Raw genomic sequence first — 71250 nt, 5'->3', positions numbered from 1 at the left:
AAAAGGACAAGAACGTTTTTCTTTAAAAGGCATTTCATTGTACTTTATCTGTTGTGTACACAGACAGACAGACACACATGTGCATGTATGTGTGCATGAAGATACCCATGTGGGAGAGAAAAAAGACAACTTGTGGGAGTCAGTTCACTTCTTCCATAATGTGGGATTGAACTCAGGTCATCAATTTTGTTTGGCAAGCACCTTTACCTGCTGAGCCATCTTGCTGGCTCAAGTATGAGATTTTTCAAGGCCTAGAAACCTGGCTCCTTTATGTTTAATGGTCCTCCCCACAAGCAGCCAGAGGGATGCAGCTTGTACTCCGAGCCCAGGTGTGGCTGGCTTCTCTATCACACCACTCAGTTTGCAGCTCTACCGTCTTCCTTCCACATCGCTGTAGGCAGCAGAGCCCCTGCACTTTTACCACCAAATACCAAGGGATTCCTTCCCCTAAATCCTTCTGATGGTTCCCTGCAGCCCAATGTGCCCTTGACAGCAGGACCCATTTCTTGATTCCTGCTCATCTGGATCTCAAGATGAGCAGGAGGCTTGCCCTACCAAGCACCCCAACCTCCCCAGTGTACCCACTGCTTGGTCCAGAACCTCTTGTTTGTTTGTCCTGGCAACACCCCAAGTTTGGTACCAAAATGTACGCTGGTGAGATATTGCCATGCAACACATGATCAGATAGCACAGGCAACACAGGGTCAGATAGCACAGGTAATATATGACCAGATAGGAGTTTTCAAAGGTCCTAATGTTTTGGTTTTTTGTTTTAAAGTGTGTTCAGAAGTCTTGAGCTAGGGTCTCACCGTTTCTATGGCTACAGAGATTCAATTTCAGAAGGTCCCATGTGGAAGAATTTGTGCCTAAGAGATGTGCTGAGGAGAAAGAATGTGGGTTTATTGAGTGATGGCCATAGCCTGTTCCGTGGTGGGTCAGGTCCCATGGATGTAATGTCGAGTGGGCCAAATTCTTAGAGTCCTAAGTTGGAAGATCCACCTTCAAGTTCTTCCAGGCACTGGCCTTCCTTGGTTCTTTGAGGACATTGTGACCTGGGGCCTGTGCTCCTCATGAACTGCCAGCCAGAGGCTGCCCATTCCCTTCCGCATGGCTTATGTATGGGATGGTTTCATGCATGGTAGGGCAGAGTAAGCCAACTGAAGAGAGCCAGGGAGAGTACCAGTTGGGCAAATGGCATGAATCTAATCCCGGAAGGGATTTAACCACTTTCATCACACTGTTTTGATTAAGAAACAAGTCACTAGGTCCAGACCATACTCAAGGACTGACTAGCCTGTGAACATTGTTGGAGGGGGGGAGGTTCACTGGGAGTCGTATCAGAAAATGCAGTTGTCAAATGAAAATTTCTACTTTGTGGTGCTGAGGATTGACTCAGGGCCTCATGCACTCTAGGCAAGTGTTCCCTAACTGAGCCTTGGCTCCATGTAATTTAGTCAAAACTAATAAGGCATTTTGACTAATAACTTTTCAATAGAATAAAATTGGTCTGGTTCCTACCTAATTTGAGCTTGTTGGGTGACCTTAGACCAGTCTCTCTCTCAATATCTCTCTCTCTCTCTCTCTCTCTCTCTCTCTCTCTCTCTCTCTCTCTCTCTCTCTCTCTCTCTTTCTGGGCCTCAATCCTCAGAGCCCCCTTTGATGGTTACTTTTGTCAACTTGACACAATAATCTCACTGATATACCTAAAGAGTTCAGGTTGGACTTTGGGTGTGTCTGTGGGAGATTTGTTTTGATTATGTTAATTGAGGTGGGAAGACCCAGCCCACTGTGGGCGCCACCATTCCCTGGGCTTGGGTTCTGGACTGTATAACAGTGGAGAAAGTGAGCCGAGTAGTAAGCACATGTCCATTTACTTTTCTCTGCTCTTAACTGTGAGTGGGATGTGTGTTGCTTTTGAGTTCCTGCCGCCTTCACTTTCCCCTGCGAGGATGGACTGCAATGCGGAATTGTGAGTTAAAAGGAACCCTCTCTCCCCTAACTGCTTTTGACAGGGTGTTTTGTCACAGCAACAAAAATGAAATTAGGTCACTCTTCTGACTCAGACTTGCTGCTTCTTCCTGTCCCTCCCTTATTTCAAAGATGCTCACATGTCAGACCCGGCTTCATTGCAGTGACATCACTACATTTGTAGAAACTTGGGGGAAATGTCCCATGTGCTTTAATTAAGGGGATATAAATGAGAGAAGGATCCCTTAGGAAAAGGGGACACAGGTACAAAAGCAGGAGCTTTTGAGGATGCAGAATGGATGTTCTTGGGTCCTGGGTCTCTTTCCAGGTTCTCCTTCCTTCTTCAGTAAACGACCATGGGTAAACTGAGCTGGGGGTGAGGTTCCACCAGGCATTCATGAGGCCCAAGTTTTCACGCTTCCCTTGCCTCATGCTGCCACATTCTAGCTGTCCCATACAGGGGCCACATGGGAGGAATGGAGGCAGCTCAGGAACACAGACCCTCCGAGATTCAAGCACTGTGAAGAGCCACATGGCAGTGTTAACATAGCAGCCGATGCTTCTATGACAACTTTCTATTTGAAGGGATAAAGCCAGGGCCTCCTGGAGCTGTTGGAAGAGAGGAGGAAGAGATGGGAGGGGGGTTAGGAAGAAGCAAGAGAATCTCAGTGACATGGTTATGTGAGAAAGGTCATGGAAGCCCAGGTGGTGGCCTTGGCTAGCCAGAAGCATCTGGTAGTGCTGGGGTCTGGGGTGTGCTAAATGATGAGCTAACAGCGTAGCTGCAGCACGGGGTGCCTGGTCAGGGCTGGCTGGATCTCTGGGGCCTCCCTGGCCAGTTCTCAGATGTCACCCTTTATGGAAACTGTCACCTGAGGCCACTCAGAATGTGCTGCTTTGTCTACAGGACCAAGCTCAGACATTACGGATCCCAGAGCCAGAGGTGATGGAGCTGAGCCACCGACAAGGTAGGACAGAAAGATGGGAACGTTACCTACACAGACTGGCTTCTTGGAGTGAGGTGGGGTGGGGCTCACCTCCTCATCTCCCTCAGTCTTGCTGAGGCCTCTAGATGGCACGGGTTGACCCACCCAGGATACTCTGCTCACAGAAGGAAAGTGGCGGGAACAGTTGCTGAGCCTCCCATCTGCCAGACCTGGAAGCTCTACCTTAATGTGGTTTTGGTCTCTGGCTTCTTTGAGTTAAAATTGGGTTGTTAGAGAGCTCTCTATGCACCTAAAGTGCAGGACTATGGGAATATAGAGCAGGGTTGGTGCATCTGTGCTCTGGGTAGTACGTACAAGAGATGGCAGGCCTGGAAGGGGAAAGGGGTCTTATGCAGGTGTGGCTGAGCTAGCATAGCTCTGGGAAGGTCCCCAGGGCAGCTGGGAATGGCAAGGACAATAGGGAGCATCATCAGGGTATTCCTGCCACAAGCTTCCCAGTGACTGGAGCCACCCAAGAGCTTAAGTCTTTCCTGAGAATTCAAACACAGGAATCTGTTTTGAGTGAGCATGAGGGGCATTTTGATAAAAAGGCCAAAGTCAGAAAACGCTGTTCATGGTCCTTCCATGTTCAGAGTAGTAAACAAAGTAGGGCTTGCTTCCTCTACTCATGTGGCTGGCAAAGGGATGATCAGAGATGCAATAAGACTTTAGAAGGCCAGATGCAGGCAGGCAGATATCCATCTACCCATCCATCCATCCATCCATCCATCCATCCATCCATCCATCCATCCCATTCATCCATCCATTCTATCTATCTATCATCCATCCATCCACCTACCCACCCATCCACCTACCCACTCATCCATCCATCCATCCATCCCACCTATCCTATCCATCTATCCATCCATCCATCCCATTCATCCATCCATTCTATCTATCATCCACCCACCCACCCACCCACCCCATCTACCTACCCACGCATCCAACCATCCATCCATCCATCCATCCATCCATCCATCCATCCATCCATCCCATTCATCCTATCCTATCCTATCCTATCCTATCCTATCCTATCCTATCCTATCCAATCCATTCCATCCCATTCATCTATCCCATTCCTCCATCCCATCCCATCTGCACCATATCAGACCCCAAGGAATAACATCAGCAACCCTCAACACTTCTGGAAGACAGAGACAAGTAGGAGGTTTCCCAATGGACAAAGGTAAACGATCTTTGCTCTTGAGCCCAAGAACCCAGGACCCACCCAGGCCTGAAGTGCTACTAACCCTGAAGGCTGGCAGAAGATTAGGCTGCTATTGTTACTTCATAATGGCTCAACAGATGAGGCAGCCCGGAGGGCAGGCTGGGTACATGGCACCAGTGAACCTTGGGTCAGGAAGGAGTGTGAATTCGCTCCTGCACAGACATTGTCTTCCTAGGGGCAGGCGACACTTGAGCCTACCAGGCAAGTGCTGGGTAATCTGCTCTGCCTACCTCGGCTTATAGGCTTGCAGCCTAGTTCTTGAAGGCCCTACTGCCTGGCTGTCTTCTGCTTTGGGAGGAATCTAGGAGAGAAGGAGGACCATTTGGCTCCAGAAGACAATTTGTCCCTTTGGCTTTTGTGGGTAATAAGGGGAGGGGGCAAAGCATGGAGTCAGACAGGCAAGAGGAAGTGGGGAGAAATGGAGAGAGAGAGTCCCCTTTTCTCTACACCCTCTCCCTGGTGAAGCACCCACACCATTTCCAGTGGGGTGGAGGATTCTGACACTACCCTCCATGACAGCTGAGCAGGACCTTTCAACAGGGCAAGAAAGTCACCACAGTGAAGCCTGATGTTTGCACCAGCCTGTCCTAAAACCTGACTGGTGGCCACCGAGCAGTGGGGCAGCAGCCAGGGGCTATGAAGTAGGAAGGGATGGTTCCTCCCTATCAGTGGTGTGGACTGGACCCTGAGGGGCAAGGATGTGTTTAAAGCAAGTTAGAATGCAGCATGAAATCGGATTTCATTGACACACAAAAGCAAAACAAAGTGTTGCAGACTGGAAGACTCTTCTAGAACATTTAGGGGCAAGCTAACCACACATTTCCAGCTGACTCCTGAAGCTGAGAGTAAGGGCAGGCTGTGGGGGCCACGAGGACTCTCGTGCTCAGCAGGTGCACTGGACTAGGCACCACCATGTTGCTTAGAGAAAACACTCCTGGTTAGCCAAATTCAGGGCCATCAATTCAGCCTGCAATCAGATTAGAGGAGACTGGCATCCTGGCTTGGATGAGATGTTTTTATTCTTTGGGGTTTGATATTGTGTAGACCTCTGTTTGTCTTCTCCTTTACTGAGGGACTCAAATGATCTGGGGATCATGGAAAGCCTGAAACTGGCCCCCTACATGGACTTCACCTGTGTGACCCTCTTCCCTTATCTATGGGGAGGAAGGAGGCATTGTGGAGCTTTCAGTTGAGGTAGAAAGGGAGAATCCGGGTCAGTGAGGTTGGACTGTGCATAGTGCTGAGCAGGGAACTGGCCTAAGCCATCTTGGGGCTGGTGTGACAGGAGGTGTTTGTATGTGTGGGTGCGCGAGTGCTTGTGTGTGTGTGTGCATGTGTTGGTCTGTACTGGAAGAAATAAACTGATTTGACTTTCAAAAAAGAAGGGTGGTGGATGGTGGATGGTGGAAAAGATGACTCAGGAATCAAGAGCCATAGCTGCTCTTCCAGAAGATCCAGGTTTGATTCCCAGTACCCTCATGATGGCTCACAACTGTCTGTGACTCCAATCTCTGGGAATCCAACACTCTCTTCTGACCTCTGTGGGCATGTGGTGCCTGGTCTTAGGTGCAGGAAGAACACCCTTATACATAATAAAAATAAAAATAAAGGTTAAAGAATTTAAAAATTTGTAAAAAGGAAGGGACAGCCTCAATAGGTCGTAGGCCAGCCTGGGTGATGCTGAGAGGTGAAGTGACTCAGGGTGACCAGGGGATGAGGCGTCGGTCCCTTATCTGAGCTAGAGATGACGGGAGTAGAAAGCCCTAAGCTGAGGACAGAGTTTGGGGGTAATACATGTGGGAACAAAAGGAGAATCCTGAGATCCAGGAAGGTGACTGGAATGGAAGGCAGAAGACATGGGGGACAGGGAGCAAAGAGCCCGTTCAGGCACTTTGCCAACCTGAAATTTGGCCAAGCCAAGAGCCACCCCTGCCACCCCCATGCCTAGTGGACTCATCTTATGGTTTGTTGAGGCTCCAAGGGAGTAAGGGAGCTGACCCGAGTGTGCCAGGGAGCACTAAAGCTCAGAGAGGCTGGATCGCTCGCTCGAGGCTGTGCATTTCGGACAAGCCTGGGTCACAGTCCCTTTGGTCACAGCCTTGTGGGGACAACTCTGTGCTGTGGAGGTCTGCCCACTGATGTCCCTCTGTCTTCTCTGCGTTTGTGCCTTGCCTTGGGATCCTGCGGCTCCTGTGCTCTGCCCTGTAGTCTGGGTCTGGCTCTCTGGTTTTTGTCTATTTTTCCCTCCCATTGGTCCATCTGTCACCTGCCCTGCATCTGCTTCCCATGCCATCTTGTGCCCTCTGACCTCTCACCCTCCATCTTACTCCCTGCCCAGGTACAACCACGTTGACAAGGACCCACCCGAACGACAAGGAGGGGCAGCAGGACATGAACTCCTTCAGAGCTAACCATAGCTCCTTAGGCAACTCTAAATTTAAGTACCATGCAAGGCTCTCCCAGAGCCCCTTAGGCAGCTCCCTGGGCCAGGGCCACCTGGAGACTCCACCTCTACCACCAACTCCTACCTGCAGGACTTCCCTGGCTATGAACTCCCATCCTGAGGACCTGAAGAAGGGGGCATCCAGATCCAGCTCGAGAGATGCCAGGGAGACCTTCCGAGAGGGATGTGTCGGGGAGGAAGGCCGAGACTCCAGGTCCCCAGAGCAGAGGACAGTGCCTCTGAGCAATAAGGACAGCGTCATTCCTGAGAACATCCGCCACAAATTTGGGAGCAAGATGGTGGACCAACTGATCTCTGAGGATCAGGTGACAAAGCCAGGGACTCACTCGGGAGGCGACATGGGAAGGAAAGTTTTCCTTAGAGGCTTTTAATAAGGACTCAAAACCCATTCTTACAAAAGGTCCTTATACTGTTAGACCTGCTTCTTTCAAGGCTCTCAGGTCTACCTTCCACCCCTGTGTTACAAGTAGGAAAATAGAAGCCTAGAGGGTCCCAAGACCTGCCAAAGTCAAGAGTCTGCTCTATGTCAGAACTGATCTCATGGTTTCCTGCCTCATAGGCCCAGACTTAACCTTGTGGGTCTCAGTTTCCCTCTTGGTATGAGAAAGAAGCTAGTCTCAGCGACAACTAAGAAGTTTGGTCTGTGGGATGCCTTAGTATTAGGCAGCAAATTGGGGCTCTAGGGTTCCTCAACTATGTAAACTGGGGAAGTCTGGCCTCTTGAAGTCCTGTTTCGTCAACTCTACAAATGGTGGGGACAGACTCAGCTTATAAAGACCCTCTTTCTGATGGTGTATACAGTAGGAGCTTAACATGTATAGGATCATTGCTGTCCACTCATGTCTTTGCCCCCTGGGAGGAGAGACTGGATGGGGGAGGTATAGAACTGGCCCTGGGGGCTGCAGCCTGCAGAGAGGAAGGCAGGGTAGGAAGGAGAGGACATTCACTTAACCTTCCTGGTCACTTGTCTCTTGTCCTTGCCTCCCCCATCAGGCTCGACAGGCCATTGGTGAAATGTTTGAGGGCCAGAAGAGGCCAAGCTCATGGCCTAGCAGGACCCAGAGCCCCATGCAAGCCTCCTCCATTTTCTCAGACTACTACGACCTGGGCTACCACATGCGGTCCAACTTGTTTCAAGGTCAGGTTAAAAGGCAAGGGTGGGGTTGTAAGCATGCTCGGTCCCCTGGACACTGGGCACCAGAGGTCTTTGGGGCGTCTGGATCTTAAGGCCCAAAGGCACAATCCTACAGACATCACCTTTACAAGCATCCAAGGCATCCTCCTTGCTGACATGTCCTTTGGGAATACCAGGATCATCTAGTCCCTGGCAGGTGTGACTTCACTATGCAGGTTACAGTGAGGCCCTCCCTCACCAGACACCTATGGTTTTCTAGTCTGTAAACAGGAGGCCTAGGTACTCCAGACCTCTGACACCTTTGTTGATGGTGACAAGAGCAGCTTTATTGGGGTCAAAGGTCAGCTTGGTCACTCACTAGTGGCTGGGGACGACTGTGAACAGGAGGCCTCAGCTCTCTGAACCTCTGTCTCTTCCTTGTGCAACTGGGTTGATAAAGACAAAGTGGTCCTTACTGCTATGGGCAGGATTCCAGGACAGTAGGGTGACAGGTCATTTGTTTTGTTTTTTCCTTCCCTGGAGCTTGATGGTGACATCACCTGGGGAAAATGTGGGATGAAGAGGTGCCCATTTCTAGAAAGATAACTTGGCCCAGCCAGTCCTGTTTGGTTCCTGGGTGCCATGGGCTTTGTGTCACAGCTGGGCTTGTAGCCAAGAGCTTAAGACCTCCCAGTCACACGATGAGAGGCAGGAGTCACAGTGGTGGTCCCTAAGGGTAACAGGATTCCCAGGTCTTCTCTCCAGGATTTGGGGGTGCACAGTGGGTGTGTAGGCGCTTCCCCTCTCTGCACCCTTTTCAACTCAGCTTCACTGTCTAAAGTCCACTTTAACTGGCCCTCCTCCCTCCAGCTGTCTTCAGTGATCCCAGGGTCTGTCTGGCAAGACCTCCTTCCCCTGGCTTGGGTCCCTGTCACCCCAGGAACAAGACTCACAATGGAAGCCTTTCTGGGTTTTTCTTTGAGCCTGAAGGCTCTTTGTCACTGGCTGGGGGAGGGAAGCTAGATTGGATCAAACTGCTCTCTCTCGGAGACTGGGATTCTCTTTTCCCTGTTCCACACTGGTCACCAAAGAGTTCTTACTTACTCTACACTATAAACTACGTGCATGAGCATAAAAGGCTACTTCTCTTAGGGAACCATAGCCCCCTTCACGAGGCCTAGGTGGTAGAAGTGTGCCAAGGGAGAGCAGGAACCAGCCTCCGCCAACTCCCAAGGCTCACAAGGGTCCATTGTTGGATTTTCCTGAACTGACTGGCATGTAAATGGTATCTTAAAACTAGACTGGAGCAGCTTGCACTGGGAGACTGACGCCAGAATGAGGGCTTTGGCCAGCAGCACTTAAGCATGTGACTGTCTGTGTCCCTGTCAAGGTCCACCTCCTGGGATTCACCCAGGCACTCCCTGATAGGAGTAGGTGAGGCGTGGCTGCATCGAGGCAGGGGAGAGGAGCCAGACAGGAAAAACAGTCTGGGTCATGCATCCTAGAAAGTCATTTTCTGGGGTGGAGTAAGAAACTAAGGTAGTGTGGGAGACAGGGGAATGAACTTGTTCAATTTGCATGAAGGTTTGCTCCAGTGCAGTATGGAGGACACTGGGGATCTGTGAGACCGGATAGGGTAGACACTGGGACAGTAATGAGGAAGGGCTGAGGGAGGAACCCATGACTGCAGCCCGATGTGTTTGTTAGCCTTCTGTTACTGCCACATAAATGCCCAGGATAATCAACTTATAAAAAGGTTAGCTAGATGTAGTGATACATGCCTGTAATCCCAGCACTCAGGAGGCAGAGGCAGAGGCAGGAGGATTACGGTGAGCTTGAGGACAGCCTGGGCTACCTAGTGAGCTCCAGGTTAGCCTTGGTGATAAAAATAGTCTTTTTTTCAAAGTAGCAAAAACAAATCAAAACCGCAAATAGAGGAAAGCCTTACTAGGCCTTGTGGTTTTGAAGGTCACGTAGAGATGATCAATTGGTTTCTTGTCCCTCTGGGGCTTTGGTGAGGCAGGATGTCACAGCAGGGAGTGTGCGATGGAGGGAAGCCATTCACTTCATGATTCAGAAGCAAAAACAGAGAAAGAAAAAGGCAAGGTCCTATTATCTCATCGGGGCTCCTGCTCCATACCCTGTGACCTGAAGTCTCTCAGTAGACCCTACCTTGGTTTCAACTATCTTCCAATAGTACCAAACGGGAGGACTAAGCACTTGACATGGGCCCTTTGGAAGACATTTCACGCTCACACTAGAGTACTTGGTCTAAGTTCCTGTGCTGGCCCACTGCACATCTGGATGGCACAGGGTGCCATGTGGCAACTCTGGAGGGCTGGGTCCCCATGGCCTTAGGCACAGTGGTCGGGCATTTGTGTGATGTGGAGCAGTTGATCAGAAAGGACAGGCTAAAGAATGGACTTGGGTGTGAGAGTAGGATTAGGGCTAATTTCAAAGCAGTGGACCGAAAGGTCTGCAGATCAGGTTCCTGGTTGTGGTTCCGGAACCGTCCAGAAGAAGCAAGGTGGAGGGCAGGATGTGCTGAGTCATGAGTGTAATCCTGTCTGCTTTCTCAGGCTTGCTTTAAGCCCTTAATCCTCCTCAAGTCCACTTCTGTCTGCAGTGAGAAGGATTCTTTTTTCATTCCTTTGTGTGGAGTATTTATCTCCCCAAGAGCGCCATCTTCCCCAGGGACCCGTAGGAGTCTGCCCTCAATTTTCCACATACAAGAGTCGCTCTGGGGCCTCTCTATTCTTCCATCTCAGATTCCACTGTGGTCACTGAGCTATTGGAAGGTGTCTGGGAACATACACCATCCTTCTTGCAACACCACCAATAAGGTCCATGACATCCTACAAAGATGGCCCTTTGGCCTCCAAGTATAAACAGACACATGTATAACCCTGCCCCCCCCCCGCACCCCCCATGCACACTTACACAGACACACACACAAACAACAGACAGACAGACAGACAGACACACACACACATAACACACACACTGAACTGGAATTGTGTGGCTATTACAGATGAATGGTCCAGAGCAAGGGAAAGTACCCGAGTCTGGGTCTGGCTTTGACTTGAACTGGCTAGAGCTTCCGTTTCCAGAGCCAGCATTCTGAGGTGGTGTGTGTGTGTGTGTGTGTGTGTGTGTGTGTGTGTGTGTGTGTTGCCCTAAAGCCCTGCAGTCATTCTGCTGCTGTCAGCTGAAGTGTGGCAGGGGTTTGAAACCAAGCCCTGTGGTATGTTCTGCTGTCAACCTCATGCCCCGACCCCTGCTGGCTGGAGTTTGGAGATGTTCTTGGTGCTGCTCTAGTTGGTGCCTGCCCACCCACCCTCTGAAAGCCTGGGGATAAGACTCATCAGTGCCTTGGGGTTGCACCCCTTTCTACTGCCTTCGGCCATACAGTTGGCCCATGTGTGCACTGATCCATCCGCACAGGCCAACGCCCTTTGTTTTGTTGTGGTTTCCTCCAGACTCCGAGGCAGTGCAGGAGTTTCTAAAGTAAACTCTAATGCCGTCTAATTAGATTTATTCTGAGAGGTGAGAGAGAGGCAGGCAAGTCTCTGCCTTGGGGAATCTAAAAAGCCAAAGTAATCCTTTTAAAGGATGCTGGCCATCACCCCACAAGCCCCAAATCTGACCATTTCACACCATCACCTAGGGCATGCTTTCAAGTTCTGTCCAAAGGCTTGTGTCTCAGCTGGCTTTGATCGCCAGCTGTCATCACAGCTGAGGGCTTTGGACCAAACCTCTAATTCATCCTGTTCCACCAACCTTACAAGCGGTAGATACCAAACTTGCACATTTATTTGCCTTTCGGAGTGATTTCCAGCTTGCTGGCATCATCCTCAGAGAGTGCAGCCTGCAGTGAACCGCAGGTCCTTGGACATTGGTGGGACCTGCTGCGCAGCCCAGCTCATGGCTGTTCTGGCAGATGTCCTCATGAGCTTGCAAATCCTCTTTCGGCTTGAGACTTTGTGTTTGCCTAATAGGAGAGGCCTGCTAATGGCTTCTGCACAAACCCTGCCAGTCTTCATTAGCACTCTTTGCTTGATCTATTAATTAGTGAAAGATAAACCTCTAAATCCTTCCCATGGTAGCGGGCTCATCAATTACTCTCTTGACCTTGGTGCATCTATTCAGATGCTCGCACTGAAGCAAGCTTAGACCCGTACACTCTGTCTATACACATATATACATGTATTATGAGCCATGCTCTCTCTCTCTGATTTTAAGTGTGTATGAGGGTGTGTGTGTGTGTGTGTGTGTGTGTGTGTGTGTGAGACACACACAAATCCCATCATGCCTGTGAAGGTCAGAGGATAATTTACAAGAGTCTGATCTCTGCTTTCATCAGATGAGTCCCAGGTATTGAACTCAGGGCATAGACTTGGCAGCAAGCACCTGTACCTGCTGAGCCATAGTGGCAGCTCCCATTATTTTTATTTTTTCCTACTGCTTTTGACTTGCAATCTATTTTGTTTGATATAATTGCATCCAGCTGGCATTTGGCTGATGTATCCTTTTCTGTCTTCTTCATATTCATCCTCTCCCTGTGTCTTTTTTTAAAAGTATGCTTTAAATAATACAGGTCTGGAAATTATTTACTCTGACAATCTGTTCTCTGTAACCAGTGAGTGAAGTCAGCTTTTATTTCTGTTGCTGATGTAGTCGGGTCGATCCATTCTTTCTTTGTGTTTTCTATTTGTGTTTTCCATATGCTTTTTAAAAACTTAAATGAGCTTCTACACGTTTTCTCCTATCAGATTTTTTTTTGCTCTTTTCTACAGTTCCTCTTCATTTTCTAGTTATTTCTGACACTTTAAAGTGCATAGCAGACAAATCCTCAATGGATGGCATGACCCCCCTGAGCAGTCTCAGGACAGTAAAAGGCTGTCTTTGGTCTCTCTCGCCCCTCCCTGGTGTGATGTCCACCAGGACGCTTTGTTGTAAAGTCAAAAGATGGAGCTTCCCTGACTGGGCTCTTTAACCCTGCAGCCCTGATATATAGTCCCCTAGTGTTCCAAAAGTGAAATGGGCACAATAGTCACATCTGCTTCCTGGGAGGGCTGATTCAATGAGCAAACTTCTGGGGGAAGCATCTGGAACCATTCTTAGCTCCTGGTATATCTACACACACACACACACACACACACACACACACACACACGGGTGTGGCTCAGTGTAGAACCTAGTGTGGCAGTTGTTCTTGACCGTCATGTTGGTTGGATCGAGGTCTAGAAGATTAGTAAACAAGGCCTCTAGGCATGTCTGGAAGGAAATTTCCAGAGACATCAACTGTGTGTCTGGGGTGGGCGTGGGGTGGTGGTCTACCCTAAATGTGTGTGGCGCCTTCCATGTTTCCCAGTTGCCATGGTGAGCTCCTTCCCCCCACATGCTTGGGCACCTTGAACTGAAACCTCTGGAACCGTGAGCCAAAATAATTCTTTGCTCCCTTTAGTTGCCTGACTCAGGCATTTTATCACAGCGACTGGAAACGGATTGATACAATGGCTGCTGCCTGAGATGGGAATGCCTTGCTGCGACTAAAACTGAGCATGGGATTCTGAAACTAGCTTGCAGGAGGAATTTGGAAACGTTTGGGGTTTTGAGCCAGAGAACTACAGGCTCGCTTAAAAAGGGAGCTGAGGAGTTCACGCCACCAATGAAGTTGTGCACAGCGTGGACTGTTCTAGTTTGCTCAGAGGGGAACAAGGATTATCTTGGGAAAGGGGCTAAAGGTCACTCATTCTACAGCCTGAAAAAAGAACGGGTTTACATTTGATCCATGTCCTGAGACTTTGTGGGAAGCCGAGTTTAAAGATGGGCTTCATCTTCCCAAGGTTGAAAGCAGACCTCACCCTTCTTCTATGTACAGAATCTGAAGCTCGGAGGGAGAGGTTAAACATTGAGGCCACACTGAACCCTCCCACTCCCCTTCTCTTCCACAACGAACACCCACAGAGTAAACTGAAACTAAGATAAAGCACAGGGTGCCTAGCTTCTGTGACCTGGGGATTTCTTTATGGTGTCTGACAGGCCCACCCCAGGAGACAAAGAGCCTCATGAAGGCTTCCTACACACCGGAGGTGATAGAGAAGTCGGTGAGGGATGTGGAACACTGGCACGGGAGGAAGACGGATGACCTGGGTAGGTGGAAGCCTGGGGGAGGGGCGGCTCTTTCCTCCACGGGCAGGGAGGGTGTCTCAAAGTGCAGAGCAGGAGGGGGTTCCTTGAGGTGGATCTGAAGAGGCATGGGGGCACGGACCCCCGGGGTCTGTACCCCCCTGGAAGCTGCTGGCCGCTGTGATGGTTGTTCTCCGGTTCCCTGCAGGCCGGTGGCACCGGAAGAATGCAATGAACATGAACTTGCAGAAAGCGCTGGAAGAGAGATATGGAGAGAAGAGCAGATCCAAGGCCAAGTAGTTGAAAGGACATTGGGAGGAAGCTTGAGAATGTTGCCAATAAAGAAATAAAGGCTGTGGTCTGCCACTGTGCACTGCTTCTCCCTGTGCTGGGATGGCGGGTGTGTGTGTGTGGGGGGGGGGCACGACCATGCATGAGGCTAGAGGAACAGCTGAGGAAGACAAGCACCACAGCCCGGATACCCAGACAGCTTCTTCATGCCTTCCTCCATGTCCTCGGGGAGAGTTGGGGGAGCTGATCCAGTGTGCTCTGGTGACAGGTCCTCTACTAGACACTGCTAGGTTGCACCCTGCATATGGGCCCCTAGTAGATTTTAACTGTTTCTAGAAGTCTATTCCGCCCACACGAACCAACGGATGTCAGAGGAATTGTCCACGACACCCATCTCTTCTAGCCAAGGGGCAGATCTGATGGGTCTCTCGTAGGCACAAGCTGATTGGTTCCGAGTGGCCACGTGGCTCAGCTTGGGCCAATAAGGGGAATGACAAGGTGTAGATGCTGCCTGGGAAGCACTTATCCGAGCTGAGCTTCATGAAGCAAAGCTTTCGCTACTCCTAACATGCTCAACGAGAAGTCAGGAAGCCACGCAGACTGCCTTGGCGGACATTCTAGAACCAGAGGAACTGTGGGCGGCTAGGCACGGCCTTAGTCTTTCTGGACCTTGCAGAAGCCACTATTTCTGGACCACAGCAAGGGTAGGTACTATGGCTGGGTTGATTGCCACAGCTTGATGAGTGACACATCTGGGTTGGAACCACAGTTGGGAAGAAGGGCGCTACAGCTGGGGAGGGTACCACATCTGGAACGGTACCACAGTTGGGCTGCACAGCTTGGACGGGTTAACACTCCTGGATGGCTATTGTAATTTGGATAAATACACCAACAAGAATAGCAGAGATGATTGCCACAGCTTCGATGAGTACCAGTGCGTGCTGAGTACCACAGGTAGGGTGGGTATCATGGGTGGGACAACACAACTGGGACCAGCACCAAAGCTGAAAAGGATAGTCTAGATCCAAGTGGAATGGAGAACACATTTGAAGTGGGTACCACAAGCTGGTCTGCCTATCATCTGTCATATTTACTTGGACTTCTCCATGGTATAATGACTGGCATCTAGGAAAGATCCAAGGGAGGCAGATTTAGTGGGCAATGGTTTAACCAGTGTTACACCGGGTGGTTAATGTCCCCATGTCCTTGGTCTAAGAACACATGGTCAAGGCTAGACCGTGACACGGCATTCCACAGATAGTACTGTACTTCAAGGGGCATCTTGAAGACTGCCAAAATGGAAATCTACCATGGTGATCACTCCACTTCGGGTAAACCAAAGAAAGAGGAGGCATCAAGGTCACTGGCAGAAGGGGACATACTGTGGGCCTCCTCTTTCCCAGCCTCAGCTTCTTCCAAGTGAGGGAAATGATGGCGGGGGGGGGGGGGGGGGGGGGGGGGGGGCGGGAGGGGAGGGGGAGGCTGTCTAGAAAGAGATACAGTTCAGGGGGCACATCTGATGTCACCACATCCGATGTCACCTCACATTTACCAAGCTAAGGGTGTTCAAGGTGCAAGGCTCAGCTCAAACTCTTTCTGGGTACCTAGTTCTGCAAGGTCTGTCTTTGGTGCTGGGAAATCTAGACCCCACCTCTACATAGTAGCTACTGTGTACCCAGGATACAAGGCACCCAAGAGACTCATTCCAGGTTGCACTAAAGTAGGTCCTGCATTGCTTCAACACAGAAGCAATAGATACCAAACGCTTTCCATACACAGCCTTGCCTGCTCCTGATGCCTGTTCTCAGCTGTTATGTCAGGAAAGAGAAGAAGCAGATGTGGAGAGGCCAAGGAAATTGCACAAGGCTATACTGATAATGCCTGGGACCAAAATCCAGAAACTAACTCCTCCCTCTCCTCCTCCTCTTCTTCCTCCTCCTTTCCCTCCTCTTCCTCTTCCTCTTCCTCTTCCTCCTCCTCCTCTTCCTCCTCTTCCTCCTCCTCTTCATCCTCCTCCTCCTCCTCCTCCTCCTTCTTCTTCTTCTTCTTCTTCTTCTTCTTCTTCTTCTTCTTCTTCTTCTTCTTCTTCTTCTTCTTCTTCTTCTTCTTCTTCTTCTTCTTCTTCTTCTTCTTCTTCTTCTTCTTCTTCTTCTTCTTTCTTCTTCTTCTTTTCTTCTTCTCCTTCTCTTTCTTTCTTTCTTTCTTTCTTTCTTTCTTTCTTTCTTTCTTTCTTTCTTTCTTTCTCTCTTTCTCTCTCGCTCTCGCCCCTCTTCCTCCTCCTCTTCCTCCTCTTCCCATTCTAGCTCCCAAATGATTGACACAAAGCTCTATTAAGTTTATTAACAAGCTCTAAGCAGTACAGCCAGGCAGATATTCATCTATTCTAACCCTCTAAACTATCTCCCAACCACAGGCCCCATTGCACTTTGAATCTCGCCCTGGCTTAATCTGTGTGTCCTTAGGACAAACCCCTCAGCGACCTGCTCATTGCGAGAGGACCTCGTCCTCTCCTGCTTTGGGACCCTCTCCCTGGGGTTGCAAATCATCAGCTCTCTATTATCCAATCAGCATCCTTTATACAATGTTGGTATATCAGTTCAATAATCAGGATAATGCTAGGGTCTGGACTGTAACCAGATCTCTGCACAGAAATCAGCCACTGAATATATGGTCCAGCCATTTGAGGCAAGCACTACCAAATGAACTATATCCTCATTCCCAAAGGTACTTTATCTCCATCAGATGTTCATACTGCAGCATCGTCAAATGTGTGAAGCACCACAGACACGGCCTTGTTAGGGGCCATTGAGAACAGCAACGGGCAGTGTAGTACTTGTCCTCAGGGCATCTGCAGAGAGTTGCTGGAGAAGCTGGTTCTGACTAATGAGCTGTGCACACACAGATGAATAAAAGGCCATGGCACCTGTCATACGGGCAAAGAGATGCATCCATAAGTGCATACAGCAGAGACCCATGTGGGGCCATGGAGGAAAACGTGGTGGTAGGGGCAGCAGGAATGGGGTGGGGCATCTCTGGTCAGGTGGGAAGCTTCATACCAGAGGCTATCTCAGAACAACTTTGGGTCACTGAGATGGACCAGAAGGGGCGCGACATTCAGGACAGCATGTTGGGTAGGAATCCCTAGCCAGGAGCATTTGAGGCGGTGAGTGTAGCTCATGAAACTTGGAGCAGAGTTCCGTGGAGGAGAGGGAGGGACAGCAGACAGCACCTGAAGGGGCTGGCTCCCGGAAGCACCATACCTGGGATGCCCAGTGCTGCCTTCTAGGAGATTATGATCTGGCTGAAACATATAGTCCTCAATGACAGCAAACAGCAGCAAAGAAAACTGAAGGCGTGTTCATTATTGTTCTGAGTCATCCCAAGTGCAGATGACAACATCAGCTTACCAGATTGACATAAATTAGAAAGCAAGGCTAGAAGAGAATATGGTGTCTCATTGCTAAGATAAAAGACCCAACAATAGTTAAGGGTTTATGTGCCTCACAGGTCCATGGGGGGCAGGGGGAAGCGGGAGAGGGGGAGTGAGGCTGCTGGCCAGCCAGTCAGGAAGCAGGAATTAAGAATGCTGATACTTAACTCTGTTTCTCCCTTTGCTTCAGTCTGGGACCTCAGGCTGTAGGATGTACTGCCCACACCAGGATGTGTCTTCCTAGTTCAGTTAACCTAATCTAGGTACTCTCTCACACAGACATGCCCAGAGGTCTGTTTCTATGGTGAGTTTTTTTCCCCAAACCCCATTAAGTTGACAGGATTAACCTTCACAGATGAACAAGAACCAGGGCATGTGTAACAGAACTGAATTTTCATCTGCCAGCCTCAAAATTCCATTTCTGTATAGTCTAGAGGACCCCCTCACACATGTTGAGGGAACCCGCCCCTGAATACTCACTGCAACGTTGATTCATAAGACCACCACCCAGATGTCCATCGGCTGGAGAGAGGACAAATGGGCAGTGGGAAGGAACGAACCTCCCCTACACACATCACAGAGCCAGGTCACCATGTGCTTCGCCCAAAGAGGTCAAGACCTGCAGGTCGAGACCCCCTGTGCAAGACCACACCCATCATGTGACCCTCCAAAGGCTGACCAGGGCTCACAGGGGTGCTTGTAAGAGTAGGGAGAGGGGACTGAGAGCATCCTATGGATCCACCTTCATGCTGCATTGAGCCCAGCACTTTCAGGGCCAATCTGGTGAGAGAGCGGCTGGCAGAGTGCCTTCTGATGGGAGGAGGTGCCTGTTAGCACAGTGCCCGTGAGCTGAAGCAAAGTGAGTGAGCGATTTCCATTTTGGCCTGAGTGAACCAAGGTAGCATATTCTATGACTCCACCTCAGTTAAAGATTCCATCTCAACATGAAGAAGAGCTTGATATAATTAGACATTTTTTTCTAGAGAGAGCAAAACTGTCGTGCTGGAAAACTAAATAAAACATGAATAGCTTTTTTTTTTTTTTTTTAAACTTAAAGGAGGCTTTGATTTCCCAGTGCTGCTTTTGACAGCACTCTTGGCTCTCCGTGGTAGAATTCACTGTGATTGGTAAGTGCCACGTGCCAGGACCAGTTGTCATGTGACATTGATTATTACCGGGAAAAGTTATTTAGAGTCATCTTTATAATTTGTGTCATGGACATCTACCACAGAGAGAAGCCCCTAGGGATGTCCTGAGATTGGCCACTGCTGTCTTGTGCCCTGGCTAACCATCCCAGGCCACCTCATCCTGTATCAGTGGAACAGCTTCTCGACCTTCCTGGGGATTGTACGATTCCTCCTTCCACATCTATTGCCTTGTGACCCTTGCTGGATAGACACTTCAGGAGGCCACTGTTTGGGAGTAGGCTTCTGCACTAGTCCCAGCAGAGTCACCCATGGTAAAGTTTCAACCACTAAGCTGACAGCCATTTGTCTGATCTTCTGAGGAGCCAAGAGAACATAAGAGGCGAGAGTCAAATTTCCCAATAGACATATCCATGAAGTACCCCCTCCTGTGGGTCTCCAGCTCTTGCGGATTGTCAGCCCATATAGTCCAAGAGGGCAGTGGGAGCAGAGACATCGAACAGGGGCTTTGGAATCCCTGTGAGTTTATACAGTGAATAAACCCTACCAGGACCTTGCTGCTCTGCCTCCCCATTTCCCTTTACAGAAAGATATCTTAGGAGCAACAGTGTGCTTTGGCTATGTTTCTTCTCTCTTCCCACCGAGCTGTTCTGAGCCTATGAACCCAACTGGTTCTGTGAACTCATCAGAACACTTGTTCTACTCGATGGAGTGAATTGTCATTACAGAGTCGACGATAAACATCTTAAACCTGGGTGTGGAGGCATCTGTCTATAATCCAAGCACTTGGGGGGCAGGAGGACCAGAAGTTCAAAGGCAATCTGGGCTCATAAGGCCCTCGTAAAAAACCGAAACAAAACAAAAAAGCAAAATAAAATAAACAGAAAAGAGAAAGAAAATAAATATAAAGCTCTTTAAGATGTTAAAATTGAATGGGTGTAATTTTATCCCTTGACACACAATACACACTGGAGCTGGGATTCAGGCCAGATGGTCTAACCTGAAACCCCTGCCTTGCCCACCATGCTGCCTCACTCCACTGAAGTGCAAACTGTGGTTTTCTCAGGAATTCAGGTAGGCATGGACAGGGCTTTTAGAATGTTTGTCCAGCCAGAGTACAGAGCAGGAAGTTCACATGGAGATTTTCTTGTTTACTAAGAGTTCTTAAATTCTTCCAGATAAGGAAGTGCCAGAGATCTTCCCAAGCTGGTGATAGAGGAGGAAGAGGAAGAGGAGGAGGAGGAAGAGGCATTGTAGATGAATTTGGTGAGATTTGGATCAGAGTCAGGCCAGGCCACAAGGACAATCTGAGTAATAGTCGCTAGGTGCTGGAGTACAAGACATCACGGACTATGGTGGAGAAGTCATGAAGGGACAAAGAGGTAAAGAATAGAAGTCTTAAGAAATACTCTATAAACGAATGGGGAAATTGAGGCACACATGCTGAGAGAAATGGATTGCTGCAGTCCAGATACAGAGGGGTAGGAAAGAGGGAGGCAGAGACGTGGCGTCAAATCCAGGCCTTTGGGCTTTCTAGGGTGATCTCTGGGAGACCTTAAAGCTTTCACTAACTATTGTGGAGTAGGTAGGCAGTGAGGCCCAGTCAGGACTGGGGCTCAGCTGACCTCAGGTTTCTGTACACAGGAGAGTCAAAGACCTCGCTCACAGGAGCCCCCAGTGCAGTGGCTGAGCAGTGACTGATCGGAGCAGGTCATGGAGAAGTACACAGCAGACTCCGTATTCCCCGCAGGCTATTGCTCTTGAACTCATTAAGAGAGGCTTTCAGGAGACGCTGAGGAGAGGTGACGGGCATCTATGGGGTTAGAGATTGCACCCCAGGGTGGCTCTGGACATAGCTTTGCCTTCAGGGGACACATTGTTCACTCTTGGCCGACTGGTCCTTTGCCAGATGGCTGAGCATGGAGGTAGTAAATCAGCAAGGCTGCCCGGGGGAGTGGGGTGAGTCGGGTGAGTCAGCAAAGCCTACTGTGCGCAGCTAGCAGCTCCGAAGCAGGGTGGAACGTCACGGGTAACAACTGAAATTACAGCTGCTTATACCTTTTAATACTGTCACCAGTCTGGTACACTCAGAGACTCCGCCCCTCTAAGCTCAGAAGCCCCGCCCCTCTAAAGTCTCCAATTGTGAAGAGGTCTCCTTGTTCTGTGGGTGGCTGCAGATACCTCTGCCCCTACCCACACACCACACATATAGTAATGGACATTATTAAAGGATTCGAAATCCCCCTGAGCCTCTGTCTACCCAGCCATCATTCACAGCCTGTTCTGTCCAAACCTGAAAGAGAAATCAAACAAACAAGGGAACAAACAGTCCCCCCCACCCCGTGCCCTCCAGGTTAGCCTCTAACAGAGCTCAAAGGACAGAGCCTTTGAGACCAGCATCAGAGGACTGTCTCCAAGGTGGGTCACTTCCAAGCTGACTCTGGGACTTGGGCTTCTATAAAGGGTTTATGTAGGAGCCATTTTCAGGTGCTGCCATGGGGAGTCGAGAGGCAGAGGGAAGGAAGATGATAGAATGTATCCTTCAGCAAACTACCAGCTGCGGCTGGCACAATTTCCAGAGGGGCTCTGGGAAGTGGTCAGAGCCTGAACATCTGAGCCATCCACTAGGAGGTGGATGCGAGCTGGTCTCAGGAACCACCTCTCTGATCCTGGCAACTCTACTTAGCTGTCCTCATCGGGACAGTGTGGATGCCTGTGGCTCGGGGGCTCTGTGAAGTTTTCTGGAATGTGGAAAGTGAAAGGAGATGAACCAAAGAAAAACAACTGCATGTGAGTTTGTGGGGAAGAATGGATCTTATCCAGTGATTACTGTCAGAGGGCAACATGACGGGATTTCAATGTGCTGGTTGGCTTGATTTATTTATTTTTAATCTAGAACCAGGCAGCATTTCATTTTATAAAATAGAGAACTTCCAGGGAGCCAACAGAGGGTTGCTCCATAATCAGAAAAGGGCTAAAGAAAGCGACTTACAGCCGGGCGGTAGTGGCGCACACCTTTAATCCCAGCACTTGGGAGACAGAGGCAGGCAGATTTCTAAGTTTGAGGCCAGCCTGGTCTACAAAATGAGTTCCAGGACAGCCAGGGCTACACAGAGAAACTCTGTCTTGAAAAACAACAACAAAAACAACAACAAAAAACAAAAAGAAAGAAAGTGACTTACTTCACTTGCAGGGGAGATAGGAAAGCATCAAAAGCCCTGGGCCGCCCCCCCCCCCCAGACCACTTCAGGAGACCTTGCTGTGCTCAGGGTTAAACCAGAGAGAACTCCACTACCCTGCCTTGGAAGTGTAGCTGTTCCTTAAGGTCAGAGGAACGATTTGTAGTGACTTGTCCGGTGCTGTGACAAAATCCTGGACCACAACTCAAGAGGGAGTGTTTCCATGGGCTTACAGTTCCAGGGAGCACAGTCCAGCATGACCAGGGAGACCTGCATGCAGAGCAGGAGGCGGCTGTCCACAGTGCATCCACAGGCAGGAAGCGGTTGGGGAAGGTCCACCTCTGTGGGTGGCCATAATCCACTTGTTGAGAGTCCCAGGGAAGGAAGCAGAGCTGAGTGTGGTGCTCAGTGTACTCTCTCCTGTTTATTCAGGCCATGGCCCCAACCTATAGGATGGCACCACTCCTATTTAGTCTTCATACATTGATTACCCCAATCTAGATCATCTCTCATTGACACGCCCATAGGTTCATTTCCATGGCGATCCTAGATGCAGTCAAGTTGTCAAGATTAGCCATCATACCTGGTGCCCTGGGACTTTGGTATGATGAGTTCATTGTACCTATCAGCTTGATCCATTGAGGCAAAAAACAATGGCCTCCTGGCCTTTTGATTTAATATTACTGACAAAGGGGAGAAAGTGACTCATCTTTCCTTTTGATTGGCTGGACCTTTGAATGGATGAATGGGGGGTATAAAAGGAGAGAGTGGGGACTCCGGGGACAAATGTGGTCAGGCCATCTGCATTTTCTGGCTGCTATGAAGCTGTGGTTCTGTTTCTGTTGGTTCTATTTCAAAGGAATGGCTTTCAGGTCCTTGGACCCTCTGAATAGCAGTTGGTCCATGCCCAGCTGGGAGGGACAAAGGAAGGAATGTCCAATTCAAGCCTTGTCAGCTAAGGCTCTGGAAAAGAGGTCAGGAGCATGTGCCAGGTGTTGGCCGGAGTAAGATGCTCAGCCCCCAGTAGCATGGATCTGCCTTGGACTGGCTGTTTAGTTGGAATTTGGGCTTGCTGGGAATACACTCTCATGCTGCCAGAGGCCATGCCAAAGTTCCACTCGTCTGAGTGCAGATAATGGCACTTCTGTGTCTTGCTGTCCCCCAGCTGTCCCAGTCAGAGACATAGGACCTACATTCCAGAACACTGAGGCTTGCTCTCATTACGAGCACTATGTGGCACACAGGGACATATATACACACTGTCACCTAGGCAGCTAAACAGAGGCATAGTGGCTTACAAACAGGTGTGCAATACTGTGGCATGTACACCAACATGTGTGTCTGTTCACATCTGGATATTAACACAACAGAGGCATTCATTGTTAGCGTCCACCCAAATACAAGTGTGCAAGAAGGGACAGCCTCACACTACTTTTTCCTCCTCTTCCTCTTCCTCCTCACCCCCCCCTTCTTTTTAGACTAACCAAGTGCACTAGTTAAAAGTGGGAGGGTAGAACATGGAGCTCTATCTTTAACTGACTGTGAGCAATCAGTTGAGATAACTCACCACCTCTGGACCTGCCCACACTAGGTTTAATGTTCTATCTACAGTTAGGGTTTTGCAATTCTTTGCAAATGTTTGCACAAGAGTTCCGAGTTTCCGTTTGGCCCTGAGCTCTGCATAGATGCACCGGCACAGTTCATTCCACTTGCTCTTTCCTTGTCTTGACCACCAGATTTCAAAGGCTTCAGAGGTCTGCAGTGGGAGGGGCTGACGCCGCAGAGTTGAAGTAATGCAGAGTGCCGACCTCTAGGTGGCAGCACCATTCCGATCAAACCTCAGTGGGCTGCAGAGGGGAGAAAACTGGCCCCTCAGATATGGGTTTGGGGTGGTCCTGGGATCCACTCTCCTCCAACTCCCTGCCCCCCGAAAGCTTGAGGTTTACCAAAGTAACTGCCCTAGAGGGAATTACCTGAACCATTCTTCTACCAAGGAATCTTTAATAGCTTTCTTTAAAAAAATCTAATTACAAGCCATGGTTAGTGGCGCCACACCTTTAGCTCTAGCTCTTGAGAAGCAGACAGGCTGATTTCTGTGATTTCAAGGCCAGCCCTGGTCTGCATAGAGAGTTCTAGAACATCCAGGGTTCTGTAGTGAGACCCTTGTCTTCAAACAAACAAACAAATCTGATTACAAACGCAACACATTTTATTGTAGAAAACAGAACACATACAAACAGATGTATGTAGGTGCATGTGTGTGCGTGGGAAGTGACATTTGTGCATGTGAGCGCTGGTGCCTCTGGAGGCTAAAAGAGGGTCAGACCCCTTCGAGCTGGTGTTATAGGTAGCTGTGTACAGGGAACTAAATGTGGGTCCTCTTCAGCAGCAGGAAGTGCTTTACCCACAAGCCATCTCTCCAGGACCATATGTGGTTTTAAAAATGCCTTTGGCTTTTTCTATCTTTCTTTCCACCACATCTTTGGGATTTGGTGAGCACCACCTCCCCCAGGCCCCAATTCAGGGTTCAAGTTAGAAACAAGGAGAAAGGCTCAAGTCCTGGAAACTCTCCCCACTCCTCAGGCACGGTTCTGTTGAGATCTCCACACAGACCTCCTCTCTCTCCAGGTTTGAATGTCCACTAGGGATGACCGAGGTTCCCTTCTGAGATCTCTTCCAGATGGCAGAGGTTTCTCACAGTCTCTTCCTTAGAGGCCTGTCTCGTTCCCCTGTGGGCTGCTTTTGACTCAGACTTAGCAGGCAGAGAGAGGGAAGGAGTAGCCATCTCTCTCAGAAGGCACCTGCAGCTGATGTGTGGACCCAGATGGGTTGTTCTCATCACTCTTGGGAGATATTAAAAGCCATCCTTGCCATGGTGTCAATGTGGCTGGGCTGGGGACCATCTAGGAAGCTTCATTTCTGGTTTATCTGGGAGGTGGTTTCCAGAGGAGACCGTCGTGCCAGTGGATTGAGTCTGGGATGATCCACCCTTGTGGGCAGCCACCATCCAATAGGCTAGAACCCCAGATAGAAGAACAAGGCAGAGGACAGACGTCTTTCCCTCTCCTGGAGCAGGGACACTCTTTCTGCTGCCCTGAGATACCACACCTTTACAAAAACTCCTTCAGTCCTGACTGTAGGATTTATAGGAATAGACCTCCTAGTCCCAGCCTATGAGTCTAGATTGAGCATTACAGGATGTGTTTAAATGTGTATTGAGCCAAGATAGGAAATCCCAGTGTCTCCAGCTTGAAGAGAGCCCGCTGAGGCTTTGCAGGGTCCATAATCACGTAAAATAATCCCCCAGACACCATTTCCTCTCCTTCTTTTCTATTTGCTTGTCTTTCTAGAGCAGTAGCCCTCAACCTGTAGGTTGTGACCCTTTTGGGGTCAAATGACCCTTTCATAGGGATCACCTAAGGCCTCCGTAAACCACAGATATTTACATTACAATTTATAACAGTAGCAAGATTACAGTTATGAAGCAACAACAAAAATAATTTTATGGTTGAGGGTTGCAACATGAGGGACTGTATTGAAGGGTTGCAGCCTCGAGAAGGTTGAGAAACACTGCTTTAGTGAGCCCTGGCTAAGGACATTCACCTCTCAAGGGTGTGTGTCCAAATCACGTGGTGTTCTGGGGAGCCCAGCAGCTTCCCCCGCTAAGAAAGCTTCCAAGATGTCAGGGAATCAAACTGAGCATTAAACTAAAGATTCTTGCTTAGCTTTTACCTTTTAAATTTAGAAATGTATTTATCTTTATGTGTGTGGGTGCTTCTCCTGCATGCGTGTCTGTGTGCTCTCAAGTGTTCTCTTTCCCTGTCTCTCCAAATGGCAGATCTGTTTCCTCCTGTCCCCTAGCTCACCACACCACCTCTAGCTTTGTGGGGCACCTAGAACCAATGGGTTTTACTGGGGGTCAGCCCTGGCTGTTCTTCTTTCTTGTTCTCTCTTGAAGGTAGCCAAGGGGGAAGAGCATTGGTGGGGGCAAGACTTGGTCTTGTGAGATATTGAGGGTTGCTATTTAATAATAATAAAAAATGTTTTCCTGTCTTAAATCTAAGTCAGTTTGCTGTGGTAGCTGACCTGGCTGTCTGTGTTCCTCTGAGGCCAGAAACCTGCCAGTCTCTGGCACTTAGTGCCTCACAGTGAAGCAGAAGGAGATTAAGTGAGGTAGCCGTGTTCTATCTCCACAGGAACTGTGAGGCTCTAATTCCCAGCCTACTACTTGAAGTCTCAAGAAGAAAAAGGGACACTTTGAGAAAGTGATTTTAATCCTTATTTCTAGAGACTATATGTGACAAGTTCTCCAAGGAAGTTCTCTAAGAAAAGATTCTCTCTTTAAAAAAAAAAAATCTCCCCTTTCTTTTCCCTCAGCACTTACAGGTCTTTCAGGAAACATGATCACATGGTAAAAAGCTACCACAAGTTTACATATAAAGTCAAATCATCGATTGAATAAGAAGTTTACAACAGGGAATGTTGACATGCATATCCATTTAGAGTAATTATCTGGCTGAACATTCATTATTTGTCACAAGCTCAACAGGTTTATGGAGCGTTAAAGACCAGAACTAAGTTATCATTGAAGTTTGTACAGATAAACTCAGTCAATATCTTATCATCTCTCCTTGCACCTATAGTAAATCATTAGTTCCCTTTTCATGACTTTTGGTGAATTGTTTTATAACCTCTTGGAACGTGCTCTGAGTTGTAGATGCTTGCTTGCTATCTCAGGGACAATAAACTCATGACACTAAAGACTGGCAGGGTTCTCAGTGTGGTTTTGACCTCATAAAGGGCATGATAGCAGTCCTATTATAAAAGATCTTAATAATTACTAATACAATTTTAGGAATTCTTATAGGATCATCATTAAGAATTAAGAAGCCATCAATTTGTCTATATGGCATCACTCCAAGACAGACATCTTTGTTGTTCAGCAAAGATCTGCTCAGAAGGGTGGGCTAATACCTAGTGACACACACACACACACACACACACACACACACCCCTTGCCTAGAGCAGCGAAACCATCAGAGATTTACAGTCCATGGCAGAACCATCTCAGGAAGATCACCTGCTCCTTTTCAGCTTCTCCCAGACGGCTCCTGGCAGGGTTTCATGGTCTGTTTCTGCTGATTGTCATGGCACAGTGTAGGCGACCACATCCCTCTGTATCCTGGTCTTGCCTCCTTGTTGGCCTCCTCCTCCTCCTCACTTGCTGTTTCTTTAATTCCTCTTCCTCTAGCACCTCCTAGGACTCTGTTCCCATGATGTCTAACAGACCTTGGTGGTGTGGTTGGGGCTGGAGAGCTCACCCCACACCACTATTGTGCGAGAAGTGGAGGGGTGACCAGCTCAGATACCTCTCAGGCCCAGATCCAAAGCTTTGACCTGGACAGTCCCTACATCTACCCCACTGGGGAACTGCAGGAGTGCATGAAGGGGCCAGTTCTGCAGATCCAAAACTACAGGATCTCCATGACACAGGCCAGCAACAGGATATCCAAGACGTGTCCCAGAGAGGTGCAGTATTGACAGTGTAGCAGGATCTGTTGCTGCCGGCCAGCAGCTCACATGTCTGGGTTCTAGTCTGGAAAGGCATCTTGGAATCTGGAAGAGAAGGGGGGTGGCTAGGTGGCACGATAAAGATGGAACCAAGACAACCAGTCTGATCAAGGTTCGATTTTACTATTTCTGATACTCGGTTATGAAGCAGGGGAAGGGGCCCTTTCCCACCAAATCATCCTGGAGTAAAGTTGCAGGTGACCACGTGTTTGACTCTGGGAAAAGCAAGGCGGCAGGCAGCGGCAGTGGGAGTAGCAGAACGATAGGGCGGCAAGCTCTACCCCATGCTCTCTTCTTGCTAACACTGAAACCTAAGCAAACTGGTTTCAGGCTGGGGAGGTTACAGAAGCCAGAGGCCTTGAACCAGATCAATGAGTCTTTGCGGTGAACATTTGTAAGGGAGGAAGGGTGGACAAAGGGATGACTGTGGGACACACGGACACGGTGAGACACACTGTGACACACTACAGATTCTTTTATGTGGTCTCTCTTTCTTATTTTCTTTTGGGGAGGAGGTGCAAGGGTAGAAGGTGGGTATGAGGGGATGGGAGATCAGTGGGATTGGGGTATATGATGTGAAATTCATAAAGAACACATACAAAGTAAAAAGAAAAAAGGTCAACTATGGTTCTCAGCTTCTTCCGTGGACAACTCAGCCATCTCTTAGCTTTGCTGTCCTGTAAGCAGAAAGCAAGTGTGAGACATCTGGTTAAACTGAGTTGCAGATGACGGACAGCCTTGAAGTACCAGTATGGTCCCTTTTTGGATGTTCTCAGAAGCTTGCCTGTTTCTCAACCTGTGGGCCATAGCCAGGCTCTCTCCACTGTACCCGGTTCCTATGCCACCCACGTTCACTGAAACTATCCCCTTATTAGCTACAGTATCTCAAAGACATAGAGACTTGGGATAAGGGAGGTACCCAAGCACCCATTGGGGTGTCCTTAGCTTTGATTCACAGCATTGGGAACATGGAGCCTGGGGAGGCTGCCTCCTGTAGCCAGGCAGGAACCCCAGTTGTGCAATAGGATCACCAACCCACCCACAAAATTTTCAACCCAAAATTTATCTTGTCTACAAGAAATGCAGGGATTGGGGATGGGGCAGAGACTGAGAGAATGACCAACCAGTAACTGGCCCAACTTGAGACCAACATGGGCAAGCACCAATCCCTGACACTATTAATGATATTCTGTTGTGTTTGTCCTTTGAGAGGCTCCACCTGCCAACTGACTTAGACAGATTCAGATACCTGGAGCCAAATAGTGGATGGAGCTTGAGGACTCTTATAGGAGAATGGGAGGAAGGATTGCAGCCCCTAGAGATAGGAAGACCAACGGACTCAACTAGCTGCAGGAACCTGGGAAAGGGCCACCTTTTTGAGAACAGATATCCTGGGTGGAAGAAAGGCACACAGGTGGTGCCTCCTGGCTCAGGCCATCAAGACTGGATGGTCATTTACAGAGTTATGCACACCTGGGCTTTTTGTGGTGTTTACCAAATCCTTCCTTATTCAGGTCTTCTTGATTGATCAGGTCCTGTTGATTGACAAGGAGGTAGGGCAAAGCCAGACTCACAAGTGGGTAGGCTGAGAAGAACAAGAAAAGATTTGTTCTGATCCCAGGAGCACCCAGAACCTTATCCTGGCCCCTTGTTGAGGGAGATCACTATCTGAGGCAGCTTGGAGAGCTTCCTCACTGGGGACAGTTCTGCTCTGTCCTGGCAGGAGCCAAGTGATCAGGATTAGATGCTTCTCAAGTCCCCTCCATCCCCACCTCCACTGCTGTGTGCATGGGGCAAGGAGAGTCGTCTGGTGTTACTGACATCTCAGTCACCTTGGCATGGACACCACTTCCCCAGAATGGAGCCTCAAGAGAGACTGCCATCTGCAAGAGCCAGACACACAGAACACTGACAGTCACTTTGGGGGGCTCTTTATGTTGCCATTACCCACAGCAGGGACATCATCTGATACCAGCAGAACTGAACCATTTTCAATGGACCCAGAGTTTGAAAGCTGAGTGGTTTTAGGCATCATGTGGCTGGGTAATGATCACCTGTCCAGGATGTGGACAGAGAGCTGGGCATCGCTCTGTGCCTTTAGAAGTGTTAGGAAGCACACAGGAGTGTGCTTAGAAGTGTGGCAACACACAGGAACCTGGAATAAGTGTCTGTGTTTCCAATACAAAAGTGATTATTCTATTTCAAAATACATTCTATTTTTTATTGTCCACTTCAGCTGCCATACGCCATCATGATTTCTTGATACATCATCTCATCGTACCATTTCCCCAGGTGACCAGAACCTGACTAAGTCACAATAATCCACCATTATTGTTTGTGTGCAGCACATCTCTGACTTCTTCCTGCAACAGAATGGCTCATTTCCATACTTCAGCCAACATCTCCCAATCATTTTTGCATCTCGATTTATGTTCCTCTATTCAATATTTCCCTCCTTTTGTGGCTCCCTTTGCTCAGCATATTACCTTCCCGTTTGACCCATCCTGACAGAAATGCAGGATCTCTTGCTTCATATCTGAATCACGCTGCCATTGTGAAGCACAGGTTGGCCAGCGGTAACTCACCATCTTTTCCTGCATCCTGGGTGCTGTGGTGACAGGTTTGCACCTCTTGCAATTTCTGGCCTAATTTCTAAAATTCCTCCTACACATGTGGGTGTCTTGAGCAGGCATTTCATGGATTTCAACCCTTATCATAAACACAGGCGTTGACTCCTTCATAAACATTTACCATGACTGGAGTTTTCCTCTTCTTGTTTTTTACATACTGGATGTCTTTAGTACCTTAAAGAGTTGATGGCTTGAATTACAAGTCAGGTATGGCCTTGGTAGCGGTGGAATGAGATGGTTCCTGCTGCTGAGGCAGGGCCAGCAGGCATGAGCCTCCCTGAGTGCCAATGCCTGCTGTGGGAATAAGGCTTGTTTGTATAATAATGTACATATTTTCATGCTCCTTCCTTGAGAAATGTCCCCCCTGTTAACTTCCGTGATAATCAGAGATAGCATGAGACTGAGAGATGAAGGTGTGGCTAATGTCTTAGGAAAATGATAAATTCTGGGACAGTCAGGATAGCCCACAAGGCTGTGAGAAACAACTCTGAAAACATGAGTTCAAAAATGTATAATATCTCAACTATGAAAAATATAAGGTTGTGATATGAATTACATGAGGGGGGCTTTATGAATCTAAAAAGATCAAAAGCAGGTGTGCTGTGAGCCCACTTGTCAGAAAAATATTAAGAAACGAAACAAAGAGATTTAGGGAGTGATGATTTCAGGAGATTCCACCCAGCTGAGACTTTATTTATTTATTTATTTATTTAACAAAGGCAGACGGATTCCGGAGTTCATGGACAGAGGGAATTTAGGTCTAGGCTCAGTTGAGGTAGAAATTGTAATTTTAAGGTAGGGTCCTACCCAGCTAGCTTATTGTCTGTGTTTGACAAAGGCAGATAGGTCTGTGGGTTCTTTTGTAATGGTCATGGGATGCTGATTCAAAAGGGATCCTTGAGTAAATGACTGGAGTGATATGGTGATATGTAAAATAAAAGACTGTGCTTATGATCTGCAAGAGATGAGCTATCCAGATTTTAGAATAGAAAAAGAGAACTACTTGGAGGAGGAGGGAGGGAGGGAGGGAGGTAGAGAGAGAGAGAGAGAGAGAGAGAGAGAGAGAGAGAGAGAAGAATGAGCTGTCTGGAGATCTCCAGAAAAAGCAAAACAGAAGAAAACAATCTGAAAAGCTGTCAAAGCAGAACATAGGTCCGTCAGCTTGGACCCATGATTTGATCTTGAGTAGTTTGTTTCTGCTCCTTCTACATACTCCTTCTCTCAGAACCCCTCTCCAAGTTGAGGCTGGTCCTTGCCACTTGAATGATGCAGTCTCTGTCTCATAACCCAGTTTATGTGTCTCCCTCTGGAACAATAGTCAGGGACTCTAGTGTGCACATCCCCCAGAGTGACCTCAACAAGCCTGACACTTTTATTCAGAGGTCCTTCTATATACTTCAGTTAAGGGTGTACAGCCTGGGGGTGGTGGATGGAATGTTAATTCGTTCATGAGATGACAGTGCTATGAAGGTCTTAGGTGAATATGGTTTGTTCATGCAGGGAATCTTTCCATGGCATGGACAAATAATTGTACATTCTAGACATAGGTTTAGATAGAAAAAAAACAAAGGCTGCAGGCAGAGAGGTGGACTACTGTTGTATGTGTGTGTGGAATATATGGTACAACAATAAACTGAAACTTTATTTGAACAGACAAACAGTCCCCATAGGGTCCTGGAAGGGGCTGCAGACAGAAGTGAGAGTCCTGTTTTCCTCCCATCAGGTCTTTTATATGCTGCATATGACAATGACCCTCGGTACCGAACCTTCCCTAAAGGGGAGAAATTTGAGCTCCCTGGATATTACTGTTGCCATATGACATCATTGATGCACTTGCATGTCCACCTTGACATAAGGCCTGACCTTTGGTCATGATGTAGTTGACACCCAGGTTACCAAACCTGTCCTTGGAGGGGGGCGGTGTGGGCCTTCTGGGTAATCATAAACAGTTGTAAATGTGATAGTGCCTCATAGGTAATGATGTGCCTTGGTCACGGCCTAAGATCCAGCCCCATGGTATTGTGCCTTCTCTGAGGTCAGTTAGGGAATAGGCTCTGGGTACATTTCCACCATGGAGGTACAATATGGTGGTCCCAGCTAGTGTTCCTTTCTGGAAGGTGTCGTTTCTTTGGTCCCCCTGGGTGCTGTCCTGTCATGATGACACTCTGCAGTCCCTACCCTTGAAGAACAGTGTGTGGCTGCTTGGGCATTAGCCCTGCCTCTTAATGAAAATGCACTGGGTCCCCAGGGCACTGAACTCTCAGAGGTCATTGTTTGCATGGTCTCCTGGCTACCGAGATTAAAAAGTGGTCAGTAATTGATCCCAGAGGACACTTGACCTGAGGCAATGTATGTCCTCTACCCTGTGAGTTTTGGCCCGGCAGTGGAAGATAGTATGCAAGTCGACCACCAGAGACTTGACTTGCTCTGAGGGCCAGCATGCATTTAAACTTTAAGATACCAAGCAGCTGTGTGTGTGGCATTTACTCAGCATTTACATGTTGGGACTGTCCTATGGTCTGCCTTCAGTGGTCTTCTGGATACTAGGCTTCCCCTAGTAGCAGCATGCAGGAAAACTGGGTCCTGAGACTACCCTGAAGCCAACTGGGTAGGGGCACTCAGATCTGGGCTTGTTTAAAGTCAGAAGGCAATCATTCTATGGTTCTGGGTTTGCCTGTGGAACTGTATGCAAGGTGTTCCCTTGTGTACTGGAGATCTCTCTCTGTTTGTGTTTACATTCTTTTGTTTTTTGTTGGTGTGTAATGTTTTTATTTCCTATGTTTCCTTGGGCTTAGTTAATCTGTTTGGACTGGAGTTTTCCTTTTTGTATCTTCTGTAGGGCTGGATTTGTGGATAGATATTGTTTAAATTTGTTTTTCCAAGAAATATCTTGTTTTTTCCATCTCTGGAGATTGAGAGTTTTGCTGGGTATAATAATCTGGCATGACATCTGCCATCTCTTGGGGTTTGCAAGATACCATTCCAGGTCTTTCTGGACTATCCATTGAGAATCCTGGTCTCAAAAACTACTTTCCCCTTTTCTTGTAGCTTTAAATAGTTTTCTTTCTTTTATCTATTTAGTGGTTTGATACTTATGTGGTGGGAGGTCTTTTCTGGCCCAATTTATTTGGCATTCTGTAAGCTTCCTGTACATTTATAGATATCTATTTAGGGGAATTTTCTTCTACAATTTCATTAAAAATATTTTCTGGTCCTTCAACCTGGGAATCTTTTCCTTAGTCCATTCCTATTATTCTTAGGCTTGGCCTTCTCATAGCATTCCAGACACCCTGTGTGTTTTGTGTGAGGAACTTTTTAGCATTAACACTTTCTCTGAATGATGTATCAACTTCTTTTCTTGTACCTTCTATGCCTGAGATTCTCTCTTCCATCTCATGTATTTTATTGATTATGCTTGTGCCTGTAGTTTCTGTTTGCTTACTTAGATTTTCTATCTTTTGGCTTCCCTTAGTTTCTGTTTTCTTTATTGCTTCTATGTCCATATTCAGGATCTGAACAGTTTATATTGATTTTCTTTACCTGTTTGTCTGTATTTTCCAGTATTTCTTTAAGGCATTTGATTGTTCAGGCCTTTGACAATATTGTGCTGTATTTCCCTGGCTGCTGTTGAGTTTGTCCTGGCTTCTAGTTATCAGGGTTAAGGGTTATTATGGGCTTAGGTGCTGACTTCTGAGTTTATCTTTGTTAGATCGCTGAGTCTTTTTGACTGATACTTCCTTGATTCTGTTTCTTCTCTGGTCTTCTGGCCTGGGTTGCCTGCAGTTCTGGTGACCAGCCAGAGTTCAGGTCCAGTAGGGCATCTCTACTGGGGTTTTTGTGACCTGGGTGACCTCTGGGATTTTGGGAACCAATATTGCCTCTGAGGTTCCTAGAACCAGCATGGCCTCTGAGAAAGCAGAGATCTACCAAAGCTGTGATGTCTAATATGATGTCTAATCTGGTGCCCAGGAAATGGGGTATAGTTTAAGGCTGTTGGGTATGTTTTAAAGGAGTTAGTGTGCAGATGACCATGTCTAACCTGGGGTCCCTAATGCCCACATGGCTTCTGGGAAAGCTGCTAGAGTGGTGGACAAGAATATAGAGAATTGGGGATGTAGGGTCCACTTTTAAGGGATGTTGTGGACAGGGGATAGGGTGTTACCTCAGGACCCTGGTGCTTGCATGGAGCAGTCAGGAACTCAGCAGGTCTTCTGAAGAAAAATATTTAATTGGTGTCAGCTTACAGTTCAGAGTTATAGTCCATTATCATGTTGGGAAGCATGGAATGCAGGCAGACATAGTGTTGGAGAGATAGCTAAGAGTTTTACATCTGAATTGATAGTCAGTAGGAAGAGAAAGGGACATTGGACCTGACCTGAGCATTTGAAACTCAAGGTTCATCCTCGCTGACACACTTTCTCCAAAAAAGCCACACCTATTCCAACAAAGCCATACATCCTAATAATGTCACTCCCTGTGACACTATCAGGGTCATTTTCACTCAAACGATTACATTCCACCCCACTCTGACCATAGTCTTGCAGTCATATCACAATGCAAAATCCATTGAGTCTTCCTTTGAAAGTTCCCATAGTTTATCACAGCACCAGCACTGTTTTAAAGCCTAAAGTTCAAAGTCTCTTCTGAGACTCACCCAGTCTCTTAACTGTAACCCCCCTGTAAAGTCGAAACAAAGAAGCAGGTCACATACTTCCAACAAATAATGGCACAGGATATATATTACCATTCCCAAAGGGTATACATAGAGCATAGTGAGAAAATGCTGGACCAAAGCAAGGCTGAAAGCCAGATGGACAAACTCTGAACTCTGCATCTTCATGTCAAAACACTCTTCAGATCTCCAGCTCCTTTCAGCCTTGTTGACTGTATCACACTTCTTTTTCTTGGGCTGATCCAACCCAGTGTTAGCAGGCTTCTTCAGCAGGTATGCTAAAGAGGCTTTGGCATCTTCAGGATCTCAGGGTCTCCAAGGCAATCCAGGCTTCATCTTCACAGATTCATGCAATGGCTTCTTTAGGCCTCCATTCAGGGACACCCCTAATGTAAGTCTGGCTTCAGGGACTTTTCTTTGACGTGGAGGGAGATTCCACAACTCCTTTCTTATATCCTTGTCTCTGAACTCATAACCACATAGCTGAAGCTGCCAAGTTCCATTACTCGCTGGGGTTGGAACATGGCCTCTTTATTAAAATACATTGCCTTCTCTTTCAAATACATTTTCACCAGCTTTCTGGTTTCAATGGTTTTCTTCACTGCCTAAGCTTGGATGTCCTGGAAATTGCTCTAAAAACCAGGGTGGTCTTGAACTTTGAGATCTGCTTGTCTCTGCCTCCCCACTTCAGGTATTAAGGCATGTGCCAGGCCCTAAGCTTTGCTTAAATTCCTTTCCATGAGTTGGAAGCTTGGCTGGGTGTCATCTTACCTTAACATCAACCATTCCCTATATTCCTTCTAGCATCAAGCATTTCTTTAATCTTTTTATGTCCTGAACACAGGATTGAACTCCATTGAACTTCCTGGTGCTCCCTTTCGCAAACTACATTTTGTATTTTTCCTAGTTCAGCGTGTTCCTTTTCATTATAGAACTGCGTAAGACAGGCCAGCAAGAGCCATATGACACAGCCCATGCTAGGCAGCTTCTCACTGTCCTCTGCCAAAGCTTTTAATGCACAACTCTTTAGTTTAGCCTCAGGTTGGCTTTTTACATAATGGCAGACGCAGCCATGTTCTTAGCCAAAACATCACAAGAATTGTTTCTGGGCCCCATACAAATATCTCCCTCTGAATCCTCCCGAACTGTGTCCTCACAGTTTAAATAACCCTTAGCACCGTTGTGTTCCACGTTCCTGCTAGTATGACCCAGTAAACCTTGCTTGAATTGCCCAATTGCTCTTCTAGTTCAAAGCCCCGAGGGGTTCCAAATTCCTCCAAAGGAAAGCATTGTCTGGCCTGCCATGGCAGTTCCCCCGGCCCCGCTACCAACTTCCATCTTAGAGTTTTATTGCTGTGAAGAGAAACCATGATCACAGACACTGGGCCTGGCTTGAGCATTGAAGCCTAAATGCCCACCCCCAGTGAAACAGGTCCTTCAATAGGTCCATGTCTGCTCCAGCAAAGCTACAGCACTTAATAATGCCACTCTTTATGAGCCTATGGGGGCCATTTGCATTTAATCCACCACAGTCCTATTTCAGAAAAGAGTGATGCTTCTCCTCTTCCTCCTCCTCCTCCCTGCCCTCCTCCTCCTCCTTGCCCTCCTCCTTCTTGCTCTCCTCCTCCCTGTCCTCCTTCTCCTTGTCCTCCTTCTCCTCTTCCTCCTTCTTCATGGTCTTTGTAGTCATCGGTCTTTGTCTTCTTCTACCTCCTCCTCTTCCTCTTCCTCCTCTTCCTCCTTCTATTTTTCCAGTGCCATCCAAAGATGACGACTGCATTTCTGCATTGCTGTACACTCTGGACTTTCTCACGTTCTATCTTGATCATTTGCACATTTTTCCTAAACATGGCTGCTTGGCAATGTCCATTACAACGGGAATGGCTTTCTTCCATCTTTGTCATTCAATCTTGTTTGCAGATCCTGAGGCTTCCAGCTAGCTTGTCTTGTTTCTCTTAAAGCACTTGAATAAAATTGTTCATGAGCTTCTTTCAAGAGTCTTACTAAATTATTCATCCATGAGATTAAAACCACAAGGGGAAAATAACCCCTGATATTCCTAGCAACACCATCAAAGCATGAGCCTGGCTGAGCCTTGATTTGTGCATCCTTGATTTCTATCAAAAGAATCCTTGAGATGTACTAAGCCTGAATCACACAGGTAAGCATTCCTTCCCCCACCCATCTTCCCTGCTTGCTGAGTCCTCTGGAGCAAACCAAGCTGCCCTGAGCAGCCTGCTATCCCAGCAGGACCTCCATTCTCACCCACATCTCCTTCCACTTTCATCTGACCTGTTGAGCCTGGACCATACAGTTGAGCTTCCCTTCCCCCTTGCCCCTGCTTGCTGAGTCTTCTGGGCATGACGAGCTGCCCTGAGCAGGAACTTCCTCTGTGCCCCTTAGAGTGTGCCATTGCGCCAGGGCAACTTCTTTCTCCTGTGTGAAATTCCTTCAGAATTGACATCATAGTCACGAGCTCCACAATAATTGATTACTGTTCTGTCATTTCAATCACAAATATACTTTCTTTACAAATACACTTATACAAGAATGCTATCTATCCTATTGATAAGCACAGCAACACCTGAAAGTCAAGTAGCATGGAGCAGAAACCGTTCGCACTCAGGTAGACCTGTGTTAAAATGTCTTCCTGAACTTTCATTTCCTAGTTGGCTTGTGACGGACGGCTATGAATGTGATCCGACTACATGGAGGTGGGAATGAAGGAAAGGGGACCTTTGACATATAATTGGCGAATCTCTTTTTACTATTTGTAGATTAGCTGAAAAGTAAATTATTTGTTAGAATTTTTATTGTTTTTGTTTATGAAATTAGTGAATCCAGGGCTGGAGAGATGGCTCAGCGGTTAAGAGCATCAACTGCACTCCAGAGGTCCTGAGTTCAATCCCTAGCAACCACATGGTAGCTCACAACCATCTGATGCCCTCTTCTGGCATGTCTGGAGACAGCAACTGTGTACTCACATACATAAAATAAATAAATCTTAAGAAAAGAAAAGGAAAGGAAAGGAAAGAAAAGAAAAGAAAAGAAAAGAAAAGAAGAGAAATTCGTGAATACAGTTGCTCAATATATGCTGATCTGATTACTAAAGTATCAGAAGAAGGAGAAGATTTTGTACAGAAATTTAATCAGGTGGGTACTCAGAAGGCTGAGCAGGTGTAGACACCTGCCACGAAGCCTGATGCTGTGAGTTCAGTCTCTGGAACACACTTGTTGGGAGGATGGAAGTGGCTCCTTCAAGTTGTCTTCTGACCACCACATGTGAACCGTGGCTGGTGTACACCCATAAACAAACATATATACACATTTAAATAAGGAGGGAATGAATAGGAAAATCTGATTAGGATAACCACTTCTCTTGCTTACTTCAATGCTACTGGCCTCTTTCTGAACCACTCAATGATGTAGTCACACAGAACAATAGAAATATCATTTATAGCCAGGCGTGGTGGCGCACGCCTTTAATCCCAGCACTTGGGAGGCAGAGGCAGGCGGATTTCTGAGTTCGAGGCCAGCCTGATCTACAAAGTGAGTTCCAGGACAGCCAGGGCTATACAGAGAAACCCTGTCTCGAAAAAACCTAAAAAAAAAAAAAAGAAATATCATTTATAATCTGAAAACGAAATCTGTAAACAAATAAGGCCAGGCAAGCCCCTCATTACAAACTGACAAGTGTTCAGTATGGTCTTATTGAAAGGGACCAATTAATCTAGCAATGCCTTCTACACAGAGAACCTGGTATCAAATTCCATCAAATTGAACTGATGGTCCTGTGATTTCTCCCACAGGAGAAGTCCCTGTGTGGCGTGCTGCCAAGTCCTGTGGCATGAAATAAAGCTAAGGAGGTGAACAGCAAGAGATGGAATGTTCTGGAAGAAGACCAAGCTCTTGAAGGTTCCCAGAGGGTTCCCAGGTTGGGGGACTTCATCTTGTGATTTATAGCCCCATATACATGTCTCAGCACAGTTGACATCTGCAGTAGTATTGATTAATACAGAGAAATGAGTGGGGAGGGGGGCTTCTGAGGCAAGGAGGTATGAGCCCACACGGGCCTTCTCTTACAGAGTCACACAGGATAGGAAGGTAGGAGTCCACACGATAAAAGACTGAATCTCCAACCATGGATACCATTGTCATAGGAACCACAGATGTAGCATGCTGCTTGTCCTGCTCTGTGCCAATTCCAGTCAAGGTTCCCTGTACTCTCGTGTCTACTGTAACAACAATCAATTCTATATAATTATATCTTCATTATTCTTTCATACGTGTATAAGATACAGATTGGTTGTCCCCCCCATTGTCTCTCATCACCCTTCCAATACCTGCTAAACCTCCAGTTCTTCTTGGTGAGTAGCCCTCCTGTTTTCAAATCTTTGCTTTGTGAGTTTGAGGAACCGTGTTTAAATAGGGCTGCTTATGTGAGTGTGAGTGGAATTTCTTTGTGGGAACGTGAAAACATCACTGCAGAAGAACATAGCATTCCTCCTCTTGGCAATCACTGAAAGTTAAAGATTTATAGAAACGTGACAAGGGACACATTATCCTTATAACCGGAGTGTAATATGAGTGTAATGGCCATGTTATATCAAGAAGTCAGTGCTTCACTGCTGTGAAGTTACTCCCATCACCCGGCCCTTGCACAAACTCTCCTTCTCTCTTCCATGGAGTTTCCTTAGCCTTGGAGGGTAGATATCCCTGCTCTGCTTAGGGCTGGGCACACATTGGTTGCTTGTTCCCAGCACTTTAATCAGGCATGAGTCTGTGCCTAAGTTTTTTCTGTTTGTCTCCTTTTTCCTTTCCCTGAAATTCAACAATCACCCATGTGAAGAGGAAAGGGAAGGCATGAGAAATGATCCTGCCCATCTCCAGGGTTCTCCTCACAGAGACATTTCAGAGCCTTTGGCATTGGTGGGACCACATGACCCAACATCAGATACCTCTCATGTGACCCAGCATGAGCTCTGTGAGAATCCCAGCAACCCTCTAAAGGAACTCCATTCTGACTTCAGCCCTTGCTTGATTTAGAACTCTCAAGTTGAGTGTTAGAATTGTGATGTTATTTCCTCTAAATCTAATTGGGGAACTCTGGGAGGGGATGGACCAGTCCTTCCTCTTAAAAACATGCTTGCCCAAATGAGCCTAGGCTTTTTATGAGTCTGAGCACTAGCACTCCCTTGGCTGATTCCTAGGCCTTACTAGATTCCTTTGTGCTCCTGAAGTCATTGTCCTGCCACACTGGGAGGGCAACTCTCCCAGGGATCAGTGGGTCTTCTGGGACCATGTGAGGTGGTCACCACTCCTAGAGTCTGGGAGTTTGACATTCTTGCAACAGAGAAGGTGAATCTCAACTATGAACCTCCCCCCAACCCCAAATTAGGTGAGATACTTTTAGAACCAGGACACCAAGGCTTTCAGCCAGAAAACAGTGTTTATCAATGCTAGCACTGACCAGCAGGTCCACACTGAAACTGCCCAAGGAGTTCTGGACTCAGAATGTCTTGTATTGCTACAGAAGCCCTTCCCCTTTGCCCCAGTGTTCCATAGCTTGGCCAAATCAAAGTCAGTTTCACTTTTCCTTGCACATCTGTTATCCTGTTCCCAAGTCTGAAGATTCCGTAAGCAATGCCAGTGGTGTGCAAATGATTTTGGTAAGAATTAAATTCTTCAAGACTGTCTGAGCCTCTTCTGCTTCAGATACCCAAATTTCATAATGCTCTCACCAGCTCTTCCCCAATGGTGCATTCCACAATGACACACACACACCATGCTAGGTGTTCTTAACCTTGAAGGATGGTGTAATATTTGTGTCTCCCCAAGTCATCATGATCCCAAATCAGATACAGCGAGGGTGGCGTTCATCAGCCCTCAGAATTGATATAATTAGAATTTATTGTGTATGAAGTGGAAGGTCTGAATTGAATTCCATCCTTCTGCATGAAGAGTGGTGTTGTGCTAGAACCATTAGTCTTTCTTCCAATGTAGACCTTTGCCTTTTCTGTAGGAAGCTAAGTGATTATTATTTCCTTTTTAAGCCTTCAATAGTATTTATATTTCTATTTTTCCATTAGTTAATTTATTTATGCACTTTACATTCTGATTGCTGTTCTCCCTCTGGTTCCTCCTCCACAAGTCCCCACCCCCACCCCATGTCCCATCCTATTCGCCTCTAAGAGGGTGCAGGGGTCTTGGGTATCAAGTGCCCTGTCTTATGGAACCCAGTTACTTGACAAGGCACTCATGGGTTGGAACTGTCCCCACCCCCAACCTTCCAACACACACATAAACACACACACACACACGCATACACACACAAACACACACAAACTGCCTTGTTTTGCTGTTTTATTGTATGTAAACATTTTTATTACAATATTTCCTCTTATGCAAGGCATTTTGGCATTCATATCTTAACATGGAGGCCACTCCTGTTTGTTTCTCTAGAGTGGTCACTTTGGAAAGTATTGAAAGGCTGATGTTGAACATTGCCACTGCAACACACTCAAGATGTTAGTGGTTTTCTTTGCTGCAATGAACAGAGACCAAGGGACATTTGAGCTGCCGCATTCTATGTCTGCCATCATGTGAGTGAGGCCAGGGGATAGGACAGACCAGATCCAGTTCATGACTTGGTGGATCATGGAGTGCCCGACAGAGCACAAATAGGTGAAGAAATGATACAATGTCCACTGACTCCAGGTCATAGAACACATAAAGACTGAACTCTGTAGAGTGAGCATGTGTTCTAGAAAAGTTCAAGTCTCCCACTCAAGGCTTTAGACACAGAAGGAACCGAAAGAACATAAACAAGGGCACATGTACACTTACAGCAAAGGCCACTGCAAACAGGGCCCCAAAGACAGGTGTGGCTCGGCAACCCATCTCACAGCAATGCAGACACGCAATGGCTGACAGAGCTGGTGTGCCTCCTGCACAAAATTAGGACACTGGGGAGACACATGTGGCCCACAAGAGGCCACGTGGAAAGAGCTATTCAGTTTCATCCAAAAAAGACACTCTGAAGCACAAAACTGTTCATGAGCTCTCCAACTCTACTTCCTGGCTGCCACCCAAAAAGCCTATGCTCGAGACACACACAAAGGCCACGTGCAAACGTGACCATGAACCAACAACTCCAGTGAGAACAGAATGAGGTAATGGCATTGTGCCTGGATTGTCAAGAGGGTGGTGATGGCCAAGGGCCACAGTCAAACAGCAGACCCTCATCTGAGGCCAGTGGGAGCACAGGTATCCGGGATTTGCTCTGGAGGGAGAACGAACGAACAGCTCAGCTGTCTAGACTTAGTCTCGGGGTGTGCTGTCCGGGATCCACAACTAAGCTCGTCTGCAGTTGACACCATGAGTTCTAGACGCCCAGCTCTCTCCATTGCTTCTCATCCCTCCAGCCTGGCCATAGCTGTGTCCAGCTTTGTCCACATTAGTGATTTCTGTATATAAGGAGGGTACCAAATACCCTCTACAAGGTTCCCCAGGTCTCCCCAGGAGCTTCAGACAACCATAGAGGATCATGTCTATTCTTGGAGTGACAAGAGCCTGCCCAATTTTACAGTCTGACCTCCCAAGGGGCTCACCTGAGCCTCCCACCTTTCACACAGAGGCAGAAATGTGCTGTGTTATCATCAATGACTGTGGTGGACAAGCCGACCTTAGCAGTTCTTCAACCCTAAACAGACCATGCAGAGCTCACCCTCACAGGCCTCATCCCCACTCCAACAGGTCAGAGGGACAGGAAGGAAGTTCCCATAGAAGGCAGAAAACTGGAGAGAGAGAGAGAGAGAGAGATTGGGGGGGTAGAGGGAGGGGAAGAGGGACAGAGGGGGAAGAGAAAAGCACAGGCGGGGTATTGCTGGGTCAGGGCTGGGAGCAAGAAGGAGTGTGAACTCAGTGAGGCTTCTGTGATGATGCTCAGGCTGAGGACCACAGGCTGAGGTGCCGGGCTGCTGGTGATTTTGGAGGGGACAGACTCAGCACACCTTCCCAGACTGGCTATTGTCCCAAGGGGGCAGAGACAGGTAGTCCTGATGCTTTAGGGACTTGAAAAACTGAATGGCTGGCGCCTGGGGCATGGGCTGATAGGGAAACTTTTTCACAGACAAGTCCTGGTCTAGGTCCTCAGTCTTAGAACACAGACCTGGAGAGGGTGGCTTGCTGTGTGGTGAGAGGGAGCCAGGTCCCAGACCAGGGAGGAAGCAGTAGTCCCCAACCTGCTGAAGAACAAGGAGGCCTTCGGGATGTGGGGATGCTGGGCCCACTTCCTCCCTGGGCTCTCCTGGGATCTCTGTGGGGCTGCTTGCCACAGAAGGAGCAGGATGGCCTGGAGGGGACTTGGCAGCCTGGCTCACACTTGGAGGCAGCTCCACATAGTCCTCAAACCCTGGTGGCCCTAGAGCAGGGCTTCCAGAGGGGACCCCGGGCAGCTTAAGACAGAGACTGGGACTTTGGGCTGAGGGCAACCCTAGAGAGGGGCCCAGAGAGGTAGACAGGGGCCCTGTGGGCAGAGTGAGCACCGGATCNCCAGGAGTGACATAATCAGAGGCCANCATACTGTCCTCAGGGCCCCCAGAGCTTATGGGCAGAGTCACTGGGTTGTCCCTTGCCTCCTGTTCCTCCACACTCAGCTCAACTGGAGGGTTCTCCTTTGGCTCCACAGAAGGGCTCCCTGAGGTCTCCAGGCTGGACCCACACTGCACATCCACAGCCTGTCCCTGCCCCATNACCTGGGACAATGGGACCAGTTGCACTTGACCTCCAGGGGGCAGACACATGTACTCCAAGGAGCCTGGCAGTGCTGGCTTCAGGCTCCCACCCACCTGGGGGGAACCCAGCTGGNCTNGGAGATCAGGCAGGGAGTGGGATTGGGGAGGCCCCAGGTAGGGCCCATTGAAGTCAAAGCTGGGTAATTGCTTCCTAGGTCTGCTAGAAGGAGTTGGTCCCTCTAGTTGAACATTGGGAAGTTGCTCTGTGGATTCAGATGAGGCAGCTGGGGTTGTATCAGGACCAGGTGGTGGATCTCGATTTATGTTAGGGTCCTCTATAGTGAGAGGTGACAGGTCGTTGTCTTCCAAATGTGCATATGACACCCTGTCGGGACAATAGAGGCAGAGATGTTGAACCTAGGCACTTAGTGTATAGAAAGAGCAGGTGAGCTCTAGGAAGGCCTGAATCCCCTCTGGGCCTCACAGTAAGCACTGAGGCATGAGGTCCTGTGACTGACATGGTGTATGTCCAGTGTCCCAAAGTATCACGTGCTCAGGGCTCAGTTCACACCACCATCCTAATGTTTGCTCTCTTCTGCTCCTTGTAGCAAGTGTGAACCTTCAGGGCTGGGTTCACACCTGCCCATATGGGGCTGCTGACTCCCTGACACGTGGGCTTAGCAGACTGAAGTCCCACAGTGTGCACTCTCAGTCACCCATGAGGCCATTGTAGTGCAGGGTTTACATAGGGCACCTGGCAAGGAGAGGCTTCCTGCTCCGGGATGCTGCCTCTGGTCCCTTGTCTGTTTCATGCCAACCTGGGAGTCAGAAAAAGTCTTCCTCATGCCTACCTGGAGTGCTGCTTGCTACAGTGGGCAGCCTCTCCTCTTGTCTATTCAGAGACTAACAGGCTACCGTGATATGCACCATGGACAGGTTCCCTCCCACAGGATCCCCAAGGGTCAGAGCCCAACCACTCACCCCTGTTGCTCAGCAAGAAGCCTGCTCTGTGGCCCCTGGGGAGGGGGGTTCTTAGTGGCGAAGGCTGCCATGCTGCCAGGAGCCCAGAGACCTTTACCTCCACCCTAGAAAGGAAAGGTCATTTGTGTCTGTGAAAGTGGTACCTCAAGAAGGAAGGAACAGTGAAGGAATCATGTGCATATGGTGTCTTCCATAAGCTCCAGACATGGGAAGAATGCCCCATGGTAGGGCCCATCTCAGGCCTCTGACTCCAAGAAATTAAGAGGCTTCCTAGGGGTTGTGTTTCCTTAGCCCTAAAGCTCCTGAGGTAAGCAGCCATGCTGTTCCCTATAGCTTTTCTCATGGCACTGGTGTCTCCCCATAACCATTGTTCTGTGAGACATGGACAGCCATGTCCTTTCATTTCCATTCCTGTCTCAGGAGCTGACCCCCTGGAGACACCCTGGCTGTAGTCAGCTCTCCTACCAGCTCTAAGGCATCTTGCTGTGCAGTGCTCAAGTCCTGTCCTGGAGACACTCAGCCCTGTCTCTACCTCCAGGAGCCGACTCTTCTGAGCCATTTTGGGCAGGAGAAGGCTCTGAGTTCTGTCTGTGGCTCCAGAGAGAACGCAGGCCAATTTGTGAGACTCCTCCTTCGAGCACCCAGGCAATACCAGCTACTCACCTCCTGCTGGCCTAGCCTTCCAACTTTCCCACACTTTCCCATGAGGACAAGAATGGAACCGGGAGCCAGCAGCAGGGCCTGCCTTCCTACCTGGAACAGGAGGCTCTTGCTGGGGTTGGGGATCTTCTCCTTCCACTTCCTGTACGTCCTGGAAGACAGCAGGAGGGTGGGGACATGTGTATGCGAGGTTCCATAGACCTCTGTGCCAGCTACTTCTGTGCCCATGTATAGAAGGAAAACTGAAACCAGGGGAGTGAATGGTAGGCTGGGAATGAGAGTGTGCCCAACTGTGTCATCTCTGTGACCCCGGAGCCCAGTTTCCACTTTCCTCTGCGCACAGAGTGCACTTACCTGTACCCATAGACACAGCCAAAGCGAAGGACCAGGAGCAAGATGAGGATGAGAAAGACGAGGATGAGGACTATCCACAGCGTGGGCATCACTTGGTCAACAAGGAGAAGCAGCATTAGATGGGAGGCACAAGCTGCAAGCTAATGGAGGAGGCTAGTGTCTCCCATACCTTCTGTGAGAAAGGCCAGGTACCTGGGAAGAAACCCTGGGTCCATACCCTGTCTTCAATATGGGAAGTTCTGCCCTAAGCAGCAGCAAGTACCCTGCGCGGGGGATGACTGAGCTTGGCAACTGGGGGGACTTCTTGAAATAAAGAGCATGGGCTATGGCTTTCTGATCCAGGGAGGGTCAAGGAGATGGGAAGGTTTCCAGCAGAAGGTCCCCTAGCCTTCTTGATTGGAGCTGTGTAAGTTCCCTCCCCATCTCCGGAGTTCATGGCTCTAGCCCTCTTTCTTCCAGAATGACTCTCACTCTGAGATCCCCCCTTCTGACAGGGCTGACTATGTGGAATGCTTCATTACAATCCCCCACCCCACATCCACCTTGCACACTGTGTGTCAGGCAGTCACTATGGGACGCACCAGCATTGAATGCAGGTTTCAAGGGAAGGGAAATCAGCAGGACGAATGGGTCCCACCAACCTTTCAACTTCTCTGTGTACATAGACTAGCTGGCAGCCATTGTAACAAGAAACCCACCTTGGCTCATCATGGCTGCCACAAAGGCTAAGAAAATTAAGAGCCCTATATAAATAGAGGCCTGGGCTCTAGCTCCTCTCTCTCCCTAAGTCCCCACTTACAGTGTGTGTAATATACCAAGTGCATTCTGCAGTGATGGACACAGGGTAGAGTGGCTCTCTGCCTCCCTTGCCCTATGCAGTGGGGCTGTCCCAGGAGTGTGGTGGTGGCTGAGGGACATACCCCAGTCAGTCGTCCAAGTGTACTCATTGCTCCACTCGCTCCAGATCCCATCGTAGTTAGAGATGGGCTTGACCCTCACCCTGGCACAGTATGTGGTGTCTGGCACCAGCTGGGGCAGGTCCATGCTATGGGCTCGATCTAGGTTCTCTGTCTTGCTGTCCTGCAGAGGCAGATGTGCTGAAGCTGAGCTATCAGCCAGGTACAGGGGCTCAGCTGCCTTCCTGGCAATTACCCCCAGATCCATTGTTTCTTTAGTCCAGCCCAGGATGCCATTCCAGAGCCTACTATAACCAGCCACTGTGGTGGCCCCAGATATCAGCCCTTCCAGCCCTGACAGCTGCATCCAGGCCCAAGACCAGGCTATCTCCACCTCCCAATTTGTTGCTGTGCCTTGGCCTTTTTGTCTGGTCCAGGAATACCATGCTAGTTTGCTGGGTCCTAGCTTAGGAGTTGGGGTTAGGACCACCTTTCTCCTGACTCTCTGCTTGCCTCAGTTTCCCACTTCCTGTCTGAAGTTAGAATCCTAGCTGAGTGGTCCTGCTTTAGTCTCTGTGGAGCCCCAGGGTCTGAATCTAGCTGGCAGGCCTTTGCATGTGTGGTGCATGCTGGCCAGGACTTGCCCTCAGCTTAACCCACAGCAGCTGTCCCACTGGTCAGATATGCTTCCATGGAGGAAATACACCCAGGCCTTGGTGATCTTTGAACCCTTCATTCCATTCCTCTGCCAGTCTGGCTCAAGGGCAGCACTGGTCATGTGACCGTGTCATGTCACCTCTCCGAGCCTGAATCGCTCATCAAGAAATTGGACTGTCTCCTGTTGACCATGTGGGTGCCAAGGTACAGGGGTCACCCCCTTTGCAAGTAGGGCTCCCTAGAATGTCCTTTCTTTCCTCTACTCCCTGTCTGTAACATCCCATGGGTCCTGGAACTTACCTCCCAGCTGTCCGATTTCTTCTTGTACTGGACCTGGAATGTGTGCTCAATGAATGAGTAAGCCATCTTCTGAGTTTCCCAATGCAGGCTGTAGCTGTCTCTGTTCTTGGTCAGGTTGAGGGTTGGAGGCTCCATCTGGACTGGAGGGAGGATCATTTCAGGGAATGTCATCATGCCCTTCCCCCAGCAGGATGTTCCCCATTATCCAAGCTTGTCTAATGAATTCTTCACGCTGGTCCCATATCCCTAACCCCAGCCATTCTGACTGTTTTGAACTCTATGGTTGTTTGAATGAGAATGGTCCCATAGGCTTATGTGTTTGAGTCCTTGGTCTGGTCCCCAGTTGGGACTGTTTGGGAAGGTTGAGGAGGTGTGGTCTTATTGGAGGAGATGTGTCAGTGGGTCATGGCGCTGGGGCTTTTATTTGTACTTTGTTTTTGGGTTGTGGTTCAAGATGTGAGCATGATGGACCATGACTTTAGTTCTAGCACTTAGGAGACAGTCAGGACGATGTACACGGGTGTGAGGTCAGCCTGGTCTGCAAGGTGAATTCCAGGACATCCAGACCTACAGAGAGAAACTCTGTCTTGAGAAATCAACTAGCCAACCAACCAACCAACTAACCAACCAACCAACCAACCAACCAACCAACAACCAAGCAGTCAATCAAGCAAGCAAGTAACGAAAGACATGAACTCTCAGCCCTTTCTCCAGCTTCCTGCCCCTGTTCCCTGCTTTGACTGCTCTGCACCATGAACTCTCACCCACTGGAATCGTAATCCCAAAGTAAACATTCTTCTATAAGTTACCTCGGTAATGATGTCATAGCAATAAAAAAGTAACCAAGGCAAATGCCCATCATTACTGCATCACAGTGTTACCCCATGTTGGGCCACGAGGGAGGGGAGCACCTGAGGTAAGTCAGGGTGGCCCAAAGCTTGTTGGTGCTTCCCTGCTAGTGTTTAAATACAAAAAAATAAAAACAGAAAGAACCCATGTCTTTCTACCTTGGTCCATTGACTATTCCACCCCTGGGCAACATACTCAGTTTGTGGGAACTCCTGCACTCTGTTCTCCCCTTCCCCCATGAGGTCCTTTCATTTCCCCATTTTACACAGGGAAAACTGAGTCTGGAGAAGATAAAACTGGGCAGTGGAGAGCCCTGTCTCTATTTTTCTGTGTTAGCTGGGGCCCTCTGCTGCTTCAGTGACCCTGGGAGTTGCCTGACATCAGTACGGGCTGGCAAGTCCTTGCTGTTCTGAAAGTGTCCCCTACATGGCTGTGTCACACACCCGAATCACCATCTCACCATCGCACTGTGGACAAACAGAAAACTGGGGACTTTGGGTGACAGCCCTGTCCAGTGAAAGAGTAGACAACAAAATGAGACTTGGGCACACATTCAGGCTTCCTCATGTTGCCTGTTGTGCCTTCTCAGAGAGGTGGGCACTTTAAAGTAAGGCACTCAGTCACCTTTTATCTCTCCATCAAAACAAAAGAGTCATAGCTTGTGACATCAGAGGGCTTTCACAAAAATAATTCAGATGGCTCTAAAACATGGAGGGGTCCCTTGAATCAAGGACCTCCTTTTCCTGGAGCAAGGCCCCCAGGAAGAAAATGATAGATATGAGCTCAGGTGACAAAAAGATTGCCTACCAAAGAGGACAAGCATTACTGGTTGGCTGGGAAGTCTCCCTTGTGTCAGGGTCCTTGCCCTGTGACAGGAAGGTGGCACATAGGTCTGTAGGGACACAATCTGTGGGCATCTACTCCTTCCAGGCAGGAAAGTAAAACAGAGAGCCAAATGGGAGAAATGGGAACATTAGCTGTAGGAGGAGTTGGAAATCTCAGAGGCAAAAGAGGTAGAGAAGGACGATGGTCCAGGCAAGAGGCAGGCATGAAACTGGGTGGAAGCTGTGGGGAAGGAGAGCAGAGACTCTTGAGGGCAGACAGTATGGTCTGCAGGAGGGCTTGCCTGTAGCTTCCCTGTCCTTGAAGACAGTAGAAACATATTAGAATAAATTTTCTTTCAATCTCTCTTTCCATCTCTCTGTCTCTATCTCTCACTCTGTTGCACATGCCTCCATGGGGGTATGGGAGACTGTGATGGTGTGTATATGCTTACACTAGGGAGTGGCACTATTAGGTGTGGCCTTGCTGGAGTAGTTGTGTCACTCTAGGTGTGGGCTTTCAGAACCTCATCCTAGCTGCCTGGAACTCAGTGTTCTGCTAGCAGCCTTTAGATGAATCTGTGGAACTCTAGGCTTTGCCTGAACCATGCCAGCCTGGATGCTGCCATGCTCCCACCTTGATGATAATAGACTGAACCTCTGAACCTGTAAGCCATCCCCAATTAAATGTTGTTTTTTTATAAGATTTGCCTTGGTCATGATGTCTGTTCGCAGCAGTAAAACCCTAAGACAGGATCTATATATAGGCATGCAGAAGCCAGAGAAGGATGGCTTTTGTCTTCTTTCTGTGTTCTTAAGACTGGATCTTGCACTGAACCCAGATCTGGTGAGCAGCCAGAAAGCCCCAACTATCCCCCTGTCTCTTGACAGGAGGATATGATCATGCTCAAATTTTTATGTGGGTGCTGGAATTTGAACACACGTCCTCAAGCCTGTTCATCAATTGCTTTCACCCATTGGGACATATGCTTAATCCAAAAATAGTTATTTTTTATCACTTTGAGTGAAAAATCTGCAATTGTCTGAAAGTGGCAAAAGCAAAGATGCCAAAGAAGCTCTTGTGTTTATTGGCATAACCTAATGGACCCCTATAGTACTGGGAACTCAGACAGAGGTAGGGCACACTCACTGTGGTCATAGCTCAGGATTAACTTCCCTTGTTCCAGGTGCTTAACAGAGACTGTGTACTGGCTGTGTGCCCTGGGCTCAGGCACAGGTAGACTGCAGCGGTAGCGGGTGTAGACGTTGGCCTGCAGCTCCTTCACCACCGGAGAGCATTTCTCCTCCCTGGGGGAAATACAGTTGAGCTGAGAGCAGGGTTGGGGGAATGTCAGATCCAGCTAAGACCTCAAAGAGGTATGGTCCTGGGGGTAAGAAGAAGCAAGGCAAGATGGACAGGGGACACTCACGGAGCTGCAGGGCTGGGGCGATAGAAGAGCCCAAAGGTAACAGAGCCAGTCGTCTGGGTCCACACCTCCCAGGAGCAGTGGAGGGACTGGATCCCATCAAAGAAGCATTGAAGGTTCTGTGGCTGGGCCTTGTCCCCTGTGGGAATATACCCTCATTCAGTCAGTCCACCCTCCCTCACTAATTGAGACCTGAGGTTAATCACACAGAGGAGATCCTTGAAATCAGCAGAACCTGGCTGTGAACATCAGCCCAACTCTGCTCTGAGCCTGTCTGCTGTGTGTCCCCAGCTAGGGAAGAATCCAGTACATCTGCTCCATCTTGTGAGAGGTGGCCCAGCTCTAAATATTGAGTGTTTAAATGAACTCAGGGACACAGGTGACCCTACACACAGCCCAGCACTTGTAAACACATGGGCCTATGCTGCTGCTATTGAGGTCATTAACAACATGTATGCTGCCATAGAGCCAAGAGTGTGTGACACAGAGTGGCCCAGAGAGACTACTGGGGACATAGGGCTGGTGGGAGGCTCCAATGATGAGGCGAGGTAGGGCAGATCCTGGAGCCTCACTCGGACCTAGACTGTCCCCACTTCTAGTCTCCTAAAAGGGGCACATCCTCCCAGCTCCATTACCTGGCTGGGAGTCCCATTGAACCTCTGGGCTCCATCTGCTGGGTCTCCCAGACAAGCTTGAACCCGGGGACAGCCAAGTGCGCACACGGGCAGCATAGATGCTGTTGGGTAGGAATAGCTTTGGCTCGAAATTCACCTGAAAGTTGGTAGTGTGGAGGCTGGAGGCATCCTGTGGAGATATGGGAGCTGAAGGAGGAACCTGACATGCTGTCACCCAAGGGAGGGCACAGACATCTCAGCATCCTACCTCCCAGGAGTCCTGAAGCCGCTTATAAGCCACTTCAAACTCTATGTCCTTTGATGAAAGCCAGGAGACCTGGGCATCCCCAAGGGACACACTCCACTCCAGCAGGAAACGATCCTCAGAGGAGCTGATGCTGACGTTCTTGGGAGGGGGTGGCTGCACTACAGGGAGGGAAGCAGAGGGTTAATCGGGTTGCACACCGAGGGAGCTGCGGGTAGCCTGGTGGTCTGGGTGCCAGTTTGGCTGACCCCCTTCAGCTTCAGGCCTGAAACCTGCAAACTGCAGATTTGACAGTAATTCTGCCCTACATCCTCTTCAGTGGGGCCTCCTCCTGCCCTGCTGTGCACTGATGCTTTCTGACCAGCAGACGGTGCTGTGAGCCAGGGAGCCTCCTCTCTTGCTACACAGCCTCCTCACAGTTCAAGTGTCTACCACTGACTGTCCTTGCCTTGCATAAGTGTAGGACTGCCCTGATGACTTTCTTGGACTCCTGTCCCCAGACAGAAGCCCTTTTCCCTCTTCTTGTCCCACTGCAGCTCATTGTAAGCCCCATGTCTGTCTTGTCAAACCAGGCTAAGGGTTTCTTTTCCCTGTCCCCCTTTCCCTAGTTCAAGGCTAGAGATGCAGCTGTCTGTACCCATGATTTCCCTGCCATTGTCCAGCCTTTGGAACTTGATGCTTCCTAGAACACAGTGCACATGCCTGGTGTACCCATCATGCCCCACTCCCTCAGATCTCCCCCTTGCAAGCCCCCTTTGCACATGTGGTTTCCTGGCTAAGAATTGCTTCTGGCTCTGTGATCCTCCCAGAGCAAGGACTTGGCTGCAGAGCTCCTTCCTTCCTTATGGGAAGCCCTTCCTGATTGCCAGAGCCCTTTGCTTTCCATCCCTGGATGTGGCAGCTGGCACCTAACCCTTCAGTCTGCACCTCTGAGCCCCAGGGGCAGGGACTCTTTCAGACACCAGCAGCAATGATGTGATGAGAGCATTCTACCTAGCATTGTTGGTGGGCAAAGAGGACTCACAGTGTCCCCCTGAGAGTCTGACATCTAAGCTGGGGCTTAGAAGAACAATACAAGCCAAGGTTTCCCCATTATTCTGCAGTGTGGGTGACATGTCGGCTACAGTCCCCAAGAGAACCACACAGATGATTTTTGGCCCCACTTAAGGTCATGCCGTGACAACGGGCCTTGTGGGCCTGCTGCCTGCACACTCTGTGGTCCAGAGAGGGTGGCGCAGACCCTGGCTCTGGGTCAGAAGCATGGAAAGAGCCTGACAATGTGACCTATCGTGGTCATCTCTGCTCCACAGTCTAATCGGAGAACCTCTGTGGATCTCAGAGCCTCTGCAATAGGGCAAGGTGTTGCAGCCATGGGCCAAAGCAACAGAGAGCAGAGTTCTGTCACCTGGAAAGTCCTATAGGAGGCACAGGCACAGCTCTTCCTGTGGAGGAAGCTTTGTGGCTTGATAGGTGGCAGAAGCAGCTGGAACAGGATTATCCTCGAGCAGAGGCCCCACATCATATCTCTTCCAACCCCAAGACATGGTCCCTAATTCTGGGAGACCCTCACTCTAGCCCATCCCAGTATCCTGCCCGTTCTTGCACCCACTGCCTAGGCAGGACCCCTGATCCTCACCATGCTGGGCAAGTGGGACCATGAGCTGGATGCCCAGATCACGATCTGGCTGGAAGGAGTAGTAGTCTTCGTTTGTGATGGAAAATCGTGTATAGGGGATGACACATCTTCTGGGCACACAGCGGTGGGATGACGGGCACTCTGACCACATGAGTTCCTCACTGAGCTCACAGGACACTGGCTGTTTCCTGTTAGGGAGCATTCATTAGTTTCTACTATATATGTCAGATAACCAGGTCAAGGTCATTCTCTAGGGGAAGTTTGTCTGCTCTCCTCCCCTCTTCTGTATCTTCACCTGTATCACGTTACCTGTATCAAGGTTACTACTATTCCTGAGAAAAGAAACTGAAGAGACAAGGTCATAAGGCTTGCAGATTAGTAATTTCTCTGTAGTTGTGTAGCACCTAGAACAGCCAGTGACCTTCATATAACCGTAGCACTGTGTCCCAGGTCACTCTGAACCTTAGGATCACTTGGTAACTGCCTCAAAGCCCTGAGACCAAAAGGACCCTCTCCTCAAGTCCCCACTGGATTCCTACACTTGTGACATCAGAGCATGGTGCTCTTGGGCAACTCCCTTGCTGGCATCTTCTTTAGTTTGTATGCTTGTCAGTCTGTCCTATCTGTGGCCCTAATGACTTGTCCCTCAGTACTGGCTTTCCTGCTGTAAGCAAAACAGTCATGGGTCTGGTGGCAAGGAAAGTAGGTTTCATGTGTTTGTTAGTAGCAAGCAGGCAGGGATTGAGAGTGATAAAGTGAGTGACATGTTTTGGTGCAGGGATTGATTGGTTAGGATGATGAACTAACAAGATAGTTCCATCCTGGTCATACTAAGGAGATTGGATGCTGGTGGTGGTTTCCAAGTTGGTCAGACTTGCATTTCATTGGGAGATAAACTTAGGAGTGTTAACTAAGGAGCAGAAAAGGATGTAGAAGACATTTAAAACCCTCATTCATAGTCATTTAGTCAAGCTGTCATCACTTCCCAGCTAATAAAGTGAGATGTGGAGACAGCAGAAGCAGGACAATCGCTGGATCAAGAGTGGAAATCAGTTTGTGGCATTTGGAGTCAGAGAAATGGATTCCTCAAGTAAAAGCATAGAGAGATGCTTTGTCATAGGCAGGGATGTCTGTGCTAGAGTTGGCCATCCTCCCCAGAGAGTCTCTGCCCATGAGCCCCCCACCCCCAAAGACTGCATGTAGAAAGGAAGCCAGGGCTTCATTTACAGATCTCACACTCTACAGTAGACAGGAGAGGAAAAGGAAGCAAATAGAACAGAAAGATTTGTCAGAGACATCAGGGGACCATGACAGTAGTAAAGGTAAGCTACAGGAGGTCATCCTGGTGGGTTGGGAGAACATGGATCAGGCCTGGCCATTTGGCTATGGGTATTTCTCAGTGGCAAGGGCAGTTTGGTTTCCTTGGAGATAGTCAAATCCTGGGGATGTGTGTTCAGGCAAGGAATACAGGAGAGACAGGAGGACTATGAGATCAGCAGCTCCTCTGGCCAGGTTGATGAGGAGTGGAGGAGAGAGACAGGATGCTCATGGCTGGAGAGGCCTATAGCTGCAGAAGCTGCAGGTATTGGGATGGCCGGGTAGCACACATGCGGGGTGACCGGAGATGATGGCCACAATCACTGACAACACAGTGGTGGGGAGAGAGGTGGTGGTGGCCAGCAGTACCAATGGGCTCAGTGGCACTCACTTCTCTAGATGGTGATAGAGGGTCATGTTGATTAGCCCCTGGGCATCCTCCGTGTCTGCCCAGCTGCAGATGATGTGGTTGGTGTAGTCATTGTAGCACTGCAGAGTCTTCAGAGGGACTGTTTCTGGCAAGGAGAAGCAGAGGATCAGGAGAGCCAGTCTCTCCCCTCCAGGTGTCCAGGTGTCCCCATCCCTTTCCCTCCTGTCCCACAGAAGTATATTTTCATTTGTTTGTTTGTTTTGAGACAGGGTCTTTCTATGTAACCCAGGCTGTCTGACACTTTCTTTGAAAACCATATAGCGACAAACTCACAGAGATCCTCTTGCCTCTGTTTCCTGGGGGCTCACATTAAAGACATGCACAGAAAGCCCTGGTCTCCCACTTCCTGCTGAAGCCCAGGTGACCAGGTAGAGGCCCTGAGCCTGGTGAGGCTGTGTGGTGGATCCTGTTGAGGACGCTCCTTTTCTGTCAGGAACATGAGATCCCAGTGGGTTCTCAGCCATGATATATGTTCTGTGCTGCACCTGCCCTCATGTAGTGCATTGCTCAGGCCTGACCCTGTTCTCTGAGGTGTCACTTGGTAGGACAGACACAGCAGTGCCTGAGAAGTAGCTGGTATATCCCTTTCTGGGTCCTTATCTGCTAAGCCTTGGCCTCTCTCTAAAGCTGGACGTGGTAAAGAGAAAGTGGCTCCTACATGGAGGAAATCCATGAGGCACTGTGACAGAATATCCCATAGGGCCTCTGGGTAGAGGAGAGGGCTAGAGATACTTCGGGAAAAGGTTTGTAGGTCAAGGCCCCCAAGAGCAATGGTTAAGGGAACAGGAAGTCCTTAGAGGAATAGGGGCTCTGAGGGAGAGGCAGAGAAGATGTTGGCTCCTTGGAGGTTGAAGTTTTAGGAGATACATTGAATAATATGGCTGGAGAGGGACACCATTGAGCTGGATGCTCCAGAGCCAGGCAAGGAGGAGCAGGGATATGAAGAACAGGGAAGAGAAGGGCCAGGGGCACCTCAAGGAGAGAAAGAATGCAGGAGAGACAGGAAAAACCAGAGCTGGATACAGTGGGTGGAGCTGCAGGGTTTCTGGGGGCTGTTGCGCTTCTGGTGGGTTCAGATCCTACCAGACTCAACACTGAAAAGGGAGATAAAGGGCAGGGTCTTCAGACTTACCTTCTACCTCTGTCACCCCGTGTCCCCAGCAGAGAGCCACCAGTGCCATGTAGCACAGCCCCCATGTGAGTGCCATTTGCTGGTCCATTTTGGCACTTTTGGTGACTGCACAGGAAGCTATGGGCAGGGGGGTGTCCTCATTGTCCTGGGGTTCTGTATTGGTGCTTGGCTGGGGGTTTGGCTCCACTCATCTTACAGGGCTTGTGATTCTTCCCTCCTAGACTGCATCCTTTTTGGCTGTAAGAAAATGTGTAAGGCTGAGAGCTGTCCAGTACACTGCGGATGCCAAGTGACCTGAACCCAGAGAAGAGGCCCTGATGCGTGCAACCCTGGAACTGTTCCCTTCTCTTAAGCCTCATTGTGCTAAAGCAGGAACATAGAAGAGATGAATTGATGGCCTCTGAGGCAGCAGATCCTTCCTCAGACCACACTGCAGTGTGGAGAGGTGAGAGTGAGGCTGCTGTTAAGCTTGCACCAGGCCACACAGAGGAGCTGAGACCCACACCTTTGATGGATGTGGCCATGGGGGCGGTGCAAGCCTAGGGGTGATTGATTCCTCTCTTGTTTCTGTCTCTGCACACACCCACCCAACCTTGTTCTGGAGCACAGGCAGAGCCTGGTGCTCTCCCTACCTCTGCTTAGTTTACCATCAGGTCTCCCACAGGCCCCTCTGCTTCCCAGTTCCCCTTTCTCTGAAGTCTGGGGATTTCCTTGTTTTCACTGAGTTCTTTTGGGAAGTACCAGAGTTGCAGAGCCATTGCTGTGACCCCTTACCCTATAGGCATTTGAAACTTGAGTCAAGATGCACACAGCCTACACCCATCTGTTCTTCTATCATCCATCTATCATTTCATCCATTTACCTATGTATTATTCATCTCTGTATGCGCACATCTGTTTATCCATTCTTGTATCCATCCATGTACCTGCATCATGTGCCTATTTATTCATGTATCAACTATCTGTCTGTCTGTCTGTCTATCTATTCATCTATTTATCTATTATCCATCTATCATCTATCTTTCAATCATCTATCATTATGTCTATAATTTATCTACCTATCATCTATCTTTTATCTATCTATGTATTTATGTATCTATCTATTAATCATCTATCTATCTATCTATCTATCTATCTATCTATCTATCTATCTATCTATCATCTATGTTTTTATCTTTATCTATCTCTTACCTATCAGCCATATACATCTCTACTCTTTGGACCCCTTGACTGCAATGAGTGTTATTTTACCTCCATAATGCTCAATATGAATGAAGGAGGAACCAGAAAAGAGCATAAAATGATGGAATATTCCATTGGAAAATGCTAAGATGATTGAATAACAAGACACACAAATCCCAAACCTCTGTCTCAGAAGCCTCCCTATATGTGAGGTTAATTAAAAAGTCCCATGCCAAGTCACATCAAACCTTTGCTGCTGGTGCCCTTGAGCTGTCAACCTTAAAGGTAAGCAAAAGATTCGTGACAACGAGGGATGAAAGGGTTTGCAGCCAACTGCCTGCTTTTCATAAAGCCAACAGAGTCACCAAGTAAGGGGGGGAAAACCAGATGTACCAATGACCAATGTCTTCATTGGGAGGAGACTGTCACAAAAGACCACGAATAGTTCATAAAACCACAGACATTTATTTCTTGAGTTTCTGGAAAGTGGCAAGGCCAAGGTCAAGGCACATGCAGGTTTGAGGTCAGATGAGACCTCTTCCTCACAGGTTTTTCTGGCTGCTACTGCCATAGTGGAGGCATCAAGGGATCGTCCTGGGATGTCTAATAGAAGGACACCAGTCTCCTGTACCCTCCCCCTGGGAAAGTAGTTTCCACATAAGGGTTTTGGGGTGCAGGAGTATTCAGTCCCTAACAACTGAAATCATGGAGAATAAGTTATCATCTACTGTAAAAGACAACAGGGCTGTGTCATCAAAAACCTACAGCACAGTATTTAAATACACACAGAGACTCCATGAGAGCAGGCACCTGAGGTTTAATGCCCACCATCAACCATCAACCATCAACCATCAACCATCAACCATCAACCATCAACCATCAACCATCAACCATCAACCAGGAAGTGTGCGAAGTGCTTTGGGGAAATCAATGCATCTTGGTCAAGGCAGCTGTTAGAATCCTTGCAGACAGGAAATGGTATAGGGATGTGGAGTGATGGGCCACAGTGCCACAGCTGTGTGAGGCAGGCTGGGACAGAGCCCAGGTGGGTTGACTGAGGACCCGCCCTCTCTCACCATGCTTCCCTGAGAGGTTGTGTTTCCTGATCATTGGTGTGCTATGTCTGCCCCAACTCAGACTGCTCTGTCATACTTATATTGACCAGACAGAGCCGAAGGAGAGAAAAGTTGAATCTATGAGCTTGTATCCCTTAGTTACTGCAGAGCCTAAAGCTATTTAAACACAGACTGCTGTTGTAAAAACAAAAACAAAAAATAAGAAGTCTTAAGATAGGAGACTCGGGATTTTAGAAAGATCAGTGCAATGATGAGTGACACCACAGAATAGACACCATAGAGAAGAACCCAACTGAGGGGGATGTGCAAAAATGGGGACAAGGACAAGGCAGGGGACACTCTCCAGAACACCGTGGAAGCACTGGAAAGGGGACCAAGCTGAGGATGAGGGATATGCATGGCCAGCAGTGGCCGCTTCCCTCACTGTCCCTTGCCTTTTGGGGATTATTTTTCACAAGAATAAAAGTAATAATACCCCTTACTCTCTCCTGCCACTAGGCAGGGTCACATGATTAAATGGTCACATGATTAAACGCCGTCCAAGGAGCCATGAGGGAAAGCCCTGTACGTATCTTTCCCACAGACTACTTAAAAGGCATGGGAAAAGTCCATTTGTTTTCACTTTTTTTTCTTTTCTTTCCTATATCTCAGAAAGGACGGTTGGCACTCCAGTCGCCATTTTGGATCACAAGGAAAGGACAGAAGCCACATGCAAAGCCTCATGTCCCTCTGAGGTAACCACCCCAGCCTAATGTCTGCTTTGGTTGCATGAAGGCAGAGAAGAAGTGTCCAGATGTTTCCTGAAAAGAAGTTATTCTATCATGTTTTTCAGGAAAGACAGATTTAAAGCAAGACAGGGTGCTGTATGGGAACAGAGAAAGCAACATGCCTTGCAGATATGTAGGGGAGATTTGCACTGCAGGAAGCAACAGTGAGGCAGCACACAGCAGGGGCAAGAGCCAGGCAAAACCTCAGATGACTAAGGTGGGAGGTGGCTCTGAGGTGGTGGAGGAGGACGGGGGTGGGGTTGGGGGGAGGAAAGAGGAGAACTGAAAATGGGCTGAGACCGGCCTGGCTTTACGAGGGCTCAAAAATGCTAATTAAACCCAAGTGCTGGTGTAGAATATAAGTAGGAGGGAGCATTGACCTTAAAGATTGAGGCAGGGCCTTGGGGGGCACACAATTCCAGCTGCTAGTGAGAAAGGATTATTCCAGACTAGGAATGTGGGGCTAGCCTGGGCAACACAGTGAGCACCAGTCTGAAAACAAAACAAGTTAGGCTTGATAGCCTTTGAAGATGAAGGGTAAGTATAGAGAGATGAGGACCTAGGGAAAAAGGGGCAGGGTGGAGGTGGCAGAGAGGGAGAAGTGCAGGAAACCAAAAGTGTTTGTACACCCTGATCCCTGAGTGTATGAAGAAATATGCTTAAGAGGAGGGCAGACAGAACCATTTCACAAACCAGTCAGATCCAAATTTCTTAAAGAAGTGTGTATGGTGGCCATGTTTGGAGCACTTCACCAGGGAAGGAGAGAAGCTCAAACGTCCACCCACAGTGCATCCACACCAAGAGGCTACAGGGCCAACTTACTTTCCAGGGCCATGGAAATGTTCAGTGTGCAAACCGTTCTGATGACCTGAGTTTGTCCCCCTGGTCCCCATGCCAGTGTCAGAGCCATAGAGGACTTGGGCTGCCCCAACCCCCGGCCAATGCTAGCACAGGAGAGAGTCCCAACTCTGTCTCCAGGGATCAGTGTGCTGAGAAGACTCCTGAGGCTTACAGGAGATGGTAACAAAGGATAGAGAAGGATGTGAATGCCCTGACTCAGCTGACTCTGAGTCCAAAACACAGAGCAGAAGAGGCGTGGGCATCTGCTACTAAACACCCATAGTCAGAGCAAAGATCAAAGCAATAGTGAATCTAACCAAGTGCATCAGAGCTCAGAAAGCTAGACTGCTGTCTCCAGCCACTGAGGCACAGAGGGACTGCACACTTGTGACTGGTGGCTTCTAATCAATGAGGGGACCACGCTTTTAAGTGAACTTATTTCTTTACATCCAGATCCAAGGTGAATTAAAGATCTGAAACCCAAAACTAAGCCATTAAGACCATTAAACTACGTCTTTAATTTTATATATATTCCATCACATGTAACCAAGTCTGAATGCATGGAATACTGGCTTGGCTAGAAATCATGTGGGTAAAGATGATGAAGTAGCAGGAGGGAAGCCTCATCCTGCTCACTAGGACTTTAGGCGGCTGTCACCTTCCTGTGCTTTTGCAGTGGGACCACTGGACAATTCCAACTGATATTTTAAAGACATCTCTGGGATCTGAGTGGAGTCAGCGATGCTGCAGTATTGGTGACCAGAGATGGAAGCTGCTCTGGTGTGCAGGGGAAGTGAAAAGGGCTCAGGGAGAGCATATGACCAAACCAGGACAGGAACAGAGCAGATAGCCATGAGAAAGGCATGGCGGGAGTGTTATGCATGGCCAAAGTGGGGAGGGGTTTGTGGAGTCAGTGAGACTGACAGATGCTCTGGGACCTGGAGAAAGGCAGCCAGTCTGCAGGGCGTCATCTCCTGGGTCTCAGAAGCCCTGGAAGGGAGACGTGACACCAAGAGGAACGCTTTCCTCAGCTGGAGGAGAACAAAGGAAAGGAGGGGAGACATCAGTGATGAGCCAGGGGCTCTGCCAGAGCCATGGGTCCACTCGGCGAAGAGCAGCAATGTGTCTCACACATGGAAGGACTGCTGCAGTGAGTGAGGTGCTGGCTAAGAGGCAAGCATTGTCCATGAAATGAAGTGAACTTGGCACCCTGTCTGGGAGCTACAGACCAACACCCACTTGCATATATTCACAAGTGTAGAAAAATAACTATATTCTTCTGGGGACATTTTCTAACAGTCACTCTTCAGAACTGACTGGGTGACTTTAGTGGCCGCAGGGCTACTCTGGGTTCTTAGTTTTTGCTCTGTGGCGTGTACACACAGCGCAGTGTAAACAGTAGTTGCTTATAAACCTTCCTCAACTCCAAGCAGTGAGTGAAAAGCCCAGGGTTCTGGGCTCCTCCTATTCTGAATGATCTCAGAAATAAGCTCAGATGAGGTAGAATTTCCTCGATCCAGGACCTTTCAAATTCAGCAGAGGATGCTGCTCTGTGTCTTGGCCAGATTGGACTGGGTAAGTTAAAAGCCACGATTTCTGAATATATTCCTAGTCACAGAAATGCGTTTGCCACATCCATGATTCTGGTTTTTCTAACCACTAAAAAGTCAGGTGTCTGTGTCTTTTGTGTCATTCTTTGACATTAAATACTCATGAACTCATGACCTTTCCTACAGTCCTGGGTTATGAATAACTTCACACAATAAAAGCAAAACTGTTGAGTGGGGTTTCAGGGGAGAGGTACCAGGAGTGAGCACAAAAGTTTATTCACTCTGAAACTACAAGGAAACCAGATAGGAATTAATTAAGCTAGAATCTGAATATGCTAGTATGTTCTGGCAGGGCCTCTGAGGAGGGAAAACCCTACAACCAGGCCTAGAAGCTTGTATGGTGAGTCTACAAGCCAATCCTAGGTGCAGAAAGAGCCACAGGCACATACGCATGCGTGCGCGCGCACACACACACACACACACAAGCACACGCACACACATGCATATGTAAGACACACATCCATGCATACACTCCAGCAGCATGTACCTGACTACACTTAGGTACTCACCCCTGTAATGCTCTCTTATGGTGAGAATAGCTCAAGGCCTGATAGAGAAAGAATTGACCAGATCAAATTTGCTTTGAGAATTTAAGTAAGAGCAGTTGCTGTGGATAGAGGCACAGTGGGAAACTTCTTACAGAAAAATGAATGGTGCCCTGAGAGTGTATGGATCCTTTTATAATTTGGAATGGGGTCCCATGTTGACAGAAGGGGCAGCTATGGAAGACGAAGGATCCCCAAGTGTAAGGGGTCTCAGGTCACCTGCTTTGAATGTTGTGACATAATGTAGGAATGTTTAAATCGAAGAAGCTGTTTTTCCGGGCTGCTTGCTTTGTAGTCAGTGTTGCAAAAGAGGCTCAGCATTTGAGGAATTGCTAGAGAAAAGTTCAGGACACATGTAGAGGTCATATAGAGGTCATTAGAGGTCACACAGAAAGCAGCTGAGGAGAGGCCTTAGACAATGGAACTGAGCAATGCCATTATGAACCCTGGTCAAGAGGGTCTAGACCAGTGGCTCCCAACCTTCCTAATGCTGTGACCCCTTAAAACACTTCCTTATGTTGTGGTGACCTATAACCCTAAAATTATTTAATTGCTACTTCAATATTTTGATGTGGTTCTGAATCATGATGTAAATATCTGATCTGCTAGACATCTGACAGGAGACTGCCAAGGGGTCCCGACCCACAGGTTGAGAACCATCGTCTAGAGGACTGGTGGCAAGGGAGACAAGCACCCTGTGACACTCAGGTTCCTTCCTGAAGTGTGGCCAGACCAGAAGTAGTGAGGAGAGATGGTGAACAGGTATCTCTGTACTCAGCAGGTCTGGGTGAAGGGACAGTCCCAGGCCCATGCAACAAGTGACTTACTATGATTTCTGGTATAGACAGTCAGGAGATCCTAGAAGACTTCTCACTAGGGGAAGAGAGAGGTCTAGGGGCAGAGACAGCAGAGCAAGTGAGGGGGAGACTTACAGGACAACCTCATTGACAGCCTTGTGGTTCCAGTACGGACATTAGGTTCTAGCTAAAGGTTTCTTAGAGCCAATGGGGGGATACGGTCTGACGTGGCTTTTCAACCCATGCTGACAGAGAAGGAGTTTTCTTTTAAAGCTTTTTAAGAGGGCTGGCAAGATGGCTCAGCAGTTAAGAACACTGACTGCTTTCGTGAAGGTCTTGAGTTCAAAACTCACAACCATATGGTGGCTAACAACCATTTGTAATGAGATCTGACTCACGCTTCTGGAGTGTCTCAAAACAGCTCCAGTGTACTTACATATAATAAAATAAATAAATCTTTTTAAAAAAGAAGAGCTTTTGAAAAAGAGGTAGAGAGAGGGGAGATGCTGCACTACAAAGAAGTGAGTGAAGGTGCCTTTTCCTTCCATTGCCAGATTAGGTTCAAAGGCCCTGTGTACTGGGCGTGAGCAGAGGTAGAGGCCTGAATCTCAGGCAAATTCTTTGCTTAACATGATCACAGAGATTTCTGTCGAACAATGGCTAAAGAATGACCTCTGGAATACAGCATGTGGGATATATGGACAGGTTAGTTTATGATCTGTGAGACATGACAGTGGTCTCTGTCCGCAGAGGGGCTGTCTGTGCCCCTGTCTGGGAGGGACTGGTCCCTAGCTATGTGATGAGACACCTACCTGCTGGCACACTAGGTACAGAAGTGACATATCTGGACCCAAATCATCTGTGGTGATTTCAGAGCACAGTATGGTGTGTGTGTGTGTGTGTGTGTGTGTGTGTGTGTGTGTGTGTGTGTGTGTGTGTGTGTGTGTGACAGAGAGAAACAAAGAAAGAGAGAGAGAGACAGAGTCAGAGAGACAGAAACAGACACACAAATAGAGAGAGAGAGAGACAGAGAGAGAGACAGAGACAGAGACAGAGACAGAGACAGAGACAGAGACAGAGACAGAGACAGAGACAGAGACAGAGACAGAGAAAGACAGAGCTGGATGATCTGGTATGTCTCTGGGCACTTCCCAAGTAAGATTGTCAAATTATACCCAGTACCAAGGGATGTTCTACATCTCTGTCTCTGTCTCCAACACTTCTTCATCCTTGTAGGTAAATTTTCTCTACCCCCTCTCTTTCTCCTCTCTCTGTCCTTCATTTCTAGTTGAAACAGAGCAGACTATGTCTCCCACTCACCCTGTCCCACAGATGTGTGACCTGAAGCTCAGGACAGGGACTGAAGTAACATGTGGGTGGCAAAGTTAGAAGGAACACAGTGCTTAGCCCCATGTAGAGCTTTCAGGGTGTCTGTCCTTCCTGCCACCAGACCTCCAGTGATAAAGCTGTGTCCTCCCAGAGCCCCAGAGCCCCAGAGCACATCCTAACCATACCTCTTCCAGAGCCCTGACTTTGTTCCCTGCTCCAATGCTCCAGTGTGCCTCTCCTCTACTAACTGACTTGGAGTCTGAGACCTAGTCTTTCTAGAGAGTTCAAGGTTGAGGGATATGCTGCCCCAGCCCTGTCTTATCCTGTACTGTTCTACCCTGGAGACCCTCACAGCCCCTGCTTTGCGCCCATCCTCAGCTCCGCGTCAGGAAGCCAGACACTTACCTCTGTGCTTGGGCGACAGGCAGCCTCCTTCGGGAGCCTCCAAGTGCCAGTGAGCTGCAGGCTCTTCCTATTTATTTGTGCCCCATCTGGAGGAAACAGAGAGCAGATTGAGGAAGTTGCCAGTGCCCTTTCNCAAGCAGCTTCGCTTACTTCTCAGAATTGTGGACACTAGCCTCTGATAAGACTCACGACATTTAGTTCTGCCAGAGTAGCTCGCTCCCCACCATCTCCCCGTGAGCTCTCATGTGCCCTTCAGGTCTCAGCCAGGAATGACCTCCTCCACACCCGCCTCCCTGGCTCCTCTGGAGGAAGCAGACAAAGAGAGCAATAACCACCTCCCTGCAAGTGTGTGCCCAGAGCCAGGCAGAGCTGGGGTGGACTTGGAGGGCACCAATTCTTAGCATGTGGCCTTATGCAAATCAGCTACAGGTGGCCTCTTCAAGCCTTGGGAACCCTTGGGGTATTTTTCTAGAAGGACCTATAAACCAGAAGGGGTTTTGAGGGTTATGCTTTTGCCATGGAAAACCTAAGTTGACAACAGTCAGTAGGCAGTAGGAGCAGTCTTGATCCCTGGCTGTCAGCTTTGGATTTCCCTTCTCTGTCCTGCCCTAGAGTCCCTGTCATCTTCTCCCATCTTGCTCTTCAGAGCAAGTGATGTTTTGTCTCCATTCCCCTCCCCCAGTGCCCAGCCATGGCCCAGAGATGGTTTTCATGACTGGGTGTATAGTGAATGAATGAATGAATGAATGAATGAACAAATGAATAACTTGAGGCTGCTGGGGTTAAGAGGAGGGAAGTGAGACACTTCCTCAAGGAAAGAGTCAATGGGTGCACCAAAACCCTGTCCTAGGCATGAGTGATTTTTTTTAATATGGTAAAAATACAAGCAAATAAGCTTAAAAATATAAGGGATGAAATGTCAGCTTTTTTTAAAAAGGTAGCTTTATTTATGCATGAGACATTTCTTATCTACCAATACAGAGCTACAGAGGCAGGAGACAAGACAGTAGGAGAGGGGCCCCTGGGCAGGGGGACAGCAGTCAGTTCAGGATGAATAGAGTGGGGTCCCAAATGGTCAAAACCTCCCACCAACCTCTGGCCTGATTCTTTTGTCAGAGATCAGTGTGCCCGAATCTTACACTTCTAATCCACAACACTGCAGACCCTGATGTCCAGACACCAATGGGTTTGTTTTACTTCTTATTTTCTTTTATTCAACAGAAAACGAAAGTCAAGAAGTTCNCTGGCTGACTTGTCGTGAGAGATGCAATCCATGGGGCACACGGCAGGTGTCTTGGTTCACAATGGTGTTCACTAGGTACTTAGTCAAGCCTTTCTCCCCGTGCAGGAGCTATGTCATAGTCATGGCAGCAAACGACACAGAGTATGGATTGTGTGATACCTATGAGAGGCTCTCATGGAACATGGGATACCCACACAAGGCAGGTGGTCTCTGTCTGATAACTGGATTCACCGTCCTATGTGGCCTTGAAATTCAGAGAAATTAGTGTCTCCTCACACATTGCATAACTATTTCTCCATGTATCTTACTGTTTGAGGAAATTGACACATCATCCAGACAGCCATTGAAATCAATGCATAAATGGTCATGTCCACCATCCCCACCTAGACGGGACACCCGGACATGTAAAATTGACAAGAAATCCTTGATCGTTAGATCATACATCAGGGACAACATGTCTTGTTGGACAACCTACTACGTTTTGGGATCAGTGTCAGACTAGGACTCAATAGGGTCTTTGTCACCAACCTCCTGCTACTTCCTTTAAATACCCATTGCTTTCTTAATACAGACTGTCCCCAGGTAAACGTACCCTTGTCCTAAGAGATCCATTCTCACTCAATTTCAGATCTCAACTCAAAGTGAAAATGAACACAGGTAGTTAGCAGCCTCAAAGGCCATTAAGAAGGACTTCCCACAGAACAACATTGGTAAGGTATGACTAAGCTATCCAAATGTTTGCATGTCACCTTTTAAACTGAAAGTCCCTGGCATATTTATGCAGTGTATCCTACGGTTTGGAAATTAGAGCCTTGGAAACAGTACCTGTCTTAAAGCAATATATATATAAATCTACCATAATTTATACAAGTGAAGTGTTTTAAGTATGTTTCCATATATTCCCTCACATTTGGTTAACTTAACTAGCAACTTGATCAACCTAAACTTACCTAAGAAAGCAGTCTCAAGTGAGGACTTGTCCACATGAGATGGGGTTGTCTTGACTGTTTCTTGGCTTGAGACAGCATCTCCCTGTGCAGCCCTGGATGGCCTCAAACTCACAGAGATCAGCTTGCCTGTGGCTCCAAAAGGCATGAGCAACCACAGAAGTTGTCTTGAGTGCTTATTGATGTGGGAGGGCCCCGCCTAAAGTGGGCGGCACCATTCCCTAGGTGTGGGATCTTGAACTGTATAAGACAGTTACATAAGCATGAACCTATGAGCCAGCCAGCACACAGTGTCCTGCCACGGTTCATGGCTCACACTTCTGCTTGAGTTCCTGCTCTGACTTCCCCTCCATGGTGGGCTGTGACCTGAAATAGGTCTTTTCCTCACCTATGTTGCTTTGACCATGGTACTTGTCACAGCATGAATAAAATCACAATACGTCACATACACCGATATGCTCATTCATGACTCTTCAGAACCAGACACAGATGCTGCAGCCCTTCCCTAGCTCTTACCCCTCAGTATCTAGGACCCAGCTCTTCAAGTCTTAAGGGCAGGAAGGAACAAAGCTTACCACTGAAGACAAAGGGCAGGCCTGATGCTCCTTCTGTTCTGAGGAAAGCAAGTTTGCTGCAGCTCAGAGCTTGCTGCCAGGACCAAGCTTATTCCAGCTGTCACAGGTCTAAACACACACAGGACACAGGTACCACACACAGCACCGTGCTCACATGGGGCAGGGCAGATGCCTGTGGATCAACCANAGCTCCCAGTGGCTTTGATGCTCCGGGCAGTCTTAGGTATGTGGCAGAAATGTCTCACTAACAGGGTTCCTGGGCTGGTCAACACACTGTTATAGAGTGATACAGTCCACAGTTGGTTGGCAAGTCTGGCTTTCCTAAGACCCNAGCTCTGANTTTGGACCTCTAACTTCACTGTCCCTTGATACNACTCAAGCACCAGCTAGTTGTAGACTAGTGCAGAATCAATTCCCTGGACTCCACAATGGNAAAGACACCTAAGATGTTTTCATCTTTGCCAACTAAGTCCCCACATTTATGAACATTGTAAATNGAAAAACAAAACAAAGCCGTAACTCACACAGCTTGCTCTCAAGGAGGAGAGCATCCAGGGCCTTTCCAAACCTGCTCTGCTCCTCACTTTCAGTGGATGTGGTGGTGTGGTGGGTGACAAAAGATAGCTATGCCCAAACTGTTCTGTGACAGCTGGAGGCAGCCTGGGCTGTCATTCAGACCTGGCCCCATGGACTTGACCAACGAGCAACCAAAGGGTCAAGAGACAAGTCCCTTAAACAAGGTACCAACTCATCCTCTGACAGTTAAGGATTCCATCAAAAATGATGTGGAGGGTGTCTCTTAACGCTGTGCAGAGACAGGCACGATGACGTGCTTCTTTGTAGAGACATTTGTCAGTGAACAGCTGCTGACCCAATGTTTGCTCCTGGGATGTTCCCCGTTGCCTTTCATGCAGTTGACAGAGGGCCACCGCTCTCCGTCCCAGAAAAATCTAATTGTCAAACATACTCACTTTAAAGCCCTCCGAGGGAGCACCCATGGGAGATCTTATACTTGAGACCTCCCAGTCTCTGTCACGTCCACCAGGTTGGGAACTTCTCACACACCACATCAGAGCCTCTGCAGCTGAATGCTGAGCAGTTAGCAGGGAGAGATGGGAATCTGCTCTCCGGAACATCCCTGGGAAAAGAGCTCTCCAAAGGAAGGCCAAGGAGTTTTTCCTGATTCTCTACATCACAGAGGGGGAAACAGCAGGCAGGAGACATTGGATCCATGACAGCTGGGGAAGCCAAGCATAGCCTGATAGGGTCTTTTGTTGTTGTTGTTATCTTGTGTCTCTGTCTCTTTGTGTGTCTCTGTCTCTCTCCTGTCCTCTCCTGTCCTCTCCTGTCCTCTCCTGTCCTGTCCTGTCCTGTCCTCTCCTCCCCTCCTCTCTCTGTCTGTCTCTCTGTCTCTGTGTCTGTCTCTCTCTCCATCTTTTCACCCCCTCCTTCTCCCCCTGCAAGGAAGACCACAGCTGTCCAGGCAGAGCTTACAATACTCCACCCTGACAGGGAAGTCCCTGGGTGGATTTTCTGGAAAGAAGATTCTGACCCCGATTTCTCTCGGGTACTACATCCCAAGGTGATGTTTCTTTCTGCTGTGGCAAGGTCAGGAGGGGATTGCCTTGGGCTGGACAGGGCAGGCTTGAAGAATGTCTCTCTAGGCCTGCTTCCCTGAACTTCCCCTCTTGTCCTGGCAGGGGCTGAGAATTCAGGAAGGGGCTGCAATCAAGGGCTGGCCACTAGGTGGCCAGGTGGAGAAGAGCTCTCAGCAAGGAGATCAAAGTGAGCTGACCAGTACTTGCACTGTCAGCTTGGCACCTCTGTGGGTTTCCAGCTTAAGAGACCTGGAGGGTACAGATTTTTCTGCCTGGCAAGGACTTCTGTGACCAGAGAGTTTGAACCTTCAATTACTGCCCCAGGAAGAGCCTAACCACATTGCCCACCAAGGGACTATGCAGTTCCTAAGCCTAGGATTCTTTCCAAAGTTTGCCTGGTGGATGTATGCAGGGAGACTGACTTCCATTCCAGATCTACCCTTAAGTTTCTGAGGGGCACTGACATCAAGGACTGGGTACCCCAGACTGTCTTGGTTCTCCACATCTTCGTGTTCTTGGCCAACTGTCCTATGCCTAGATCCCTCTCTGACCACTTGAGCTGAGGTCTTCAAGGGAGCACCTCAGGTGAGGTTCCAAGGAGAAGGAGAAAGTCCTTGACAACACATATCCCTTTTCCAGTTGTAGCCTTCACCCCATGCGGTCCCCGTCCTTTCCAGAGCCTCCCCAGACTGCCACGACATTTGTTCTGGGTTCTCTCAACAATAGTCATGTATGCCATCTGACCCTCTGTCTACCTTCCTCAGGGGAAACAGTAGAGCAATGGCTGTGTCCTCTGGGCCGGGCTCCTGGTTTTTGGCACCCAGCAAGTGTTGCAGAAGAACGCCTTTGTCCTTTCCCATTTCCCTTAGACACTACAACCGTTGGGAGCTCAGCTCAGCTCCTTATAACTGGGACCCCCTTTCCTTGGGTAATGAAAGATGTGTCCCAAACTCAGGCCTTCCTGTGGGAACATCCAGGAAGTGAATAAGTAAAAAAAGTGAAATATTGTAAAAAATAAGTAATAAAAGTGAAATATTGGAACTGGAAAATCATCCCCCTGAAGATACAGAATTGTCGATGATATAAAACCATGAAGCCAGAACAGATAAAACAGATGAACCAAGAACAGCTTCCTTCTGGTCTCACAGGGACCTTCGATGTGGCCCAATGAAGTTGTTTTTTTTCTATTCAGGTAAACACTACAAGTGGGCAAGGCTCAGCACTCCTTAGCATATGCAGTCCTGAGCTCTGAATACTCTCAAAGTGGTTTATGGGCTGGGCTTGTAGCTCTAGGTTTTAACAAAAAGGAGACTTTGGCTCCAAGCATTTAAAGGCAGAATGGCTACAGCTCTAGGCTGCAGTTTGAGCAAGCTCTAAGCCTTCCTCAACTAGTAAGACATCTCTGGGCCCTGAGAACGAGGAACTTAGCAGAGTCTTGTGGGTTTTCAGGTCGGCTGCTTATTGCTTTGAGACTTGAAAACCAGCAGGCTTGAACTCAGAATCCAGCCCTGTCTCCACATGGAATATGCAAAAGTTAATGAGAGTATCCTGAAGCTGCCAGGCCTGGAGCAGGGCCTCCCAGGGCAGCAGTCATGGCTTCCCCAGCAGCCCTGCTTGCTTTCTGATTGAAGTGTTTCCTCCTAGTAGTAACAGAGTGTTTAAAACAGCTAGGATTAGTGACCCCTTCTGTGTTTTAAACACTCTCTGACCCCCTGTGCTTTTAAACAAACCAAAAGGTAGAAAATGGATTACTTTACTTACATCATGATGGGAAGCCATGTCCACTGGAATGTGAGGCAGTCTGCAGTCAGGGAGCAGAGAGCCTCAACCTCTGGGGCTCAGCCAGCTTTCTCCTTTTTATGAAGTCAGATACCCTAGCCAAAGGTATAGAGCCATGCACATTGACACTGGTCTCCCCACATCAGCTTAATCTAGAAATGCCTTCACATGCTCTCCATGATGATTCTAAATCTAGTCAAGGTGACAGGAAAATGAGCCATGAGCACACAGCTGTCATGACTGCCTGCAGGGACTGCTGAAGGAGGGGCCACTGGGCATCCAGCTCCTGATCAAAGCAGTCAAGCACAGTGTGACCACTGGACTAGACTTGCCTCATGGGCAGAAAGATGTGTTTATCCAGGATTGAATTGCCAAGACTATCTCTCAGGAGGCAGAGGGAGAAGCAATATGGGGTGGTGTGGAGCAAGCAGATTTTATGTGTCAACAGGGTAGAGTTCTTGAGCTGAGGCAGCTGACTGTACAGATTGACCCAGAAATATACATCTTTGCCTAAAGTAGTTGACGTTTGGGGTTGATTAAGGGAAGTTTCTCATAAAAAGAAACCTCCTTGTGATGGCTGCTTTTCCAGTAACAGAAATCTGTCTCTAGACTTGTTTATCCAGTAACATACTTTCGGACTACCCAGCCAAAACCCCTCTGTTTGGGACACTGTC

General features: G+C 48.4%; 2 protein-coding genes across 4 annotated transcripts in view; one reads left to right on the top strand and one right to left on the bottom strand.

Moving 5' to 3' along the window:
- The window catches only part of Tex33 (testis expressed 33), a 17165-nt gene extending 2902 nt beyond the window's left edge, over positions 1–14263 (top strand). For 2 of the 3 annotated variants that reach the window (XM_021183795.1, XM_021183794.1), the window contains 5 exons: positions 2876–2936; positions 6521–6951; positions 7640–7784; positions 13806–13916; positions 14101–14263. In XM_021183795.1, coding sequence (XP_021039454.1) covers positions 2915–2936; positions 6521–6951; positions 7640–7784; positions 13806–13916; positions 14101–14192 — 801 coding nt within the window. In that variant the 5' untranslated portion in view covers positions 2876–2914 and the 3' untranslated portion in view covers positions 14193–14263. Of the gene's footprint in view, positions 1–2875; positions 2937–4295; positions 4384–6520; positions 6952–7639; positions 7785–13805; positions 13917–14100 lie in introns of those variants that run through there. The other variant, XM_021183796.1, reaches the window with a different exon arrangement.
- Positions 14264–41163: 26900 nt separating this feature from the next.
- On the bottom strand, positions 41164–64737 carry LOC110310481 (cytokine receptor common subunit beta). The gene is made up of 15 exons (XM_021183474.2): positions 64624–64737; positions 64435–64520; positions 55885–56121; positions 54714–54837; positions 53006–53193; positions 51373–51530; positions 51126–51294; positions 50494–50629; positions 50214–50371; positions 47394–47533; positions 46461–46620; positions 45541–45631; positions 45280–45337; positions 44527–44630; positions 41164–43930 (listed from the first exon to the last, which is right to left on the bottom strand). Exons 3-15 carry the CDS (start codon positions 55970–55972, stop codon positions 42814–42816), a joined length of 2691 nt encoding a protein of 896 aa, XP_021039133.1. The 5' UTR covers positions 55973–56121; positions 64435–64520; positions 64624–64737; the 3' UTR covers positions 41164–42813.
- Positions 64738–71250: the final 6513 nt, after the last annotated feature.

Source organism: Mus caroli, chromosome 15 (assembly GCF_900094665.2).
Source record: "Mus caroli chromosome 15, CAROLI_EIJ_v1.1, whole genome shotgun sequence".
Lineage (NCBI taxonomy): Eukaryota > Metazoa > Chordata > Mammalia > Rodentia > Muridae > Mus > Mus caroli.
This window is presented reverse-complemented; position numbering and strand designations above follow the sequence as displayed.